This window comes from Myodes glareolus, chromosome 9, assembly GCF_982192425.1.
Source record: "Myodes glareolus chromosome 9, mMyoGla1.1, whole genome shotgun sequence".
NCBI classification, from domain to species: domain Eukaryota; kingdom Metazoa; phylum Chordata; class Mammalia; order Rodentia; family Cricetidae; genus Myodes; species Myodes glareolus.
In genome coordinates this window covers 74,936,342-75,008,103 of record NC_142034.1, presented here as the reverse complement: position 1 = coordinate 75,008,103, position 71,762 = coordinate 74,936,342, and the positions used below count along the sequence as shown (strand labels likewise).

At 45.5% G+C, this 71,762-nt stretch overlaps 1 protein-coding gene across 1 annotated transcript; it reads left to right on the top strand.

Annotated features, from left to right (window-relative positions):
• Window positions 1–26,546: 26,546 nt before the first annotated feature.
• On the top strand, window positions 26,547–71,469 carry Gfpt2 (glutamine--fructose-6-phosphate transaminase 2). Its single transcript, XM_087910679.1, has 19 exons — window positions 26,547–26,673; window positions 39,102–39,209; window positions 41,880–41,978; window positions 42,761–42,886; window positions 44,365–44,423; window positions 45,079–45,213; window positions 47,511–47,572; window positions 53,153–53,232; window positions 53,736–53,853; window positions 55,950–56,113; window positions 56,480–56,575; window positions 56,660–56,757; window positions 57,240–57,360; window positions 59,496–59,653; window positions 59,901–60,015; window positions 62,157–62,284; window positions 65,129–65,296; window positions 67,669–67,830; window positions 70,563–71,469. The coding sequence occupies exons 1-19, from the start codon at window positions 26,667–26,669 to the stop codon at window positions 70,605–70,607; spliced, it is 2,049 nt and encodes a 682-aa protein (XP_087766805.1). The 5' UTR covers window positions 26,547–26,666; the 3' UTR covers window positions 70,608–71,469.
• The last annotated feature ends 293 nt before the right edge of the window (window positions 71,470–71,762 follow it).

The window sequence follows — 71,762 nt, the reverse complement described above, 5'->3', positions numbered from 1 at the left end:
TTCGATAGTCAGCCACTCAGTAGTTTCAGGAAGTCCCTGAAACTGACCAGGTTCACTAGGCCCTTCTCTCTCCATGCATAACAAGCTGTAATGGCTGCTAAGAGACACTCTTGGTCTAACTGAACTTCCTAAAAGAGGCAGATCACTCAAGCTGCCTGGAAGCACCAGAGAATCAGTCAAGATGCCTGGAAAGGATGCTCTAGGCTGTAGAGCTGCCTGCAGGTTGTGAAGTGCCCTCCAGGTTCCCAGCTTCCCTGAGCCATCACCCATGCAAGGGTAGACTTTTGGTGACGCAACTGTCTTTGGATTATGCTATTCCAGTAAGTGACTCCAATAAAGCTCATTGTCACCAAGTCGTACTTTGGTGGCATCCTTCCTTTGGTCTGTCATCAGTTCCGTACGTGGGGTGAGTAGATATTTATTCTTATTGCCCTAGGAATGTTGTCACACAGCACAGGGCCATCACTGCCTGTTGCTTATTGCAGATCAGATAAGCGCTGAAACTAAGCCTAGTTGGAAACTTTCATCACCTTCCGATACAGCGGTGACATCCAAATACATTCAAGAGCATGATTGATGTACTCATTGGATTCCACAAGGCTAGACCTGTTCCGACTTTCTCACACTCATGTGGGGAATCTCCCTCCGTACAAGCTTGGCCAGGTCACACACAGTAATACTGGGACGTCACTAGGTGTGACGTTCTAAAGTTAGCTTTCTCTGCAACCTGAAAGTATTTGAAACATGGAATTTACTTCTTTCCTTGGAAGATAATTAAGTTCCACTACAGCTTATGAAATAAATGGTGATGTATGGCACTAGGGAAGTATTGAAGGTTCTTTTTTAAAAGATGTCATTTGCTCCATTTCAAACAAAAGTTTAAAATTAATTCCTGAGCTCAGGGAAGTAGTTTTGAAATCTCTATGTTTAATTCTATCAACAGAATAGTATTGTACCAATTCAATCTTGGTTAGACTAGGTTAGTATGCAAGGACTAATACTAAAAAAGAAAGATTGGTAGTAAAATCACCAAAATATGGGACTTGGATCCCTTTTTCTTTATAACTGCAAAATGCCAAAAATTATGAATGTGGTTATGATTCTTTATATTAATAATGTAGTGTAGATTTTCAGATGCTTAAAATTGTGACTAGTACTGAGTTCTATTTTCCTACACTCACATATCTATGGTTAAGTTTAACTTATAAATTAGGGACAGTAGAGATTAACAACAAATAGCAGAGAAGAACTATTACAAAAGTAACAGAAGTTGGGAAGTATGAATCTGTCTCATGCAGCCGCCATGAGGCAGCATTGTATACCACACAGATACACTTAACAAAAGTAATTCTCGTTTCAGTCAGGATAGAGACTTCAAGACCTTCAGTACATTATCCAGAGTGACAATTTAAATGTTATATATCTATTTCTTACATGGAATTTTCCATTAGGAGTTTCAGACAGGTGTTGGCTGAGAGTGAGGCATTCACTTCTGAAAGTGAGACTTCAAACACTGTATTGGAAAAGTTTTTTAGGTGAACATTTCTCACCAGAAGTTTAAGAACCACACTAGAATCTCCTTGGTAACAAGAAGAAAGGAACAGTGGTAATATCTAGAGTGTGAGTGTAGCATCCAAGAACTCCATGCAAACCTGGGAGATGGTTTCATCACTTGTATCAGGAAGTGCAGCTAGCTCACCACAGCAGATAAGGCAGCCTGGGAATCCCCACCCACATTGGAGCCACAGGAAACTCTCTATTCAGGTATACACTGGTACCTAATTCAGCACAGAAAAAAATTTCAGAGTGTTTCAGAGTGAAGCAAAATTAGTAAAATCACTGACTAGACAGAAAGATGAGGCAACACTCTGAGAGACTCAAGTGTGATTATTTGTTATGGAATAATCTTTTTGTACATGGTGAAGATGTGCCATTGTTATTGGCTTAATAAAAAGCTGAATGGCCAGTAACTAGGCAGGATTTCCAGACACAGAGGATGCTGGAAAGAAGGGCGGAGATGCCATATGCAGAGGAAGCAAGAGATGCAGGAAGAGAGGTAAAAGCCACAAGTCACACGACAGCACATAGATAAATAGAAATGGGTTAATTTCAGTTGTAAGAGCTAGTTAGAAACAAGTCTAAACTATCAGTCAAGCTTTCCTAATTAATAATAAGTCTCTGTGTCGTCATTGGGGAACTGGTGGCCCAAAATAAAAATCCATCAAAAATTGTTAGAGGAGGGTTGTGTCCAATCTCCATGCTGCCTTTTCAACCTCACAGTTTCAGACACTTGGGGTACCAGAGGATGAATCATGCTTTCTCTATGACTTCCCACATCTATATGAAGGGAATGAAAATTTTAATTTAATCTTTAAATTATTCATATTTCAGGTGACATCTGTGTCCTGAGGGGGCTTTGACCAATGCAAAAAATAAGTTTGCTTATTTTTTTCTCTATGGCTAAATTTACCTTGGAACACAAACCCTATTCCACCAGGATTGGGTTTTATTTTAGTAGATTTCTTGGAATCTCTATAAATTCAGAGTTACAAACACACGTATGCACGTGCATGTGCATGCACACACACAGAGAGACACGGTTGTGTGTGTGGTTCACGCCTAGGCTTCCTCTGGAGCCATATGTGAGGAGAATAACCATACCACAGATTTGTGCGACTAGCCCCCAATTTACATCTGCTGTCTTGGCATAGGTAGAATGCCCTGCTTCCTTCTTAGAAGTCTTTTAGAAGGTGCTAGGTTGGTCTGGGAAGAACATACAATGCTCTTTGTTCGTACTTCCCAGCTGATCTCAGCCACATTAATACTTGTTTAATTTGGCCCTAAAATCACAATCCTGAGAGTCTCCGGAGCATTCCTTCTCTTCTTCCTCCTTCTCCTCCTCCCCAACCTCTTTCCCCTCTTCCTCTCTTCTCCCGACCACAAAGCCTTCTTCACTCTGATCTATCAACTGCTTTTAACCGCCTCAGTTCTAGCAGCTGGAGCATGAGTGAGTGAAAGAGAGAAGGGGGAAGCTCTGCCTGCAAGGGTCTGCTTATTTATTATTCTGTGTGTGTTTGCATGGGTGTGTGTGTTTCGAGGGGGCGCGTGTGGAGGACAGAGGTCAATACCAGGTATCTTCCTTAAATGGTTCCCTGCTTTGTTATTTAAGATTTAATTATACTTATTATTAGTGTGCACTGTATGTATGTGTATGGGATTATACACACATGCTGGCACGTACATGAATTTAGGTACTATTGTGTCATACATAGTATGTATGGAGGCCAGAGAATGCATTTGAAGGTCCCGTTCTCATCTATGGGCACATTGGTGCAGAATGCCTTTGGGTCCCTGCAGCCTGCCGTGATCTCAATCACATGTTTCTCAAACAAGCAACACATGGATCATTTCTTTTATCTGCCGATGGTAAGACAATCTCCAGAAATCTCTCTCAGCTGGGATGGGTGAAAGAGAGACCACCTGGCCAACACCCATCCTGAGGCCAGAGATCACTTGGTTTCAAGCTGTGGTTCTGGAAGAGAATAATTAAGGTTCTGGATGCTGCTAACAGGGTGACTCTTTGTTGTCCTTGGTGATGATCTTTGATAGGTCTCCCTTTATATGTTACTTAACCTTTTTCCTTTGCAGCTTTTAATACTCTTTCTTTATTCTGTATGTTTAGCGTTTTGATTATTATGTGGCGAGGGGACTTTTTTTTATCCAGTGTATTTGGTGTTCTGTAAGCTTCTTGTATCTTCATATGCATATCTTTCTTTAGGTTGGGAAAGTTTTCTTCTATGATTGTGTTGAATATATTTTCTGTGCTTTTGAGTTGGAGTTCTTATTCTTTGTTCCCTATTATTCTTGAGTTTGGTCTTTTCATGGCATCCCATATTTCCTGGATATTTTGTGTTAAGCTTTTTTTAGATTTAATGTTTTCTTTGACCAATGAGTCTGTTTCTTCTATTGTATCTTCAGCACTTGAGATTCTCTCTTCCATTCCTTGTATTCTGCTGTTTATGCCTGTATTTGTGGTTCCTGATTGTTTTCTCATTTTCTGCTTCCAGAATTTTCTTAGTTTGTGTTTTCTTTATTGTCTCTATTTCGGTTTTAAGTCTTGAATTATTTCCTTCATCTGTTTGATTGCTTTCTCTTGGTTTTAAGGGATTTGTTGATTTCTTCCATTTTTTGTTTGTCTTTTCCTCTATTTCTTTGAGGGAAATTTTCATTTCCTCTTTAAGGTCCTCAAACATTCTCCAAAAGTTATTTTTTAGGTCATTTTCTTCTGCTTCATCTGTATTTGGGTGTTCAAGTCTTGCTGTTGTAGAGTCACTAATATTGGTATCGTGTGGCTCTTTGTGGTGTTGAGCATGTTCTTACCTTGTTACCCATATTCTCCTCTGATTGGTATAGTTGGGGCTGTGTCTCTGGTGATCAATCTTCCAGACACCAGGGATCCAAGGCTCAGATGGTTGCTCCTCATGGTGCAGTCAGTTCCAGTGACATGGGCTGCGGTTCCAGTCACTCCGAGGTCGCTGCCTCAATCCTGTGTCGCTCTGCAATTCTGGAGGTTGTTTGGGTCTGCTCCCATAGAGGTTGCTTGCTTGGAGCTGCTTATGCCGAGGTCGCTGAGGTGAGTGTACTCTGGCAAAGGTCGCTGGTTCAAGACTACCCTGGGAAAGGTTGCTGGCTTGGGCCTGCCTGCTCAGAGGTCCCTGGCTCAAGCCCGATCCTGCAGAGGTCTCTGACTTTTTGTTCCTGCTCCTGTGAAGGTCGCTGCCTCAGTCAGCACTGTTCTGCCTTGCGATGATCCCTAAAGCAGAACTCCACAGCGAAGTTCTTTGCCCTGACTCCAGCCCCACCCACCAGTCTCTGCTGTGGGACCTTTGTATTTAGCTCACTTAGGACCTCAGAAGTAAGTCATTCCTTCTTCCTCATGGATATCTGATGCCCCTTCCCTAGCTGCAGCTGTTGGGCCCTCTTTTGTCCCACTCCTGCTCTCCCTGCTTCCCCGTGGGCTCTACTCTGTGTTTCCTGGGTTCCCATCTGCCCTATTGTTGGCTGGGAGCTGGGCTCTCTCGGTCCTAGTTCACCGACAGTGAAATCAGGGCTGTGGGAACTAATAGCTCTTGCCCATGGTCCAAAGCCAGCAAACCTGGACACCTGACATCAGATCTAGTCTCCTGCTGTGGTTTCCCAACCTTCTCCCTTCCTCCACTCATCATTGACCACTTCAAACCTCTGTCTTCTGGCTTGGCTCTGTCTCTTGCAGGTCATTTTCTGAGCTTCCAAACCATAGCTGATAGACTGCAGACCTCAATCAGGGGTTGGGTATCCATCAGTACTTCAGCTGAGAAAATGCCTTTATCAGATTGGTCTGAGGAAAGACTGTGGGTGTTTTCTTGATTAATGACCGATGTGAAAGGACCCTGCTCACTGTGTGTGGTGCCAGTCCTAAGCAGGCAGTCCTGGGTGCTATAAGAAAGCAGATGAGCAAGAAATGATGAGCAAGCCAGTAAACAGCCTTCACACATGGCCTCTATCACGGAGGGAAGGTAGGCAGGAACCTGGAAGCAGGAACGGAAGAAGAGGTTTCTCTCACGTTACTCTTTCCTCTCAAGTTACTTTTGATCATGGTCTTTGTCATAGCCAACAGAAACATAACAAGACAATCCCTCCTCACCAAAGTGCAACCTGTGACTATCTTATATGTTGAAGTTCAGCAAGTGACTTTCCTGTTGGCCCCTAGAGCTGAAATCATGGGGTTCAGTTTATTTTTGTCTTACCCCCAGCCTCCACCTTGCTGCTCTGGAGACCTGTTTGGGCTACTTCCTAGGGCTCCCCAACTCACCTTCCTTCTATCCCAGTTTGCACAGAAACTTACCTACCCGACCCTGAAATCTTTCTAAAATGATATTCTCACCCGGTCACTTCTGTTTAAATGCTTCCACTAATGAGGCTGAAGAAATACCCCAGAGGTTAAAAGTAAGTACTGCTCTTCCAGAGGACTCTAATTTGAATCCCAGTAGCCATGTCAGCTGCTCATAGCAGCCTATAACTCTGTCTCCAGGAGATCTGGACCTCCCTTTGGTTCTATGGGAACCAGTGCATACGCGCGCGCACACACACACACACATGCACACATGCACTCTCTCTCTCTTCTCTCTCTCTTTTCCTCTCCCCGCCACCACAAATAATTAAAAATAAAAATACATCTAAAAAAAAAAAGGATTTCTACCAAGTCTCTTAAAATAGAGAGAGCTGGGAGTTTACCCAGGCCTGCCCTGTTCCTGGTCCCCATCCCCAGGCTCCTGTGCTGAAACTCCTCTCTGAAACCAAAGTTCTAATTCTTGAAGGCCCAGAGCCCATGTCTTTCTTCTGCCTCTCTCTGCCTGGTCACATACTCCCACCACCTCCAATTAATTAGAAAATATCTACCCAGTTGTGATGAGGAAGACGCTTTTATATATCCTTGGCCTGGCAATAGCACCTCTTGCTTAAGAATTCCCCACCCCACTACCACCCCCACAGCGGGTCTAGAACACATACCTATCACATCGCGTGCTGTGATAGGCTCGAAGCATGATTCCCTGGAGGAGCCTAAGAAATCCCAGGGAAGGATGCTCTCCAGTTCCCTAGAGTGACTCAGCCAGGAAGAGGTGAGCCTGGAACTGCCAGAGGCTAAAGAAAGCTGACTAGGAGTCAACAAGTGGGAGCAGGGTGGGGAAACAGAGCCAAGGGATTGGAAGAAGAGTCTTCAGATTCTGAACACCTAGATACAGCTGTACCTTCACCAGAGCTCTGGAGTTCGGGTGTGTGAACAGGTGTCTTTTCCACTTAAACCATCAGAGTTTTCTTCAAATTGCATGCTATGGGGTAACCACAAGGGACTCTGTTTCTAGGCACAGTGAGTGGCTCCTTCCACTTACTCCTCATTATCTACTGTACTTTGTGGCGTAGTAAGTTTGTAGTGCCTTCCAACTTAACCATGAACTCTCAAGATCAAGCATGGAGGTCAGCTGTCACACCTTGCAGCACCAGCTCAAATCCTGGTGCAAGATCAGCCCAAGATATGCTCCAGGAATGGATGAGTCCTCTCCCTGGCTGGGAGAAACTTCCCCAACAGCGCCCCACTCTTGCTTTGGCTTTACTACACCTGTCTTTACTTCCCCCAGGCACTCAATGTCGAGGAAATAGGAGGAAGGAGGAAGGAGGAAGGGAGGATGTGGATGATCCCGCCCCTCTGCAGCTTGCCCTGCCCTGAGCTGCCTGAGATCCTCCGACAGTGAATTTCCAGCACCCTGTGCACGGGGACCACCAGCCCCTTCCCCTTTTCCCTCTTATGCTAGGCAGTTTCAACATGAACTCTGGTTCCCAGCCTCCAGAGCAAACCCACGGCAGAGTGAGCTCACTGTGCGCAGACCTCCTTGCCTTCTAGGGAGGGCACTTGCTCAAACCCCTAAAGGCAGACTTAGCAAAAGATAGGGCTTGTGAGGGGATTAGCATCAGGAAGATAGTGCTCAGGCCCCTGGAATGTGCATTTCCTTTCCTTTTTGCTCAAGCTAGTTGGAAGTGAGTTCCTGCCCATCACCCGAGCAGAGCCCCAACGCCAGTGCCGCCTGAGACTACAGTGTGAGCACAGAAGCTGGGGCAGGGGTGGAGAAAGAAAGAGCCAGAAAGAGCCTCATGTTCCATGGAAAGCCTAGGGCAGGACGCACATGTGGAGGAATTAGAGAACAAAGTGTCACATCCCAAGCCATCTTCAGGCAACCAAGGATTGCAAGCACCTGGCATAAAGTCACACAATAGCTGAGCTCCTGCACATCCGGGACATGCAGTCACTATGTCCTGCCTGTGCATTTGGTGTCACTGGAAGAGAGGACAGGATGGGCATCTCTGTGAGCAAAGTGACTGCCTGCTACAATCCCATCCATGCCCATGGGTGTGCCCGGCTGCAGACCAGGGTGTCTGGATGGTGATCAACTGTCAGTAATGTTTCTGAACAACAGGCCCACCAAAGGGTCCAGAGCATCTGAGTCCACAGGCTGAGGTCACGGCAGGGGAAAATCTGTGCTCTCAGAGGGCAGAGTGCCTTTTTTTTTTTTTCTGCTCTGACTTCATTACCAAGGTAGTCAACCAATTTTGGGTTTTTAAAGACATATTCATGAAAAAGAATTGCACATTTCAAGTGTGACTGTAGTTGCCGTACTGTGTGCTTGTTCTGCAGAATTTATTTCTCCTGTCTCAATGGGGCTTTGTGTCCTCTAGCCAATACTTCCTATTTCACACGTTTTCAGTGGGTGATATCTATGTAAAGCCATTAAATATAAAACAAACATGCTGGGTGGTGGTGGCGCATGTCTTTAATCCCAGCACTAGGGAGGCAGAGATAGGTGGATCTCTGTGAGTTTGAGGCCAGCCTGGTCTACAGAGTGAGTTCCAGAACAGCCAGTGCTGTTACACAGAGAAACCCTGTCTTGAAAAACCAGAAAACAAAACAAACAAACAAAAAAACCCCAAATATAATAGTTGATTATGTAACACAATGGCATCTTTGGTACCCTCTTCTTCTACTTAACACAGCAGCCATCTCTGACATCTCTGATGCCAAAGGGAAATTCCTTGTGAGACCCATTCTTTTTGTTATTATTTTTGTTTGTTTGTCTTTGTTTTTTGAGATGGGGTTTCCTCTGTAACAGCCCTAGCTGTCCTGGAACTTGCTCTGTAGACCAAGCTGACCTCGAATTTACAGAGATCTGCCTGCCTCTGCCTCTTGAGCACTGGGATTAAGGTGAACGCCACCACTGCCTGGCTCTTTTTTGTTAAAATTTATTTATTTTTATCTTATGTGCCTGAGAGTCAGGTCCTCTGGAACTGGAGTCACAGACAGCTGTGAGCTGCCATGTGGGTGCTGGGAATTGAACCAAGGTCCTCAGGAAGAGCAGGCAATGTTATTAACCTCTGAGCCATCTCTCCCACCCTATGAGGGCCATTCTTCATGCAACCAACATCTCTTACTGAATGGTGTTGGCACTAGGTCAACAGATAGAGTGTGTTTGCTCAGTTGTTCATTATTTTAATGCTTTTTCCCCCTTTTTTCTTTTCTTTTTATTTTCCTTTTTTGTTTGTTTGTTTGTTTGTTCTCCCAAGACAGGGTTTCTCTGTAGCTTTGGAGCCTGTCCTGGAATTCACTCTGTAGACCAGGTTGACCTTGAACTCACAGACACCCACCTGTCTCTGCCCTCCAAAGTGCTGAGATTAAAGCCATGCACCACTATCACCCAGCATATTTTAAGATTCTTGCTACATAGTGGCAAACTTCTCTCCAGAGGTTGTGCCCATTGCTGCTTCCTGAAGCACTGTGTGAACGGGCCACCAGTTCCATTTTCTAGCAGAAGACGAGTTTGTTTGATGCCACAGGGCATCTGAAGCTTGTTGTTGGCCAGCCAACTCCAGGGCCGGTTCTCTTCACGACCCGGTAGCTGCCTCTTGAGTATGCCGACTTTTCCAACCCTGCCTCATCTTCAGATTGCTGGCTCCAGAACTTCTGCTTTTCCAGCAGCATGTGGTACTCACAATCTCCTTGCCAGAGAGTGAACCAGGCAGGAAATAGATGTCTACAGGCTTTGCAGGGTGGAAAAACACTTGTTACCATCAGTCTGTCCCAAGTCACGGAAAGTGAATGACATAGGGAAATTATAAATGTGTGTGTGTGTGTGTGTGTATTACTTATTTTCTTTTTTTTTTAAATATTTATTTATTTATTATGTATACAATATTCTGTTTGTGTATCTGCCTGCAGGCCAGAAGAGGGCACCAGATCTCATTACAGATGGCTGTGAGCCACCATGTGGTTGCTGGGAATTGAACTCAGGACCTCCAGAAGAGCAGTCAATGCTCTTAACCTCTGAGCCATCTCTCCAGCCCCTATTACTTATTTTCTTAAATCTCGGAGATATGCTTGCTATTGCAATGGACAGATGCTTTTTGTATCCTGATTTGAACAAACAGGCCATAAGCTTATGCTTTGAGTGACTGGTGATAGACCTTAGTGGAAGGGTTCCTTTGTTCGTTTTGTTTACTTTTTTTCATTTTTTTTGGCTTTCAAGACAGTATTTCTCTGTGTAGCCCTGGCTGTCTGAAACTTGCTCTGTAGACTAGGCTGACCTTGAACTCACAGAGATCTGTCTGCCTCTGCCTCCCGAGTGCTAGGATTAAAGAGGTACATCACTACTACCTGACTTGTTTTACTGTTTTGATTTTGTTTTCTAAGAAAGGGTCTCATCATGTAGCCAAGGTTGTCATAGAGCCTCTGTGTAGCTCAGGCTAGCACTGAGCTCCTGGCACTCCTCCGCCTCTGCCTTCTGAGGGCCAGGATTACAGACATGAGCCACCACACCCAACTAACATGTGTAAGATAGATTTGATCTCTAGGACCAGAATAAAAGAAAACAGAACGATATTTTGAGACAACAGAGGAAGTTTGAAGTGTCTGATAATATTAAAAACGTTTATGCTCACAAGAACCTTCATTTGTATGTCCACACAGTGAATTATTAACAAGTCAAATCATCTCAGAATTTGTTCCATAAAAGAGAAAGGAAGGAAGGAAGGAAGGAAGGAAGGAAGGAAGGAGGGATCAGTAAAACAAATTGATTAAATATTGGTAATGGCTGACTACAGGAAGGGAGTAGATGGGGGTAATTCAACCTGTTCTGGTGCTCTTTTGAAATTTTTCCTAACAAAAAATAGATGCGCACGTATCTGCTATCATCTGGGAAAATGTTCTAAAGATAATATTGTTGAGGAAAGGGGGTTGTATGCACACTGGGTTTCTATTTTTAAGAAGAGGTTTTGAGGGGTAAAGTTATTTCAGTTCGTAAGCAGAACTTGACAAGTCAGCAGAACAGGGCCCCTGTGTTGATTGCTCATGTGACTTAAGGCTGAGAGTTAGAGGCCTGACTTCACAGAGGAAATCCGGGATGCTATCTCCAGAAAAACAGGTACAGATGTACCCCCCGGCTATGGTCACAGGGGAAGATACCATTCCCACATGCCTGATAAGCACAGGCAGGCCCTTCTTTCCACACCAGCCAGGTCTAAGAGGCTCCCACAACCAACCATGTCAATCAAGACAGAAATGGGGCCACGAGAGAGGCGGAGAAGGACCGCAAGCAGGCTCTGGAGCCGAGGTCACGCTCTTGGACTAAGTTGACCTTTGCTTGCGATGCCTTCTATGGCCCTGTCTGCACCAAGTGTCAACCCCTTTCTTCTGTCTGACAGAGCAAAGGGTTCTGTGTGAGCCCCGAACCTTATCTCCTATCCCTGACTCAGGCTCTAAGATTTACAGCTCCCTGCCACTAAATGGATAATGTGAGAAGACATTGCTATAGTTTCTGTGTGTTTTTCTGCTAAAGGTTAGGGTGTTGCAAGTTTGGTTTCCAGTGTGGTACTGTACACCCGGTAGCTGGTGAGCTGGGCAGTGGGTAAAAGATGTTCTTCGTGTGTTTGTTTGTTTTTTACATACCTAATGATGGGAGAGAGATAACACAGCATCTATCACAGGGAGATCCTTGTGGGCAGTAATTAATTAGGTCATTGGAAGTACTTCAGAAGACGGTGGTTACAGTAGTTGCATACACTCCTCCCTGGTTTCTTGGTTTTGTTCCACAAGCGAGTCTCTCCCTCTTGATCACATTCATCCTATTGTGCAAGCATCTACCATGATGAGATGCAGCCTACGAGACCTCACCAGAACCGGGGCCATGCTGCTTGACTTTCAGCCGAACTGTAAGTGATTTAACTATAAGTTGCGTGAGCCTGTTTTCTGTATACATTAGTCAACCCCCACTACGTTGTTTTAGCAACAGAAAATGGACTAACATAGACATTCACCTTCAGATTCAGAGGAACCTGCCCCAGTCCCTACGCCCATCCCCCTTACCCACCCCTACATACATCGTTCTCAAGAATATTATAGGAGTCTCAGGTTCAGCTACCTGTGGGGACAGGCAGGAAACGGGGATGGTAAGGGCATCCAGCACCAAGTTCTGGAGGGAACAAGAATATCTTGAGCACAAGCCCCTCTAAGGACATAGCCAGATTAATTGTCAGACAACTGTCACCCTTGCGGTGGGGCCAGGATTATCAATTCTTCTCGGTGGTCGTGACAGACTAGAAGTTCAGGGCACAGCCTTAGGATTTTCTTATTCTGAGCTTAGTAAAACAGGATGTAAGAAAGAGCCTGTTGTGGTGGCATGGCAGGAGGATCAGGAATTCAAAGTCTAAAAAAAAAAAAAAGGCAAGGTATCAAGCCTGCAGTAATGTCGCCAGGATCTCACTTGGCTCCAGGGCCCTCCTGATAGCTATCTAAAGAATTCAGACAAGACACACAGAGCTTTTAGCACAGAGATAGGAGGCGTTTATTGCCAAGCTTGGTACACACTCAAGAGTTGAGAGCGGACAATAGCCAAAGAGAGCTTTATCTTATCTACAGTTCTTGGGAGACTTTTCCTGGGGAGACACAAACAAATGTCCCCTTGCCCCAGATAGAGAAGCAGCAGCAGACCAAAGATATGCTTCTGCCCTCATCTGGCTTGGCTTACCCGATCTGCCCTGTCTAGCCTGGCCTACCTGTGAGATTTTTGGGGTTACTTACAGGAGCATGGGTGACTCAGAAGCTGCTGTATCACTGAAAAGCAGATGAGTGACCCCTAGATAGTTATCAATTAGTGGCATTCCAGGCAGTTCAGGATGTCACATCTCCTCCCAGGGCTAGCGATCTGATGTGTGACCAGTAATAATTAGAGTCTCGAAACTCCAGTCCCAGCTCTAAAGTCCCCTAATCCTGTGAACATCAGCTGGCTACCCAACAACACCAGGGCCCCAGTAGGACTCGGGTAGCAGCTACAGTGATGGCTCCTGTTTGCTCAGGGCTAGGAGGCTGCCCAGGTGCTAAAACCAGGAAAGCCCTGGACAAAGTCAGATAATGCAGTCACCTCGGTTACTCCCTTGGCTAGGGCAATTGAAGGGACTGTGCAAGGTTAGGAGGATCTCAGTAGGGGGTTGACGGGGTGGAGCTCAGTGGTAGAGCACTTCTCTACGGTGCATGAGGTCCTGGGCTCAATCCTAGATAGTGGAAAAAAAGAAAAGGGTGGGGGTGACTGTCCAGTTGGGAAGGCATCAATCCTAGGCATGCAAGGACCAGATCCCTAGAGAGCAAATTAGGCACCATGCATACATACCTAAGTACTGGCTCCTATGGAGTAATGGCTAACACTCTGGACTCTGAATCCAGCAATCCACGTTCATATCTCGGTGGAACCTGTTCCTTGAGGAAGAGACTTGGTCACTCATCCTCATCAACTCAGATCATCCAAGTCAATACAAATGGGCTGCCCATGCATGCTTCAGCGTGGCCACACATACCTAAGTGCCTTTGTTTTTTTGTTTTTTTCGAGACAGGGTGTCTTTGTAGCTTTGGAGCCTTCCTGGAACTTGCTCTGTAGACTAGATTGGTCTCAAACTCACAGAGATCCACCTGCCTCTGCCTCCTGAGTGCTGGGATTAAAGGCGTGGGCCACCACAATCTGGTTCTTTTTTAACTTTTTAAAAAATTACTATTTAAGCCGGGCAGTGGTTTTGCTCGCCTGCAATCCCAGTATTGGAGAGGCAGAGGCAGACAGATCTCTGTGAGTTCGAGGCCAGCCTGGTCTATCGAGTGAGCTCCAAGACAGCCAAGGCTACACAGAGAAACCCTGTCTCAAAACACACACTGCTTACTGGGAGGAGAGGAGGGAGGGGAAACTTCAGTCAGGCTGTAAAATAAATAAATAAAAGATAAATAGATAGATAGACAGATAGATAGATATAGAAATAAATAGATAAATAAAATTTATTATTTCTCTATTTATTTTTTAAGACAGAATCTTGCTTTGTGGCTCTGGCTGGCTAGAACTCACTACATAGACTGGATTGTCCTTGAACTCACAGAGATCCACCTACCTCCTTCTCTGAGTGCTGGGGTTAAAGGTGCGTGCCATCATGCCCGCCCAGCCTTGGGATCTCTTTAATATGGACACTACCCCTTTATAATCTGCCCTCTTGCCTGACCATGAACCTCCTATCACTGTTGCTGGCATTTTCTTTGGGCAGCCAGCCAGCTCCCAAATAAAGACACGGAGACTTTTTAGTAATTACGAATCCTCAGCCTTAGCTTAGGCTTTTCCCACTAGGTCTTTTAACTTAGTTTAACTTGTTTCTATCCATCTACAGTTTGTCTCGGGGCTTCTTATCTTTCGTCCTGTATGTCCTACTTTCCTACTTCCTCAGTGTCTGTCTGGCAGGTCCCTGGCATCTCCTTTTCTTTTTCATTCTTTTTTTCTTTCTTCCCCACTCTCCCACCATCTTAATTTCCTCCTTCTACTTACTCTCCCTGCCCAGAAGTTCTACCTATACTTTCTCCCTTGCTATTGGTCATTCAGCTTTTGATTAGACCAATCAAGTGCCTTAGGCAGGCAAGGTGAAACAGCAACACATTTTTACATAGTTAAACAAATGTAACACATCTTTAGATAGGTAAACAAATATTCTTCAGCATATCACCATTGCCCACATTAGGAGGGCGCAGATGTTCAGACTGTAGCAGTCCCCTTGTCTTGACCACAAGCTGAGGAGAACTATGCAACTTGGGAGCACGGGCTACTCTTGGATCACCTGCTTCACGGCTCTACTTGGTGCAGCCTCTGATCTCTGCCCACCTCACACAGGCTCCCTGCCTGTCTCGGCCAGGCAGAGCAAGGCCACCTTTTCCAGAGAGCAGTGGCATTGGAAGCACATGTGATGCCTCAAGGTTCCTGTGTCAGATCCCAGCTTTGCAGCAAAGCTGAAATCCCAGTGCAGTCAGACTGCACTGTTTAAACAAGGCAGTACATAGCTAGATTAGCATCTCAGGGGTGCAAAAAATTGACAAAGGTAAACCCTTTTGAAAAAATTCTATATGCTAGAGCTGGGGAGATGGCTCGGTCTCTAAAGCACTTATACAAACGTAAGGACCTGGGTTCAGGCCCCCAGTCTTCCCATGCAGCCTGATGTGGTAGAACACAGTTATGATCCCTGTTAAGTTTCAAATCTCACACGAACAAACAGCTAAGGTGCTTATTTAACCCATCAAAATGGGCCTGGCTGCCAGGTTCTCCCAGTATCCTTCAGTTCCTGTCAGTTACAGGGTATGGCTCCCATACCCCACCCTCTACCCTGAACTCTCTAGCCCAGAGGCTGTACTGACCTTTCCCCAGAGGCTCTTCCCTATGTGATCCAGACATTTTGGTTATTAGCCCTTCATATCCTTGACCTCTTGGCTGTTGAATCTGGTCCCCACCACATCTGCCCCCTGCCCAGCTCACCCTGCCTCTGACTCTGTCTCCCTTTTATCTACAATAAACTTTCTCCTCCACCACCATGCCTAAGAGCAGTCATGGCCTTTCCTTTCTTTTTCATTCCTTTTTAAAAATCCTAGTGTTGGGGAAACAGAGGCAGGAGGATCACTGAGGGCTTGCTGGCCAGCCAGCTTAGCTGAACTGGTGAGGTCCAGATTCAATGGGAGCCCTTGTTTCTTACTGTGCTTCTCTGTTGCTATAAAACACCGACTAAAAGCAATGGGAAGAAAGAGCTTATTTCATCTTACAGCTCACAGTCGATCATGGAGGTAAGCCAGGGCAGGAACTGAAGTGGAGTTCACAGAGAAATGTTGCTTACTGGCTTGCTCAGCTTGCTTTCTTATATTGACCAGGATCACATACCCAGGGACGGCACTGCCCACAGTGGGCTGGACCTCCCACATCTGTAACACGAGAGGCCAGCTTGTTGGGGTTTCTGTCCCACCCAGTACTCCACAGCCGGCAATTCCCAAAGAAAATAACACAGAGTCTACATTAGGTTATAAACTGATTGGCCCATTAGGTCAGGCTTCTTGTTAACTCTTATAACATATATTACCCCATTATCCTTATCTATGTTAGCCACATGGGCTCAGTACCTTTCTCAGTGTGACAGCTTATATGTTGCCTCTTTGGTGGTCTGCGCAGGAGTGGCTGAGAGAGCTTCTGCTTCCAGAATACTCCCAGTCTCTTTGCTCCACCCCTACTTCCTGTCTGGCTTTCCCACCTATACTGCCTGCCTGGCCAATCAGCGTTTTATTAAAATATGATTGACAGAATACAGATAATTCTCCCGCACCACACATCAATCAGTAATCAAGAAAATGCCTCACAGCTCTATCCATAGGCCAACCTGATGGAGGCAGTTCCTAAATTGAGATTCCCTCTTCCCAGGTGGGTCTAGATTTGAGTCAAAGTGACAAAAACTAGGGTGCCTTGTCTCAAAAAAAACAAAAACAAAAAACCAAAAAAGTGAGGTGGAGAGTATTTGAGGAAGACAGTCAGTGCCTATGTTGACCGCCACACACACACTTGACATGTGACATCCATGTTCAGGATCCGTCTTCTCTCTTCACTTAAGCAGGTGTCTCCTAAAGCCATTCAAATTGACAATGAAGATAACTATCTTTAAAAAAAAAATTAACTCACAGTCATCAGAGAACGTGAGTTCAGGTTTGTGTCAGGCATCCTCCTAGGTTACAGAGAGCACGAACAAGTCAAAGTCTGCCAAGAACACTGCCGAGCTTTGCCACTATGTCGCCGCAGCTTAGGCTGAAGAAGTAGAGGTGGGAGATCCTTCCCGGCTTCCGCTCTGGGGTAGAGTGGGCAGCCTGTGGGAAACAATGTGGCCAGACCCAGAGCTGCACTGACAGTTTCTTCCGTCCAGGCCCCAGTTAAGCTTCTGAGAGTCTGCAGGTCAACCAACCTTCTTCCCCATAGGCTCTTGCTTTTTTTTTTTTTTTTTTTTCCTTAAGTCTTATTTTTGCTGGGTGTGGTGGTGCCCGATCTTAGTCCCTGTACTTGGGTGGCAGAGGCAGGCATATCGATGAATTTGAGGTCAGCTTGGCCTACAGAATGAGTTCCAGGACATCCAGTCAGAAAAAGCCATACAATAAGACGCTGCCTCAATTTTTCTTTTCATTTTATTTGTAGAAGTGTTTGCCTACATGTAGGTCTGTGTACTATGTGTATGTATTGCCTGTAGAGACCTGAAGAGGGTGTGGGATTCCCTGAAATGGACGTTAAAATGTTGTGAGACACCACGTGGGGGCTAGGAAGGACTGTCAATGCTTCTCACTGCTAAGCCGCTGCCTCTGCACTAAGGTTCTTATCTTACACTTAACGAAGATTCTGGCCACTGTTCCCATTCGGTGTCTTAATCAAGGACTTTTTCTACCCTATTCACTTCAAGTCAGCCTGTGTTGATGAAATACTAGAGAAAACCAACTTAAGGGAGTTAAGACTTATTTTAGGCCCCAGTTTTAGAGGTCTAAGCCCATCACAGTGGGGTGCTGTAGAGGAACAGAGAAGCTCAGATCATGGTTGCCAGGAAGCAGAGCAGAGGCGGGAGGGACCATGAATAACATTCAAGGGCAGGACTCCAGTGACCTGTTTCCTCTATCTAGGCCTCGCCTTCCAACGGTTCCAGAACATTCCAAATAGTACCATCTTCTGTGGACAAGGTATTCAATGCTTGAGCCTGTGAGGAAATTTCACACTCATAACACACCATCTCTCTGTGAGCCTCCAAGGGCTCACTGCTGGTTCATGAGGGGAACTGCATTTAGTCCATTCCAAAGAGTCTTAGAAGCCAAAAAGCCTTACTAGATACATTGGTTACAATTGTAGAATAATCCTTTTGTACACTGTGAAGATTTGTCACTGTGACTGAGTTAATAAAGATGCTGACTGGCCAATAGCTGAACAGGATAAAGTTAGGTGGGAAAGTCAAATTGTGAATGCTGGGAAGCAGGGTGGAGCCTGGAGTTGCCAGCCAGATGCAGAGGAGGCAGGAGAGGAATGTGTCCTGATAATAAAGGTCCTGCCATGTGGCAGAGGGTAAATAAGGAATACAGGTCAACTTGAAGTGTGAAAACTAGCTGGGCAATGGTGGCGCATATCTTTAATCCCAGCACTCAGGAGGCAGAGGTGGGCGGATCTCTGTAAATTCGAGGACAGCCTGGTCTACAAGAGCTAGTTCCAGGACAGGCTCCAAAAGCTACAGAGAAACCCTGTCTCGAAAAACCAAAAAAGAAAAAGAAAAAAAAAGTAAGTACTAGTTAGTAATAAGCTTGAGCTATTGGCCGAGCATTTACAACTAATATAAGTCTCTGTGTGGTAATCTGGTAGTGGCTCCTGGGATGGGAAAAGTAACCTTCAAGTTACTTTTCTATTGTTTTGACAAACCATTGTGACCAAAGCAACTTATAAAAGAAAGTCTCTGTGTTTACAGTTCTAGAGGGTTAGAGGCAGATGGCAGAGGGAAGGACTGGAGGCAGGCACAGCTGAGAGCTCAGCCCTCAGGATATCATCAGGAAAGAGAGTACACTGAGGATGGAGGGAGGCTCTGGAAGCCTTAAAGCATGCCCCTGTGACACACTTTCTCCAAGGCCACACCTTCTAATCCTTCCCAAACAGTTCTACTCTCTGGGAACTCAGGATTCAAGCATAAAAGTCCATGGTGGGTTCATTCTTATTCAAACTACCATAACAGAGTTTCAATATTTGGGACCAAAGTCTTCTGAGACTGAAGGAAAACTCTTAGCTGTGAATCCCTACAAAGTAAACAAAAAAAGTCATAGCTATCCAAGATACAGTGGCACAGAATAAACATGTCAGCCCATAAAAAAAGAAGTAGAACAGAAAGAAAGAAGGATCAATCTAGCTGAGCAGGGCGAATATTAAACTCTATAGACCCATGTCTGGCATGTGGACTGCTTAGTATTGTGATGTGGGCTCCAATGGTTCGGCAGTCCTATGCATGGTCAGTTTTAATCCACATGACCTCTCTCTCTTGGGCTGATCCCACTGGTCACACAGCTGACCTGTGAAGATAGATATTTCATACTTCTGACATCTCTGCCTTTCTCGGGTCTCTAAGGAACTCAGGCGTCACCTTCACGGCTTTATGCACTGTCCTCTCAGGGACTACATGCGGGGATCTTGACCCTGCCACACATTTCCTGACCTCTTGGGCGTTCTTTGAAGTTTATGTGGAAGCTTCTGTGTTCCTGTAACTGTTGAATTAAACACCTACAAAACCAAGGTCTTCCATTAGCTTGAGTAGAAATTTTTGGACCATAACTACCACAGCCTTTGATTTCCCAGGCATACGCACACAATGAGAAAACCTTGGGAAACAACTTTGTGGGTAGCCTTGTGTGATCTGGGAACCCCAAGGTCCTCTCTGCTCAAGGGAAATTCTTCAAATGAGTTTGTGCTTTTACACCCTTGAGCCTGAGCTGAGTGAGGTCTGATTGATTCCTAGGATACCCTCAGGGCATCCTCTATTGGCTTTTGTTTACTGATGCTAATCTCTTTAGAAATTAGGTCTTGCATAGTCCTAACTTTATGAAACCTTTCTAAGGAAACTGCAGTTCCTTGGTTTGTTTGTTTTTAACTTTGTGCTCTGCACTTTGCTCCTAAGACCCACTGTAAACTTACCTGAAAGCAGCTAACTTTGCCACAGCCTGAGTGTTGGAAATTTCAACAGATTGATTAGCCTTTAAACACACCTTCCTACAAAGTCACAAAGGACTTGGGTGAGTAGCCTCTTGTCCAGTTTCCAGGAGAGTCCCCACTTCCATCTGAAGCCTCATGTGTGCTGTCTTTTTGTCCAAACTACTCCCATTACTCTATTCTGAGCACCCATCAGAATGTCCCAGCAAGCTCTGCTTACGGTCTCCCTGAACTTCTCTCATTCTTCCTGAAAACCAGTTCTACAAGCCTCAGAACCATGCGGCTTGTTGTGGTAGCAACAACTCCACTTCCCTGCCACGAATTTCTACATTGGTGAGACTTTTTATTGCTATAACAAATTGGCTGAATGAAACAGCTTAGCAGAAGACATTTTTCTCTTTCTTTCTTTCTTTCTTTCTTTCTTTCTTTCTTTCTTTCTTTCTTTCTTTCTTCCTTCCTTCCTTCCTTCCTTCCTTCCTTTCTTTTCTTCCTTTTTTCCTTCCTTCCTTCTTTCCTTTCTTTCTTGCTCTTTCGGTTTTTTGAGACAGGATTTCTTTGTGTAGCCTTAGCCCTTCTGGATCTTGCCCTGTAGACCAGGCTGGCCTCAAACTCACAGAGATCCACCTGCCTCTGCCTCCTGCATGATAGAATTAAAGGTGTGCTTCACCATTGCCCAGAGACATTTTTTATTTGGATTCTTGGCTTCAATGCACAGTGGGGAAGATGTGGTGGAGCGAAGCAGCTTATATTTTAGAAGCCAAGAAACAATAGAAAAAATGAGAAGGTCTAACTCCTAAAGTTTCCATAACCTTCCCAAACAGCACCAATAGCCAGAGACCAAGCATTAAACACATGAGCCTATAGAGAAATCTCCTGTTCACAGCAGGAGAGACTGGGAGACTGGCCTCCTTCTCTATACACAAGTCCACCCCCAAGACTGTCTACTCCTGATGCTTCTACCTCATATCTAGCTGAGGGCTAGATGTTCTAAGGTGGAGAACCCCATCCAAGTCACTGCACATGGAATATCTGGCTAGATACCTCAAACCCCACTTTTTGCCTGCTCTGAGCACTGCTCACAGGTCTCCCTTGTGTTGTGGTAACTGAGTTTGTCTTCAAGGTTAGGAACATCTGTTAGGGGTTGGTTATAAGTGGCATAGGGTTGGGAGAGAAATTTAGTAGGCTCAGGGATCTCTCTTGAAAAATAAAAAGAGAATGGTTGGGATGGGATAATAGGTAGATTAGTGTGAGCTTACTCACACTAATAATATAGTGACTAATAGTGAAATTACTTGTGAGCTATTATTTATAGATAATTTACATTGGTATAGATTCTTGTATATTGATAAAAGTTCAAATTATATTTGTTATATTGAACATGTTCCTATTTCTGTTCACAATGTTTGTGCACCTATGCAAAGTTATTTTGTCATATTGTATGCATCCATGTTTCTACCTCTGCTTAAGATATTTTGTATATTGATGCAATTTTAGGATATATTTATCGTATTACACTATACATTTCTATCTCTGATCAAGATACTTATACATTATTTATATTTTGAGGTCATTGTCCTCATTTGCTGCACATTTGTTTAAAGATTGTTTAATTTTTTTAATATGAAGCCTTATTCTTTAAGCTATATAGGTATTAAGAATTATAGTCATCCATGTTTGTCATACTTATAGTATGTCATACTTATAGTTAGACTAATCAGGTTCTTTAGATACATAGAGATTGTATTCCGCATATATAGGTAATCGTCAAAGACTTCAAAGTACTATAGAAGACGGTATTTAAATAACTTAGGATTCTGTTTTTATGTGAGACACAATTCCTCCTGATTTATTCCTGCACTGATCTATTCCTGAGAGAATGTTGGGCACCGAAGACACTCCACTTGAAGCTTGTTTTCTTCTTGGCAAAACTGGCCTTTGGGCAAAGAACTGCCCCTCCCTCGACTACTGACAAAATGCAGTGTTCAGACTGGACAAGCAAAATACAAGCAAAAAGACTACCAAACCTTGTCAAGACATGGTCAGATGAATTTTCAAAATTTCCTGCCTCTGAAAATGGTCTGTCAGTTACTTTAGGCTTTAGCCAAAATTGGTTGCCCCAACTTTGCAAATGAGACTTTGGGTGACTATCCAGGCAGTGAGAATTTTCTGTCTAGAGTTTTGGAAGTTGCTTACATTGTACTTCCTATTTACTCAGGTAATATTATTTCCCTTCTCAGGTCTTTGATGGAGTTGAAGGCTAGATAGTAGTCATAGTTACTTTCCTCTCATGACTTAACCAAGCCATTTTTAATATAAGACTTAGACTCCTTAGGATAGGATAACAATCGAAACATTTAACATATATTTCTTGTTTGATGTTGTTCATGCTGACTGTAATTTTAATTTTTATGTATGATTTTGCCTCTTCCCTGGATGATACTTGATATTTGTTCTTATTGTATATAGTTTTGTATTGGGTTTGGAACTCTCTTATTTAGACAAAAGGGGGGGTGCTGTGGAAACTCCTTCAGCCAATAGCCTTTAAGATACTTATCCACCTTGGGCATGGTCTCATGTACTACAAGTCCAGATGAAAAGCATGCATGGCTCTCTTCTCTGCTGAATTTGGTTCCAGTCCCTAGCACACACAGAGGACTGTGGATCGCTACCCTTATTGTGAGTTTATCTCCATAAATAAACCTTTGTTATACTCCATTCAGGCTATTGTGGAACTCTTTGGTACACCAACACCCTTGGATCTCCCTATATCCACATGCCATTCCTTGTGATCCCACAGAGGTTTTTAGCTGCAAGCCTCAGCATCCTTCACCCTGAGGCCTCTGCCAAAATCCAGGAAGCCCTGTGCTCCTTGACACTGTACTGGGTTGGTGTCTCAATAACTGGATCTGTGTGGTGTTTCTATATTGGGAGATATCAGGATGTCAGGGAACAGATGTATCTCAGATTGCCCCATATGATAGCCCAGGCTGAGGGAAACTTGGCAATGAGGCCCCTCATGATAACATGAGAAATGGTGAAAATCCAGCCAGGAACCCAAAGGAATCACTATGTCATGAACAGAAGTGGAGATTCTATAGTCAGATTGCTATTATTATAGTGTCCTAGGGAAAGCAACTGAGCAGAGCCTGTGTGGGAGATGGCAAGCTCATTCCACGTTACTAGGACAGTTGTCGAACATCACTGAGCTGCTCAGTTAGGGTGATTAGGGGTCAGAGAGGGGCAGAGAGTAAATTTCCCAACTACAAAAAACTCTGAGACACATGCACAGGTGAAGAAGTCTTGTGTATGGTTGAAGTTTGCAATTCCAACATGTAGGCGGGATTTTTCTGTCCTGCCAGTCAACTCTGTCCCACCAGGCAGCTCCCCAAATAACCACACAGAGACTTAGTATTAATTATAACTGCTTGACTGATAGCTTAGGCTTATTTCTGACTAACTCTTTCAACTTAAATTACCACGCGTGTTTCTTACCTATGCTCTACCACACGACAGTACCTTTCAGCATGGCATACTCATCTTGCTTCTCTCCACATCTCACTAGCAACTCTGCCTTCTTCTACCCCAAGCTCTCTTTATGTCTTCAAATCCTGCCTAACCTTTTCCTGCCCAGCTATTGGCCAGGCAGCTCTTTATTAGCCAATGAACGTAATACACATTCACGGTGTACAAAAAGATTATTCCACAGCACCAACACATGGTATCACTTTCTTGGCCAATGGGGTCAAAGTGTCCCTGGAAAGTGTGACTAGAGTCCTCTGTAGATATCATCTTAGCATTGAACATCTGGGGTCCACTGGAGCCAGGCACAGGAGCCTGCTCTAAACAGGCAGACAGGGCTCTGGATGTAGCTGTGAGGGTTCATCCTCCCCCAGAGATGCGAATGGGCCATGCCAACAGAGAGAGGCATGGGAAATTTTTTTCCACTACTTTCCCACTCCAAAGGGGTCCATACCCGAGCTCCCTCATCTAAATCCTCTTCTGTGGTTTTGTAACATGAGGTCTGGCTTGTTGGGGTTTCTATCCCACCCAATACCCCACAGCCGGCAGGTCCAAAAGAAAATCATACAAAGTCTCCATTAGGTTATAAGCTGATTGGCCCATTAGTTCAGGTTTCTTGTTAACTCTTATAGCTAATATTAACCCATTATTCTCATCTATGTTAGCCACACGGCTTGGTACCTTTTTCAGCTGTCAGCTCACATGTTGCTTCTCTGTGGTCTGGGCAGGAATGGCGAAGGGAGTTTCCTGCTTCCCAGAATACTCCCATTCTCTTTGCTCCACCTCTACTTCCTGTCTGGTTTTCCTGCCCATACTTCCTGCCTGATCAATTAGTGTTTTATTAAAATACATGATTGACAGAATACAGATAATTCTTCCGCACCATGGTTTGACTCTTTGAGGTTTCTAGACCACATTAAAGGAGGTCCCGCACTAAGGTGAGGACAAGAAAGGAAGCTGCCAACCAGGACCTAATGGGGTGCCAGTTGCCCCCCTGACCCATCTACTGAATCTCCGAGTAGAGTATTTGCAGGGTGAAGGACTCAGGGAAGCACCTGGTTGCAATGACAGAAATGACTTCAATGTGTTCAAGATGGAAATTTATTGAGTTTGCTATCAAAGAACACCATCGGCTGGGCGGTTTATAAACAACAGGTCTTTATGGGTTCATGGTTCTGGAGACAAGTAAGTCCTCAGCTGAGGCTGGTGACTGGCGTGGATCTTTCTGGTACATTTTCCCACAGGAATATGCTGTAGATTCAGAGAATGTGAGAAAGCATGATCAAAGCTTTATGTACTTGTCTAATTAGCATTAATCTGTGGGGGAAGGTGCAGCCTTCATGGCCCAATAAACTTTCAGAGATCCCAACCTTAGCATTTTTGCGTGAGGAATGTATTCACAACACTAGCTTAGGGGACCTGTTTAAGTCACAAAACTGTAATACCAAAGAGGGAACAGATCCCAGCAAAAGCCAGGCCCTCTGAAAATGTGTAGCTTTCTCCATTCAGGAATCCAATTTACCCTGGCTCACTCCATTCTGAGACAGCCTCTCTCTATCCCATCCCAAAAGTGATGGCAAAGTCCCTGGCATCCACAAACTATCCCCCATATAGACGCACCAAGATAATCTGTTCTTTTCTGCCAATTTCCTCTATGCCAGAGAAAACAGGTTGTCAAGTTCTCAAGCATGGACCCCATATAACCTCTGAACCAATCCTAGAGCCAGGTGACTCACGCAAGCTATATATCAGACTCAGGACATCACTCTCCCAAAGGGCTGCCAGGGATGCTTGTCCCAAAAGCAGAGGGGTTGCTAGGCAGACAGCTGCTGCGGATGTCTTCATAGGGTTATAGCGTTCAGCCATGACGTTTTTCATATAAGATATGAAATCCCCAAAACAGTGAAGGATAGATCTGAACTGTGCCAGGACACACGAATCCTAGTATCTTGGTGCCAGGAGAAAGCCTGTGTCTTGCCCCCTTCTCTATTCTGTTGAGCTCTGCCAGCACAGAGACTTCCAGTTTCCTTTGCGACCCCCTAGCTTAGTGTCTGCCCCGCCCATTGCTTTGTTGCAGCCGGAAGTCTGGATCTGTCCTCGTTCATCAAGTCCCTATCACCCAGATAGACATAAAGTGCGGGTTTGGGAATGAATGAAGAACGGATGAATTAATGAATGAATGTCACTCTGTGTAGCAAAGGGCAAGGAGCAACGCTGGCAGCTCTCCAGTCAGCTTTGTGCTTTCCCATCAGCTGATTCAGCCAACCCTCCCTTGCTGCCCTCAAACTTCAAACTCCTCAATGGATACAACCAACACCTCTACCTAGGGGCTGCAAAGCTAGGGAAACCGCCCCACACAAGATTCAAGCTAGGTTTTTTTCTTTTCTTTTAAAAAAAACTCATGATTGAGGAATACCATAGATTTAGATTTCTTGATTTTTTTTTCTTTTTTAAGTTAAACCATACACGCTTCAACCAGATGGCTTCAAAGTGAGCAAATATTGGGCCAGTTCTCGTGACCTTCCTCAGGAGATGAGGGGCTTGGAGAGCAGTGGGGAGGAGGAGGAGACAGCCGGGAAGTACGGCGGGTAAAGCCAGCTTCCGTGACTCATCCATCGCAGGGTCGAACTTGAGGCTCTAGGTCATACCGGGGCGGTGGAGCCCCTGGCTCGGATGCAGGCTCACTGCTCACCAGACGGGTCTGCCAGCGCATCTCCATTAGGGGGCGGTTTCCGGGGCGGCCCAGCTTTCCTTCGGACCTGGGGAATCCCCATCCCAGGAGCTCCAGATTTGAACTCTGCCACATCTTGGGCAGGATTCTCTATCTCTCCAAGGAGCTTCAGTTTCAGTTTTCTCCTTTCCCAGGCAACCCAATTCGGTGCCTGGCAGGGTGAGAGCAAGTTCACAAACCTAGCGTGTACTACTTTTTCTTAATCTGAAAGGAGTTTGGCATTGAGGGGCACATTGCAAGAACAGAAACCCGGTGTGTGTGTGTGTGTGTGTGTGTGTGTGTGTGTGTGTGTGTGTGTGTGTGTGTGTGTGTGTTGGGTGGGAGAGAGAGAGAGAGAGAGAGAGAGAGAGTGCTTTGTGCATACCCGGACTGTCTTTAACCTCAGGAGGAACTGAGGGGTACGTTCTATTGTTATCATAGTTTTCAAAAGAGGAAACTGAGGCACAGAGCGATCTGTACTCCAGGCTAAGGTTTCTTGTCTAATATGTCTGACTTAAAATCTGAACTCAAGGTGTTTGCCTCCGATTGGCCTTCCTCCCCCACCATAGAGTAGGGACTGGCCCTTGGGAGCCGCCCCTCACTCCTTTCCTTGAGTCTTGAAGGGGGGGCTGCCGTTGTCACGACAACCAGGGGACCACCAATGAGGGGCAAGCAGGCGGCATGAGGCCCCGCCCCGCCCCACCCCTCTCAGAGGGCTAGTGGCTGGCTATAAGGGCAGGAGGCCGAGCGGCGGGAGTCTGAGCCAGGGAGCGCGAGGCGAAGAGGAGTCGTCTGAGTGTCTGGAGCGAACGGCAGCCACCATGTGCGGTGAGTGCAGGCCAGAGAGCCAGACGCAGGGTCCTGCTGGGGGTGGCGATCGTGGAGCTTTCATTAGCCAGGCCTGTCTTCCCTGCGTCCGGCCCCGGAGTGACGTCTCGGGGACATGGAGGGCGTGGGAAGGGTGGGCGTCTAAACTCGGTGTGAGAAGATCCAAGCCAGGACCACAGAGTAGAAGCAACGGGGCGGGTCCCCGGCTTGGTTCCCCACAACATAGAGGTGTCTCCTCTTCATGTGTTGGGAGAACGCTTCTTTCACTTGACCCACAAAGGCCGCCACGAGCAATCTTAAGCATCACCCTAGGCGCCGAGTGGTAGTACGTGTCTCAGTCCGCCGCGCCCACCGAGGACAAGTGACCTCACCTGTGCAATGTCAGCAGCCCGCCCCGGGGCGCCCGGAGCAGCTCCGGTGCCTTCGGGAGGGTTTGCGCGTCTTTCTGGTGACCCTAAATGAACCTCCTCCTATCCCTAGAAGTGTGGGTCCTGTGGTGAAGCTTGGCTGGAAAGGACTTTGGGAGACGCGAGAGATAATGACTCCCCTTAGCCTTGACCCAAAGCTAGGAGCAGGAGCGTTGGACCGGATAGAGGCGCAGCCCCGGGCTACGCCGAGGTGTCCTCCGGGCTTTGCTTTGGGAGCAGAAGGGAGGGCGACCGCCCTGGGCGCACATCTGCAATTCCTTACCCTCCTGGCTGACTGGGCCGCCTCCGCTGGCTGGCTGGCCGGGAAAGCCGGGAACTTCTGGGACAAAAGGTCACTGTGCTTTTTTTCCGCCTTGAGTAGGATTCTGTTACCCACTCCAGCCCCCTGCGGCTGGAGAACCTGGTGGAACTTTTGAAGCCATGAAAGGCGCCTCTCTGACTTTGCTGAGGGCTTGTGGGGTGGGGTGTGCCAGTGGGTGAGTCTAAAGCCAAGGTCTATACAGGCCTTGTTTCATGAGCCAGGGAATCAGGCAAGAGGAACCACTGACCGAGGAGCGTGCAGGAGGCCTTGAGATGCAGCCTAGTCCAGGGAGAGCCCGGTCAGTTTAAACTCTTGGACCATCAGACAGAATCTTAGGACTTCCAGGTATCCTTGGCAATATGTGTGTAAGGTTGCCTTGGGCATTTATGGACACAGAAATGAAACAAAGATGAAAGTTTTGTCAGATTCAAAGCCCCCAGGTTCAAGCCCCTTGCAGGTCTCTAGCCGCAGGTGGCCTTAGAGTTAAACTTATGTAAGAACCTCAAAGTATTTGAACTATTTGGCTTTCCTTGCTGGTTCTCAGATGGCCCCGGTTTCCACCTCCAACCACCTGAGCCTTCCACATTGCTTTCTCCTAGCATCTGCCTTTCTCCTGTCTTTCCAAGGTCTGGATGGCTGCCTCCTCCAGCTCTTTGGAAGAGAACAGATTTGGGGTTATAACCAACCTATAACCTTTCTAGACTTTGGTATTGATTTGTAGGAAAAGTACCTTGAGGTCACCAAAGATGTCTAGGATGAGAAGTCTTGGCCCAGCTGAGCTTCTATTCAGAAATTCAGAACCAGAATCCAGGGAAATGGATGTGCTAGGCTAGAGGGCCTCAAAGTTCAATTTTTCTATGACGTCATCCTCGCTTACATCCCAGGTCCCTGCTTTCAGCCAGGGTCCTGTAACATCCTGACTAATGACAAAACATACTGTGTTTTTAGTGCTCCCTGATACTTAGCAGGCACCCTTCGCCCAGGTTCAGAGCTTGCAGCACAGGTGCCCAGAAATGAACGCACTGGTCTGCGTTCTCTTGGTCTGTGTGGTCTCTGTGTGTTTGTCACAGGATAATGTTTGTCCTTCCATAGTTGTTTTCTTTAGTAAATTAGAGAATTTTACAGACAGATGGTAGCGATTGTGCTTTCGGCACAAGGACACAACAAATATTGCATCAGTTTTCCTCTACATTTGGGGAAACTGAGGCCCAGTGAGTTTGAACAAGAACTTTCAGGTCATTTCACTTCCCTGGGCCACGCCTGTTGGTTTCATTCAAAGCAGCCTCGGGGGTTTCATGGGTCTAGAACAAAAGCCTTATCATCCTTATTATCTAGCTGATGACCACACTAGACAAAAAGCTGGGGCCCAAAAGGATCCTATCCTCATAAATAGAACAGATACACTCAAAAACCTTCAGTGTGTTGAGAGTTTAGCAGAACTGACCCTTAAATACTGTCTTAGCTTCCTTCTGGTCACTGGGAGAAAGGCCTTATTCCAAGTTGCCGTCCATCACTGTGGGGGAATCCAGGTTGCAGGAACAGGAGGCAGCTAGAGAGACTAAATCCCCAGTCATGAGCAGAGAGCAGGCAATGAACAAGTGCACTTTGTTCCCTGCCTTCTTTTCCTGCAGCCCAGCCCCCAGCCCATGAAATGGTCCCACCTCCACCTAGACTACCCAAGTTTAAAAAAAAAAAAAGAAGACTCTATTATAAGCACACCCATAGGCCAACTTAACCTAGACAGACGGTCACTGAGAGTCCCTTCCCAGGTGGTTCTAGAAAGATCCACTATTAAACCTAATTATCGCAGGTACCGCATGCGGTTTGATTGACATCGGAGAGTTGCTTGTGCTCTGTTGACTTTCTTCATGCAATCACCATGAATGATTGCTTGTGGAGACCTATGTTCGCTAGGCTCTGCGGTTCTAAAAGTCATGCGGCCGTGCCCCGCCCCCCTCCAGGTGAAGAAAATGGTCATCCTTCTGTAGTCTAGTTCCTGGCCACAACAGGATAACCCAGCTGGCAAATGATGCCACAGAGAGGATACCTCAGGCCTAGGCTACACCCAACCTTGGGTCCATATTTCTAAATGGCACTCTGGTGGTCTCTTAGATGATGGGAACAAACTGTCACTGAGACATCCAGGCATCCAGGAGCTACCTGTTGGCCCCCAGCAGCTTAGAGCCCCAGCACAGAATAGAGGTCCGGCGAGCTAACTGCCAAAGAGGAAGGAGAGACCAATGAGGTCCCTTCAGACTCAAATATGAGTGCCGCAAAGAGAGGCTCGCAGGCATGCCAGGCTAGGGGCACCACAGCTCTCCGTTCTACGTCTCATGGTCTCGTGGCCTCCTTGCTTTCCATGGTCAAGCTCCCTCTGCCTCTCTCTTAAAAGGACTTGTGACTCTTTGGGGACCTCTCAGATTATCTGAGGTAGTCTGAGATCCTTTTCCTCTCATCTGTGGAGACTTTCTTCACATAATGCAATTTCGGCAGATTCGGGAGATTAGGGACTGATACCTTCCAGGACAATTATTTATCTTGCTGTAGATATATTGTCTCCCACGTACCATCTCCAAAGCTGTTCGAATGCTTGGAATCCTGGATGTTCAAGTCTAGCCCTTGAGGGCCTAATGCAGAGGTCCGTAAACAAGTTTCCTAAACCTCCATACACCCAAGTACCCTGGTCCAGTGCTCTCAGACTGGACCCCCGACCGTCAGGAAGTGAGCGAAGAATCGTTTAAATACCTCCAGCTTCACAGGCATCGTGCCACATACCTCGTTGGACCAAACGGATTTCCTCATTTGTTTACAAGTTAGCTGCTGTGCCACAAAACGGAGCATTCACAGCATCTCTTGCCCTCCGCATGGCACAGACTCTTCCTGTTCATCATGTCCCTAAGAGAAGCAGCCATGGGTTTGATTTCTTCAGATTTGTCTAGAGTTATACTTGTGCATACATGCAAACACACAGAGTGTTTCTGTTTGTGTGTAGAAAGCTCTTGGGGAGAATTGTCTAGTGTATAAGGACTGCACTCAGCTGGAGGACAGATATTCTATGTCAGTAGCTGAGGTGGTGTCCGTCCGGGGGGATTAGAAAATGTCCAACATCCAAAATCGAGTCGGCTTTGACGCTCATTTCTTCCCTGTGGCATTTTAGTTCATAGCTGGATTCTTCAGAAGGAGGCAATGTCTTTTGAGAATTGGAGTTGATAAGGACATAGACAGATCCTGGGGTCAGTTGCTTGCCTTAATCTTACTCCAAGCCTTAACGGTGAAAGTGGGCATAACAGAGACCCAGTGATGCAGTGGTGTATATGGTCTTCTGGTTTGCCATTAAAACTTAATTATTTATATGTGTGCTGGGGTTATGCTTATGTGAGTGTAGATGCCCACAGAGGCCAAAAAAGAGTGTCTACTTCTCTGGAGCCAGAGTGTTAGACAGTACTCACTCTTACCCACTGAGCCATCTCTTCAGACCCTGGTTTGTTGGTTTCTATGGTTTACATACTCCTACCACAGCTAGTTTCAGGTGAGGGTCATGGGAAGTCCCTGAATGAGTAACTGGGAAAACAAAACAGCTGGCTGGTTCCTGAAAGCCATTGGGGCAATCACAACACACCTACACATGCCTCTAGGACTGATGTTGGCACTCATCTGGGACCTGAGCTTGAGGCCTTTGAAAGAGCCATGTGCACCCTTAACCACTGAGCCTTTTCTCCAACCTTGGGATAGAGCATTTTAATTCAGCCATTGTTCACAGAGCAGGATTCTCTCCATTGCTAGCTGCCCCCGTCTCTGTGCCTTCCTATCTTGTGCTCCTCCATGGGTTAGTCTTCCTTACCTAGGCTTTCCCAGATCCAGAAAAATTGGAAAATTGTGTGTCATGACATTAGGAAACAGCACACACACACACACACACACACACACACACACACACACACACACACACACACCAGTCTCACATAGTCCAGGCTGGCCTAAACTTGTTATAGAGTTAAAGAAGACCTTGAACCTTGTTTGTTTTTGTTTTTTGAGACAGAGTTTCTTTGTGTAGCTCTGGCTGTCCTGGAATTCGCTCTGTAGACCAGGCTGGCCTTGAACTCAGAGATCCGCCTGCCTCTGCCTCCCAGAGTGCTGGGATTAAAGGCGTGTGCCAGCACCACCACCACCAGCACCACCCTGCTGACCTTGAACTTCTAATCCTCCTGCCTCCGTGCCCCCCAAGAGCTGGAACTACAAGTATGTATGTGTGTGTGTGTGTGTGTGTGTGTGTGTGTGTGTATCTGCCTCTGTGTGTGTGTGTGTGTGTGCTCCTGTGGAGACTAGAGGACACCAGATCTCTGAGCTAGAGTTACAGGGTATTTAAAGCTGCCTGTTGTGGGTGCTGGGAACTGAACTCCGTCCTCTGCTAGAGCAGCAAGTGCTGGGTCCATTCAGTGCCCATGACCAGGTCTTCAGAAGCACTCACTGTTCTGTAAGAACTCACAGTGGGACCACATACTCCATGGTGTGTCTGCTTTTACTCTCCTCTTTTTAAGGAGGCAGCAGGACTTGTCATTTATACATCCATTAATTGGTCTAACTCAATCTACAAGAGTGAGGGCCAGTCAGAGAAGGCATAGCCTCAGACCTTTAGCTCAGTGGCCTCACTATGCCTGTGGGCCTTGCTGAAGAAAGTAGACCTGCCTCAACTTCCCCAGCACAAGCACAAGAATTTTCCTGAGAATTTCCTTGAGATAGAGAAACAAAATAAAACAACCGACTTGACCCTGATTTCCTGTTTACACATCTGGTATTTTATTTCTATAGACTCCGGGTCCCCTTGATTCTGAGAATGGTGGTAGTCAGTAGGAGGATCAGCATTTGGTGTACACTGATGTGACTCCCATGGTACAGGGCCCTTCTCTGTGAGGGTTCAGGCTGGACCTCCCTGGGTGAAGTGTCTTGCCCTCCTTCAGGGTGAGAACAGTGTTCTCATTGGGAAACCAATGCACAGAGATGATTATCATCAGGATTGGAGGAGCCCTGGCATGCAGTCTTTGAAACTATTTCCTATTTCCCCTCATTCTCTAGACTCCCACCTTACCCCAGCCACTCAAGGGACTGCAGATCAATGCGAAGTGTGCAGAGCTGGCCCAGTACTCAGAGGAAGTTGCTTCCCTGAACTGGTTGTCATTATCTGTCACTTGGAGGCTGAGCTCTAAACTTCAGGGGCCCTTGTTTGCATGACTTCTGTGGAACCTGAGTCCCTGGGTGATCTCTCAAACCCGTACAGAGAGAGATGATGTCTAATGAACAGACCTACCTTCGCCTGGTTTAGTATAGCTGTCTCAGGCCTAGGTCCATGGCCACTTACCTTTGGTTATCTCCATCCATTCATTTACTCATGCATCCATTCATTCAGCAACTGTTTATTGTGTACCTAACATGGGTTTTATGTGGTGGGGATGCTAATGTAGATGTGATTGTATATAGAAGAATGTAAAAGATTATATGTAGTGGGGAGATAAGCGTAAGGGCAAGGAAGCAAGTATATGAAACAAATAGTCCTATGGCCTCGAAGGTGGGAACTAGAGAGCTCAGTAAACCTCATGGGGAACCTTATGAGGACCCCGCTAGCTGATACAGAGTGGATAGAAACCGCTTTTGTAAAGAGCCAGCCCTTGGAGATGTCTCCCCCAGTTGAACAACAAGCATGTCCCCACTCAACCCGCCCTTAGTCCCTCTGCCTACAAATCACAGCTCTGGGGACCTCTACTCCTCTGTGACCTCCTTCACCCCACTCTGTAAGGCTCATCCCTACATCTCACTCTGCCCTAACAGTGACAGGGCTCCAAGGACTAGAGGTACGTTTATGGGTTGGATTGAACTTTGCCCAAATTATAGCCAGATCACACATTTGGTTTAGCATCCTTTTCCCAGACAGAGGGTCATGAGAGGGAAGTGTGACAGGGTTCCCCACACCCTGACTTTGTTTGATAATCACCTCTTGAGGACTGATTGTGTACTGTAGGAAAGCCCTGCGTTTTCACTGCCTTCGAGTGGGATGCTTCTTGTCTCGTTTATTCAAATGGACACTTGTTATGTGGCAAACGGTGTTCTGAGGGCTTGACAAAGACATTCTGAACTGTCATAATTACCCGGCTAAGTAGATGCTGCCATCACCCCTGCTTCACCAATAAAGTCAAGTTACAGGGTTTCGGTGACTTGTCAGGACCACCCAGAGTGTACAAGGCAGAGATGGGGTGAGAGCTGGGCAGTTGGCCCTGACTGTGGCCTTCAGCACCTAGCTTCTGTGTTCCTTGCTGTCACATAGCCAGTAAAACAAAGGGAGAGGATGTCGTGACCCTAAGGCTGCTTTTTCTAGATCTGATGGGGAGTTGAGTTCGGGTCCTTTCTACCCTCTTATGGCTACTGTTTTTCCGGGTGATCATGAAAGCCACAGTGAGGCCAGGTCAGCTCAGGAGGAGGTAGAGAGGCAGGAAGGGAGTGGGAGACTGGCAACTGAAACTTTGGAAGGGAGGGGCATGTGCCATGACTGACCCAAGGGGAGGCTTGTAACCACCCAAAGTAGCACTGATCTCTGGGAGCCGAGCAGGGCTTTGGCCAAAAATCCCAGGTTTCTCTGCATTACTGAATCTGCCCTTAAGAGTCTCAGCCCTCCTTACTGGCATAGCAGTTCCCACAGGAAACCAGGATTAACCAAGGCCGTGACACATTCGCCACTGCCCAAACATCCTTGTCAACCTGTAGTCCTTGGCTAGGATGTCCCCCTTGTGATGACATGGGGGATACTTTCTTTCTTATCTTAACTTTACATTTGTTTATTTTATGTGTATGTGTATACGAGCATGCTTATGCCACGGCGCTCATGTGGAGGCCAATTCTTTCCCTCCACCACGTGAGCTCTTAGGATTAAACACAGGTCATCAGGCTTGGTGGTCAGCACCTTTACCAGCTGAACCATCTTGTTGGCCTTGGAGATTTTTTTCCTCTTTGGTTTTCCAAGACAGAGTTTCTCCATGGAGCCTCGGCTGTCCTAGAACCAGGACCAGGCTGGCCTTGAACTCATAGAGATCTGCCTGCCTCTGCCTCCCGAGTGCAGATTAAAGGCATGCACCACTGCTTCCCAGCTGAGATTTTCTTTTTAGACCTTTTCTAGCATTGAGACTCTAGCTCAGTGGTGAAGTGCTTACCTAGTATACTTGAGGCCCTGTGAGAGGGATGGGAGAAAAGAAAGGGAGGGGTGGTATAGGGACATGCATGGGCAGATTATGGACAGTTCCACCCTTTTATCTAACAAGGACTTGAACACTTGAACTTTGGTATCCCCGGGACATCCTGATCCCATTCTCTTACAAACACAGAGGAAAGACCTCTCTCTACATGGCTGACCATCACACCCCATAATTTGTTCATGTTCTTTCTACAAGATGCTTTTTTCCTTTCCTACATCGTGGACATTGGATTGTTCTCTGAAAGAGTGCCAAACCCCATCGTGTTCTCTGTAGAGGGCTCTGCCTGCCTGTGCCTGCTTGCTCCATGCCCCTGCTGCTCTGTGAGCCTGCTGCTCTGTGAGCCTGCAGTGGTCTTTACCCGGACCCAGCCAAGCCCCAGACTGTCTCCAGTCTGTGGAGGTCACACATGAGCCCGAGCTGCTAACCTTTTCTGAGTACACCTACGCTTCTGCGAAGATGTCTGTGGGGTGTGTTTCTAGGCCCGAAATAGCTCTTATCCTGACACGTGTTCGCTTTTCATTTCACGCGACTACCAAATTGCCTTCTCAAGAGGTGGCGTGAACTTAATTTGACTCATTGCCAAACTGATCTTCTCTGTTTAAAAAAAGCTGCGTTTTCGTCGTCACTTTATTTTGCAGTTGGGCTGGTGGATTTCAAGAGGCAATTCTGACAAGAGAAATTCCTGGGAAGGCAGCAGCTTTTTTTCTTCTACTTTATGATCTTTTTTTTAAAAAAAAAGCGATGTGATTAATAATTAGCAGTATTTATACAATTTTATTCATTTCAGTTCAGTTTTGTGCTAACCCAACTGGCCGGAAAGATTAGCTGTACAGGGAGAGGGGCGGTGCTTCGTTAATGAAAGACGTCGCTGAGTAGATATTTCATGATGAAAATGAGAGAATCTATGTTTCTTGTGCAAAGGCCTTGAGAACCCTCCTTGGCAGCTTGTTCCGCAGCAGTCAGCTCCCAAACTGGGCTTCAACTGCCTGCCAAGCTCCTGGCTGGGTGTCAACACAGCTGGTGGTCCTGAGGACAAGGACATTTTAATATCCCACCAGGGGCCCTAATGTGTCCCTTCCCCCAAGCCCCTACCGATCTTCGGTGCCATGCAAAAACATACGTGCTAGATGAGTGTTCAGAAGTGGAGTGTGGCTGGAAGAGAGACAGCAGGAAGGATGGGAGAGCAGAATCCAGATGCTTCCTGCCCCAAATAATCCAGACTTAAAAGGCTTTTTTAAAAACTTTATTTATATTTATAGATATATAAAATTTATAGGTATGTAAAAACATTCAAGACTCAACATATCAATTCAGATTTTGCACTCCACCAAATATTAACTAAGTATCTTGTGGAAAAATAGAACCCCTAGAACCCACCCTTCTGTTTAAAATATTTTCAAGTCTTGGTGATAGTCACCTTTCTAGTCCTTTATGTTACTGCATTGAATATCAAGTCTGCTTAATGGGTGTAGGTATAATTCTGGAACACAGGGTGCTAGGGAAATGTAGTTTAAAAAGACTCCAGTGTCTGAGAAGTAGGCATGAGAAGCTGAGTTTGAATCTTTAGTGCTCACACAAAAAGCTGGGCATGGCTATGTGTGCCTGTAACACCACCATTGGGGAGTGGGGGCACGGATCCCCAGAGCTCCCAGGCTAGCCAGCCTAAGTGGTGAGCTTCTAGAATCCCTGTCTCAATGCTAATAAAATAGAGGAAGATATCTAGTGTCTTGCTCTAGCCTCTGTATGCTCTCACACCAGCATGTACACTCATGCATCACATACACACACACACACACACACACACACACGCACACACACAGCCTGAAGCTGTGTCTTGTCCATCAACTTTACTGTGGTCTGTGGTTGTAAATGTACAGTTCGAGCAGAGACAACCGAAGAGCACACATTTCTTTCTCTTTCACGGGTTCCCAGGTAGAATATTCCTTTTTATTGTTGATCTTAGCAACCCCAGCATATGATTTCCCTTCTCTTATTCAATCAAGAACTTTTCCCTTTTCCCTTACAAGGAAGGATGTAAGAGCACCTCTCTGGGCTATCATTTTTGCTGTTACCACTCTTGCACTTGGGGCTGTTTTTAAATAAAACAAACATGACTTAAACACAAATGTGACGCCGTGGGACTTCATTCGTCACCTGATCCTGTGAAGCTTTGATAGCATCTGGTACTGAGATTCTCTGATACTCATTCTCACAGTGCGGACAGATTCTAAGGGTCATGCAACGTGGATACTCTGAACAATCGAATTAGTTCACATGCTAGCTGGGAGCCTATTTCCTCGTGTGAGAATGGTGTGCAATTTCAAACTTAGGAATTATTTATTTATCAAAATTTTCTAGTTATGGCTTTCAGGCCAAGGCTGGTGGGTGAAACCTCAGAAATCAAAATTTCAGATAAGGAAGACTACTGTATCATCTTCTATGATGGTCCCAGATAATTATATGTCCTTTTATTGAATGGAATTTTGGCATACAACCCAGGCAACTTCCTCATTGTTCACTGAAAAATTAATGTGAGCTAAGGCTCACCTAAACATAGATTGTGACAGTGGTTGTACAAACTGAATAAGACTAAAAACCTTAGAAATATACTTTTTTAAAAAATTGTTTTAGTTGAACTATATTTTTTTTCCGCTCCCCCCCCTTCCTCTCCTCTTCCCTTTTACCCTCTCCCATGACCCCATGTTCCCAATTTACTCAGGAGATCTTGTCTTTTTCTACTTCCCATGTAGATCAGATCTATGTATGTCTCTCTTAGGGTCCTCTTTGTTGTCTAGGTTCTCTGGGACTGTGAATTGTAGGCTGGGTTTTCTTTGATCTATATCTAAAAGCCACTTATGAGTGAGTACATATAATATTTGTCTTTCTGGGTCTGGGTTAACTCACTCAATGTGATGTTTTCTAGCTCCATCCATTTGCCTGCAAATTTCAAGATGTCATTATCTTTTTCAGTCGTGTAGTACTCCGTTGTGTGAATGTACCACGTTTTCTTTATCCATGCTTGGGTCGAGGGGCATTTAGGTTGGGAAATGTACTTTTTAAGTGAGAAATTTAGTGCATTTATATTTGAAGAAGATTTTAAAATTTTCATTTTGATATTGAAAAAAACTATCTTTAAAAATTAATGTAACAAAAATACACCTAAGAGCCAGATGTGTTTGGTTTGAAGTGTGAGACAGAAGCTGAGCTTCTAGAAAAGGACCCAAGTCGTACTCACAGCCCTTATCTCAGCCCTTATCTCTCTCTTCCGCTCTGAAGCTTTGTGTCAAAACTGTCCTTTTCTCTAAAAAGAAAAACATGTGAAACTACACAAAAAGCACTCTACGTGTTTCAAAAAACTGTATGTATGTGTGTGTGCCTGTCTGTGCCTAGTTGTATATATGCACATGCGTGCAGTTGCCCTTGGAGACCAGAAGAGGGCATCAGATGTCCCTGGAGCTGGAGCTAACTGGAGTTGCAGATGTGCTGCCTGATGTGACTGCTGGGGACCAAACTCTGGTCGTTATAAAAGACCTAAAGCAGGGACCTTCATCTTCCTCTATGGGAAATAAATGAAATATCAAACTGAATCTTCTTGGTTTGTTAGCTTACCTTAATGTTTTCCCAAGAGATGGCTCTATTCTGGCTGTTTTTACATTTATCCTTAGAGCAGGAGCTGAGGACATACATACAGCTCAGTTAGCAGAGTGCTTGCCTTGCATTCATGAGGAAGCCCTTAGTTCGATCCCCAGCTCGATACAGAAGGAAAGGAAAAAAAACAAGCTGTGCTGGCTAGTTTTTGTTTTGTTTTGGTTTTGGGTTTTGGATTTTGGGTTTTTGTTGTTGTTGTTGTTGTTAAACTGAGTCATTCAGGAAGAGCAGGTATTAGTTGAGAAGATGCCTCTATAAGATTGGACTGAGATATAAACCCCTGCCTGGTCTTTACTGAGAAACAGACAGGTGACTTGCAAGACTGTACCCTCCTGAGTTCTCAGCCAATGAGGAGAGAGAAGGAAGGACTTGCCACCAGGGCAATAAAAAACGGTTCTTTGCACTCTTGAGGCACACCCTCCATGTTGCCTTTCTAATCTCTGTTGGTGGTGCCCAGCTTTGCAAGGGCTTAAATGAATGGCTTTCCTTTTACTGCTCTTAGTCCCCCATTTAGTAGCTCCTCATATTTGCCAGTTGGTGGAACTGCGAGGCCAGGGTCATGACACAGGGTTCACATGAGCTTTGCCACAGACAGAAGGGCTAACAGAATGCAACTCTTCCAGAGGACAGGAGGGACAACCATTCTTGGTAGCTTTTCCTCTGCAAGCAGCCCAGGGGCTCTCTGAGACGCTTCCTTTGTCTGGTGTGGAATTTTATTTATTCATTCATTCATTCATTCATTTATTCATTATTTATTCCTGAACAGGACACTGGTATTTTCTTAAGATACCATTTTGTTTTCTCTTTGGACAGGAATCTTTGCGTATATGAATTACAGGGTTCCCAAGACAAGGAAAGAGATTTTTGAAACCCTAATCAAGGGCCTGCAGCGGCTGGAGTACCGGGGCTACGACTCGGCAGGTAGGTCTCTGAGACACCCCACAATGGCTGGTTCTCTTACCCTCGTTCTTTGTGGCGGGGACTTTTTTACCCTTGAAATTTCCCTGACACTTCTTAACATTCCTTTATTAATATAATAACTGGTAATTTCTTGGTGAAAGACTACACTTCCCAGTTTCCCTTGTGGACTATGGGAGTCATTTTTGTCCCTTTAAGGGGCCACATCCCATCTTTTATAGGCATTTTGGCCATCTGCACACATGGGTGATAAAAATGCCCCTTCACAGGGAATAAACATTGCCCTGCCTAAGGGCAGACCTAGCCTCTTTCTTCCCCGCTTCAGTCTCTCTACAGCTGCTTTTAATAATCCAAGAATAACCACACTTGCTCATTAAAGATGTTTCAAAACCGTAGAAACATTGAAAAAACATTTTATTTTTAACAGTAGAAAAGCAAACACAAGGGTTAAAAAAAAAAATCTCTAACAAAATCTCGGCCAGACATAGCTTCATCAGTTTTGCTCAAAGGCACAAAGTTTCAGTTGTGCGAGATGAATGTGTCCTGGGCAGCTTCGGGGACATGGCTAACAATATGGTACTGTGTACTTTAGCATTCCTAAGAGAGGAGACCTTGTGTTAAATGCACACACGTATGCTAATGTTGATGGAGGAGAGAAATGATGAGGGCGGTCGGGAGAGAAATCAGGTGAAGAAGTCAATGCCATGGATTTGGGGGTCTTTCCTCCCGTAGATCCTTATCTCTTAGTCCACTGAGCTGGGTACATTAGATAGATATGCAGCTGTCTGCCTTCCTAGCACACCTCAGTAGATTCTCTTTTAGTAGTTTCTTGGCACCCCTGCTGTTGTGCAGTGATATTATCTAGGTTGAGAATGGAGAGACTTTTGTAAATAAATTTTCTTTCTTTCTTCCTCCCCCTCAGCCATCATTATGCAATTTGTAACATTTAATAAGTCAGGATGTTAAAGATTAAGCTAGTTTTGCTGTACGCTGGGGGCCATGGTGGTGCACATCTTTGATCCAAGCTCTCAGGAGACAAAGGCGGCAGACCGATCTCTGAGTTCACGGCCAGCCTGGTCCACAGAGCTGAGTTCCAGGACATACAGGGCTACACAGAGAAACCGCGGCTTGACCACAAAACAACGAAACAAAGCAGATGGAACCCAGGCCCTTCCACACAGCCCCTGTGGTTTTACACTCCTCCTTCACTTTCAGAGCCCTTTCTAACTCACTTCCCAGTCCTTATTAGGTGGTTGTCTCAGGCTTCCCTCTTCCACTGGCTAAATGTTTAATTAAGTATGAATCCAGGAGACTCGGTAACCTTCTTGTCTGTCCTTGTAAATTCTTTTACTAAAGGTCAATCCCTACAAGGTTTCCAGGTAGGCTAGGAGGTCACCATGCAAAGAGCACAGCAGGTGAAGTGCCTTTGAATGGCCTCTTGCCTTTAAAGGTGGGTGTGGCAGCCAAGCCCAGGATCCCTGCACATGCTGCTATCATTACTACTTTGAAACTGACCTGGGTTTGTCTTTCATGGGTTTGTCTTTCAAAACAGATAATCTTGAGATCTCTTTGATCCCGAAGCTGGGTGAGGGGGAGTATGGACGGTAAAGGCTGAGGGAGGGTGTAGCTCTGGCTTAGTGTGTATGAGGTCCTGGGTTAGATGCAGCGGCCAACAGTACCTTGTGGCTCTAATCCTGGGTGATTTACTCAGCTCCTGGTAAGGGACAACAGGGAGGCCCCAAGATACCAAACTCTTGGGATGCTCTCATCCTTTCTATAAAATGGCACAATATTTGCAACATTTGATCTATTGTCACCTCCTCCCAGATACTTTCTATCCTTAGATTATTTATATATAAAGCAATATAAATGCTGTATGAATAGGTTTTTTTTTTTGCAATGATTTGTCTCTGAGCTAATGATAAGAAAAAATGTTCAGTACAGATGCAATTCATTTGTTGGTGTGTGTACATGTGTTTGAGGACACCCGTGTATGTGACTGCATATATACATGTGTGTGGAGGCCAGAGATCCATTTTATTTTCTGAGACAATGTTTTTCGTTGACTTGGAACTTGTAGATTAGTTAGGCTGAATGGCTTGTGAGTTCCCAGGATCCATTCACCCGTCTCTACCAGCCTTGAGATTACAAGCATGCACCACCATGCCTATGTTTTGTTTTGTTATTTCGAGACAGGATTTCTCCATGTAGTCCTAGCTATCCTGGAACTCACTCTGTAGACCAGGCTGGCTTCGAACTCACAGCTCTGCCTGCCTCTGACTCCAGAGTGCTGGGATTAAAGGCATGCACTGATGCCCAGCTCATCATATAAAAAGCCTGGCTTTTTTATATGTGTTCTGGAGACTGAACTCAGGTCCAACTTAGCCTCTATTTTATTTTCAAGACTTCTGATCAGCTGTTGGTTGGTTCATGTTAGGGACTTGAAGCCTTGGACAGAGATGACAGCTGCACCTTGCTGTAGCAGAACTCAAATCCAACGTGAAAAATGTTCATGTTTTCAATTTTATAATATTCTAAAATAAGTAAACTGCTCTACTGTGACGGATATGTGAACAGTGGTTGCCTCTTTGGAGTAGGGGCTCTTTCTGAGTGTTTCTGAGGGTCACGTTGGCAATAGGCAAGCATCGGAACTATGTGATTTCTGTAAACTAGGTGTGGCCATTGACGGGAATAACCATGAAGTCAAAGAAAGGCACATCCATCTTGTGAAGAAAAAGGGGAAAGTGAAGGCTCTGGATGAAGAACTTTACAGTAAGTAGGAAATGCTCTGTCAGAGTGATAGCTGGCACACAGGTCCCTTGAAAATACGTTGTTGTCAACAGCATTTGAGACTGTTGACAAAGTGTAGAAAATTTGTCTACACTTGGTGACTATCAGAAGGGTTAAGGCCATGTTGTAAGACTGTCTCAAACTGTAGGATGTTTTATTTTAAGCAGCTCTATGTGGAGGCTCTAAAAACTATTTTAGTACTTACACATTTATCTTAATTATTCTGGCATACAATACTGCTTTTTTACTTATATATGTATGTATCCTTTTCCTTAATAAATAAATTTATTATGATTAAGACATAAGGGCAAGTCGGGTGGTGGTAGTACACGCCTTTAGTCCCAGCACTATGGGTGGATGAGTTCAAAGCCAGCCTGGTCTACAGAGTAAGTTCCAAGACAGCCAAGCCTACACAGAAAAACCCTGTCTCAGAAAAACAAAACAAAACACACACACACACACACACACACACACACACACACAAAGAAGGCAGAGACAGAGAATCCCCAGAGCAAGCTGGCTAGCCAGACTAGCCACAATGGGTGAGCTCCTGAGTTTAACGCAAGTCCCTGCATCAATGAATAAGGTGGCCACCAATCAGGGAAAACACCCTGGCATCAACCTTCAGCCTCCACATACATAAAAATGTTCATGCACATACCACATGACACATGTGTGCAAACACACATGTACACACCACATATGCACACAAACACTCATATACAGCATACATGAATACAGCAACTGGTTTTCTTTTTGTTTAGAGCAAGATAGCATGGACTTGAAGGTGGAGTTTGAGACACACTTTGGCATTGCCCACACACGCTGGGCCACCCACGGTGTTCCCAATGCTGTCAACAGTCACCCACAGCGCTCAGACAAAGACAATGGTAAGTGGATCCTGTTCAGGCTATTTCTACCTCTCCCTGAATGACCCACCAGAGATGATCCTGGCCAGAGTGGCTTCTATGCCCACCTCAAAGTGCCTTTCTCACCTGCCGAATCCTCTCGAGACATCTAAACATCTACTCCCCTAACACCCTGGTGAGCCACACAGGGCCTCAGTCAGGCCAACCCCTGGTCCCCTGGGTGCTGCTGACCTAGGACACCGGAAATTATGGCATTTTCTCACAAGGGCTCTTTGGAGTTCATTCCAGGAGTAAAATATAGCAGCCCATTGGTTCATTTTTTCATCACTATAGCAACACACCTGGGGCTGGGTACTTTATGAAGAAAGGAGATTTACTTAGGTCTCAGTTTTAGGGGCGAACAATCTGTGATCAGGCAGGGCATCTGTCTGACCTCTGGTGAAGCTCCTCTTGGCTTCAACACCACGTGCTAAAAGAGCAGAAAAGGAAACCGACTGCATGAAGTAGCGATCAAGTAGTAGCCTTGCTTCGTAACCACACACACTCTCCAGAACTAGCAAGGATCCCATGGGCTCTCTATTAGCTTCTTCTGCAAGCAAGTCTCTGATAACTTCCCAGTTGGTCCCATCTCTTAAAGGTCCCACCACCTGTCACATGATTACCCTGGGGGCCCAGTGTCATATGCAATGAGCTTTTGAAGGATATACTCAACCCATAGCAGAATAGTATGAGAAGAACAATGTGTTCTAGAAGGCTAGGATCCTAAAGAAAAGCATGGAGCTCCTTCTTCATCCAGCTGGCCTTATTTCCCTGCCCCGTAGAGTGATCCTGAGTGAAGACAGACGATACTGCCAATCATGGTTAGTGTCTAGGTACCTCTCCAAGCCCTGGGTCCCAGAGTCAGGGCTCAGCAGTCAAGAGTTTAAGGTTTTGAGTGGGGGAGAGGCTGCAACCACACAGCCTCCTGCCCTGCCTAGTGACAAGGACAGCCATACCAGAAGCTCCTCACTTCAGAATACACGATGAACCAGGCAGTGGTGGCACATGCCTTTAATCCCAGCAGAGGCAGGTGGATCTCTGTAAATTCAAGGCCAGACTGGTCTACAGAATGAGTTCCAGGACAGCCAGGGCTACACAGAGAGACCTCATCTTGAAAAACAAAAACAAACAAACAAACAAACAAACAAAAAACAAAAAGAATTAATGTGCCAGGTGGTGCATGGCTTCATTTGACATAAGCAATTTTGGAAGCTAGAAGCCTTCTTGATAATATCCAGAGAAAGAGTTCCACACAGGGTCAGCTGCCAGATGTTTACCACTGACAGGCAGGTTACTTTGGGTGTAAGCTGCAGACACCGATGCAGGCATCACCGTCACTGCAAATGAGACCTGATTACCACACGTCTCGGGAAGAGTGTCCAGTGTTCGATCGTCTCCCTTAGCGTCTCGCTTGATCACTTGTAGCTATCACTTCTCTCTCCCCCACACTTTTCTTTCAGAGTTTGTTGTCATCCATAATGGGATCATCACAAATTACAAGGATCTGAGGAAATTTCTGGTAAGGGTCTTCCCCTGGCTAAATCAAATCTGAGTCAGCATTGGTCTGCCTCCCAACCCTTTCACTGAGCCTGTGCCCCTCCCAAAACAAACACGGGAACCGAGTGAGACCCACTCTGGGCCATGTCACAACCATGAGTGGGAACCTTACCCTCAGCTGGACCACCATGTTCAGACCTTGTCTGGGGAGAGATACCAGGGCTTTAGTGTTTATCTCCAGGCTGCTATGGTTTCGCAGGATCAAAATAATGTGAACTGGGCTTCGGCGGAGTAGCTTGTACTAGGTGACACACCCATTCAGACACCACGTAGACTGTGGGCTGGGAAGCCAGACGGTGAACGTCCACAGTGTGAAAAGGTCGTGCCGTGTGAGCTGGGATGTGAGCGGGTTTGACTCACATATTTTATATCACTGCCGCTGTTTTGCAATGTCCAGATTAACGGTGAAGACAAGCTCCTGAGGAGGGACAGTTTCTGGGAGTAAGAGGGTGACTCAGAGGTGTTTGGCTGCTGGCTTCTGGCAGACATTTCTCGTCCCTTCCCTGTTTTGCTTGTTCTTGCCTTAAGTCATATCATAAGGGACCAGAGGGAGGTGGCCCACTCAGCGTTGCACAATGACCAAAATCTATCACCCTCGGTACAACCCCATCTTCCAGGAAAGCAAGGGCTACGAGTTTGAGTCAGAAACAGACACGGAGACTATCGCCAAGCTGATTAAATATGTGTTCGACAACAGAGAGACGGAGGATATTACCTTTTCAACACTGGTCGAAAGAGTCATTCAGCAGTTGGTGAGTTCCGAGTGCTGTCTGCATAAACACATCTTCATTTGTAACTGAACAGATCCGCACAAGGTGCTGAGGAGGAAAGAGAGTTCGCGTACAAACCATGTACTTACAGTGTTATATTCCTGTAGAATCTGGAGAAAGTCCAGTTTCGGGACTGAATAGGGAACAAAATGTTTGCTTCCTTTTAGCCCCTCTGAGACGATGGCTGGCATTCTAATCAATGGCTTTTATAACCATGGCTTGTGGGCATGTGCAAACGTAGCTGTCACGGCTCATATTGTCATCTCACTGTCATATGCTAATCAGATGAATGTGACTGATGTTGGAGACCTGGAATTGTAGCCTTTCCTCCTTGTCAGTGGAGCAGTCAGGGGGAAATGCCCACAATTAAGTACAAAATGGGAAGGGAAAGGGGGGGGAGGAGAGGAGAAGGCAGACGTGCATAGAACACACAGGAATAGGTTTCCGAGCTATCTGGTTTTTAAGGGTGCATAGCAACAGCTAGGGTACCAGAGATGTTTGCTGTTCCAGAAGAAGATTGTGGTTTTGTGATAGGAGAGATCAGAGCACAGGAAAATGCTGAAGTCAGTGGAAGTGGCCTAGAAAAGACAGCAAGAGAAACTGGGGATGCGTCCGACAGCCAGACTCAAAAGCCACAGCTTCTCCCAAAGGGGAATAGACACAGGAGCGATGAGCTTGACCAGGGAGGTAGACATGGGGGTTGGGGCTTGTCCAGGGGATAGACACAGGGCCTGGGGCCTTGTTTGGGGGAACAGACACGGGGCCTGGGACCTTGTCCAAGGAGGATAACTTTCCACAGAGGAAGCAGAGTAGGCAGGGCCTGCATGGGATGGGAGACAGGAAAAGGGGTTTGGCTATCTCAGAGCCCATCCCTAAGGTACCATGCCACCCAAGAACTGGTCCAAGGCTATAGCAGCCTGGACATGGTGTTCAAGGCCCAGAATCCAGGCCTCATTGGGTCAGAGTGCTGTGGGTTAGCATGCCGAGGTTTGGGATATGTCAGCCTACAGTCAAAGTGTTTAGAGTGAATCTACTGCCACAACCATTTGATCTGTGCCACCCTCTCTAAATTATAGCATATTCTACAGTGCCATTCCTTGGTACTAGTATGAATTGGTTCCTAGATTCTAATTAGATGCCCAAATCAAGTTTCAAATAAACTGTCATAGTATTTGTATATAACCTGTGCACATCACCCCGTGTGTTTTAAATTATCTCTAGATTATATTAAGTATAATACCTAATATAGTGGAATCATGTAGATGGTTGTTTCACTACAATGGGTACTCTAGGGAATAGTGGCAAGAACAAGTCTGGGCATGCACACTCTGGGATAATTTTTCATGAAGAATTTAAATAAAAAAAGACTGGGTAAGCTGGAGAGAAGGCTCATTGGTTAATACTTACTGATCTTGTAGAGGACCCAGGTTCAGTTTCCAGCACCCATGTTGGGTGGCCCACCCTGTAACTCCTGTAACTCCATTTCCAGAGGATCTGTAGCCCTCTTGTGGCTTCTGTGGGCACTGCACACACATAGCACATATAAAGCCATGTAGACAGATATGCATGCACATTAATCAAATAAGTAAATCTCAGAAAAGAAATTGGTAGTCCTGAATTAGGAAAACTGGAGTCTAGTTCTAGGTTTGTGCCAATAGCAAAGCGAGGCATAGGCACAGGAACAATTAACAGTCACAGCCACAGAAATGATGAGAATTAACAAGACCAGTTCTCCTGGATGCTCTAAAGTCCAGGGACCATTCTAAGCACTTACGTTCATTAGCTTTGAGCCTCAAAGTCATACAGATAGAACGGTTGTCTTCTGGGTAGCAGATAAGGAAATTGAGGCATGCCTAATTAAGGGAGGGATAAAGCCAGAACTTGATCCCAGGTTGGACCCGGTATTGAGTTACACTGCTCAAACCCTTGAACCTTCCAGCTGCTTCCTGAACAGGCCTCCTTCCTGAGGCTCAGTGCTGGGTTTCTCTAGCCCTGATTCTCACTCTCTGCAGCTTTAGCTGTACCACTCCCCCCTGGGCATCCGAAACAGGAGTTCCTTGTGAGGCTGGACTCGGGCACTTGAACATGAGGCCATCTGTTTGGCTTTCACTTTAACTGCATGCTCCGTGAGCTACCTCTGTACTCAGATCATTATGCAACCCGTATCTGCCACAGAGAGGAGCTGGGGTCTCCCAGCTGGGTCAGTGACCTGCAGTGGCTTGTTCAGTCAGAGCAATTGCTACTCCATAGGCCTTCACCTTTTTCTGCTGTGTTTTCAGGAAGGTGCCTTTGCATTGGTTTTCAAGAGCATCCACTACCCAGGAGAAGCTGTTGCCACAAGGTAAGGCATTAGTGCTTCCAGGAACAAAGACATAAATAAGATCAAATCATTTGGTTTGAGCTTAGGGGCTCTTGCAAACTGCAGGGTGCGTTGTAGTGGTCAATGGTGCTAGAGCTCCTGTTTTTAAAACGGAAAACGTAGGTCAAGTGGTGGTGGCACATGCCTTTAATCCTAGCACTCAGAAGGCAGAGGCAGGTGGCTCTCTGAGTTTAAGTCCAGCCTGATCTGCAGAGTGAGTGAGTTCCAGGAAAGCCAGGAACCCTGTCGACAGAGACAGAGACAGAACAAATAAAAGGAAAAATGTAAGATTGGATTTTTAATGTGAAATCTCCAGATTTTTAGAAGTTGACAACAAATTAATATTAAAAAAATGTATGTTGGGTACTGTGCAAGCCTTTCAACCCAGGGATCCATGTAAAGGTAGAAGAAAAGAACTGGCTTCACAGACTTCTCCATGCGTGCTATGCCATGCTTCCCTTGCCAATAATTAATTTCATTGTAAAAATTTAATAATAACAAAAAATATTGGAGGTGAGGAGACAGCTGTCACTAAAGTGCTTGGTGTTCAAGCATGACTTGAGTTTGATCCCTAGCACACACAGGCAGTTGAAGAGTGGGAGGAGTGAGAATATGAGCAAAGAGGTCAAGACCATGATGGGGACACTCACTGAAACAGTCTACCTGAACCAATGGGAGCTCACCAACTCTGACTGGACAGGGAAGGAAACAACATAGGTCCAAACTAGTACCTCTGGATGTGGATGATAGTTGTATGGCTGGGGCAGGCTGCAGGGGCCACTGGCAATGAGATCAGGACTTATCACTACTGCTTGTTCTGGCTTTTGGGGAACCTATTCTCTTTGGATGGATACCTTGCTCAGTCTAGATATAGTAGGGAGGGCCGAACCTTCCCCAAAGCAATGTGCCTTATTCTCTCTGAGGAGTGGATGGAAGGTGGTGTGGGGAGGTAGGTAGAGGGAATGGGAGGAAGGGAGAAAGTGGGAACTGGGATTGGTATAATAAAATGAAAAAAGATAGTTTGTTTTCTTTTTAAAAATAAAATAAAATAAAATATAAAAAACTGGCCATGCTGGTGCACACTTACACTGTAGAATCAGAGGCAGTGACCCCTGGAGCTCACAGTTGAGCCTAACTGTGCTCAGGTTCAGTGAGAAACTGTCTAAAAAAAAAAAAAGAAAAAGAAAAAGAAAGAAAAGCCATGCACACACAAGCACACACACATATACACTGCCCCCCCATAAAAATAAAACAAAATAATAAGTGTATGAAAGTTTAGATCCAAGTTGTATGGGGGCTCAGACCCTAATTAATGTAGGAACCCCTTTTAAGCAGAGCATGCACAACTGTGAATGTGAAGTGGACCAAAGCGAACCCAACATGTAGTTCTCTCCAGGGGTTGGTGAGATGGCTCAGCAAGTGCCAGTGCTTGCTGCCAAGACTGAGGAATTCAATCCCTGAAGTGTATATGGTGGAAGGACAGAATCATCCCCTGCTGGGTATTCTCTAACCCCATACAAACACCATGGCACACATGCACCCCCACCCCTTACTCCCTCCACATGCACAAAAAAACTAATAAGCTGTGGTGGCTCACACCTTTAATCTCAGTATTTGGGAGGTGGGGGCAGGTGGATCTCTGTGAGTTCGAGGCCAGCCTGCTCTACAAGAGCTAGCTCCAGGACAGGCTCCAAAGCTACAGAGAAACCCTGTCTTAAAAAAACCAAAATAAATAAATAAACTAATAATGCCATTTAAAAAAAAGTTTTTCAAAGCCCAAAGCTCGTCCTTTGTCACCTATGTGGTAGGGACATAACAGGACTCACCTAAGAAGTCTAGGCCAGGCCGTGCATTCCTCTGTCGGAGCCCGTCTCAAAGGCACGTCATTGCTGATTAGATTCATAGAATTAGATTAAATGTCATCCTTTTATTTTATATTCAGATGGATTGATCCTCCGCTCACCTAGAGATCCAACTAATATTTGTTGAACCCTTACTATGAGCAGGTTTCTGGAGACCTTGGGACATCCAGTTTGTTCTCAGAATGCTTGCTCCAGAGGACAGAGAGTAGTGCTGCTTTGTGGTGGGGCTGGGAAGGCCACTGGACCAGGGGTCAGAGACCGACTCAGACATCAACCGAGGAAAGGCAGGGAGTAGTGACTGCTTCCCCAGGAGCAGGACCAACACAGGGAGGGATAAGCAGAAAGTGTGGCTCTCCCACCTCCCTGTTTGAGTATATGATGGCAGGATAGAGGGTTCCTAGGTAGGACTTCCCATCTCCATGTATGTTTACTGATACCTGCTGTGGGCTAGGCTTGGGGACAGTAGTGAATCAGGCAGTGACAGACATTGATTGCCCCGTGAACTTGACAGGCGAGGGGTGAGTGGAGGGTCTGGTAGAAGAAGCCCAGCTCTAAGGAACCTGGGTGTCCCGTGGGCTGCCGGCTTTATTCTAAAAGCACAGAGGAGCCATTTAGAATATATATGTGGCCCTGGGAGACATGAGCAGAGTGAGTGAGAATGTCCCCTGAAGACTGTCATAATAGCTACCCAGAAAATCAGATGAATTTATCACAGTCTTACTTTTTACCTTGGGGCAGGGACTAATATGTCATTTGAAATATAATCTCATCAAATCATAGAATAGAATTACAAAATACCAGCTGGTCCCTATCAAATCTAGAAGCTCCCTTGAAAATCTTATAACGTAATATTACTGTTTAAAATGAATGTGGGGTGAGGAAGCAATAAAGCCTGATTTTTCTAAATTGCCTATAATGGATGACTGGGCCGTCCAAGCTAGCCCTTGGGACACCTCAGGGGGTCTCTGCATCTTAAAGGAAAGCTTGATCTGAACAATAAGATCAGGGAGCCATTTACCCACAATCCCAGATACCCCTAAGCACTATTATCAGTGTGTGAGCCCTATCAATATTTGAGGGCGATCTGAACTAGCTCCTCGCTGGACCCAGAACAAGGTCTCAGATTAGTTTTAGACACAACAAAGGATGATACAAAAATAGTCAGGGTACTCAGCACTTTTTCCTCAGTCTTTCTGAACTTTGTCCCCTATTTCAAGAAATCAGAAGAGGGGGTCTTGAGTACGTCAGGGCTCATGAGAAACAGGCCTGTCATTACTAAAGAAATAATAGGGGTGTGTCTGACTCAGGCAGACACAGCAAATGCCTGCATATAGGCTGGATCCAGACTATTAATAAACAAGTGGTTTGCTATAGAGATGGATACTTTGCATTGGTACGGATCCTGGTCTATTGATACAAATTTAAGGTCAATTTTGTTATATGTATATTTCTGCTCTTGATTAAGGTATTGTGTTTGTGGAGCTCATTTAAAAATATAATGTGTAATTAAGAAATTAATAGCTAGTCATCTACAATATTCAAGCTTGTAGTCGTGCTAGTTAGGTTTTTTAGATGTACAGAGATATATTTCAGATGGATAGTTGTTCTTCAAACCTTTTAAAGACTAACAGAGCACATCAGTCTATATGAGAAAGAAATTGTTCAAGACAAAATATTAGCCCACTCTAATGAAGTCAAATTCTTGGAACAGCCTTCAGTGGTCCTAACAAAGTGTGTTCAGTATTTTCTTACTAGTTAGTTAACATGTTAGAGGAGAAAGCACCCAGTCCACACTAGCTACAGAAGCCCCCTCCCTACTTCCACTTATAAAGTGTGACACACTAAGGTTTCAGTTATCAGTGGTCAAACAAGGTCCAGAAACAGACAAGTCATAAGTTTAAAATAACTTTTGTTATGGTGCAGTCTTATACTTTTTTATTTTGTTGTTTGTTGTTGTTAGTCTCTTACTGCACCTAAATTGAATTATCATATGTGAATACATATGAAGACCTTGTGTGTATTGAGTTCACGATCTGTAGTTTCAGGCTTACACTGAAGGTTGTGTGTGTGCGCCATTGTATACATGTGTGCATGAGGGTGTACATGTATGTGGAGGCCAGAGGTCCACATCAGGTGTTTTCTCTTTTGTGTACGGTGTTTTGCTTGCACGTATGTGTTTGTACCACTTGTGTGCCTGCTGCCCTCAGAGGTCAGAAGAGAGCATCAGATCTGGACTTATGAATAGAACTGGACTTGTGGATAGTGATGAGACACCGTGGGGGTGTTAGCGACTAAATTTAGGTACTATGCAAGATCAGTGCATGTTGTCAACTACTGAGTCATCACCCAGCCCCTTCACTCTATGTTTTGAGACACAATATCATTGAACCTGGAGCTCGCCCATCCATCCAGCTGTAGGCTGGCTGGCTAATGAATTCCAAGGAGCCATGTGTCTCCAGTCTCAGTGTTCTCCTGCCTCCCCTCCCCACCTGCAGGGCTTATAGATGTACACACCACCCATTGTGTTCTGCTTTTAAGTAGCTTTTTGGGGGTCCTGACTGAGGTCCTCATGGTAGCCACTTGGTCAGTTGAACTATCTCCCTAGCGCTCAGCTGGAGGTGGTACTACCGTATCCTGCATGGACAGACAGGGTAGTGAGGAACTGCCGTCCTAGATTGTTGCCTGCCTGGGTTCTAAAGATGCAGAGATCTAAATTGTATGAATTATGGAAGTGATCTACTTGTTTGATGTGAGTGCTGTAATCTATAAGATAAAGCAGAGAATTGAATTTGGAAGGCAGGATGCCATTAAGATTATGACCTAAAGCCAGACGGTGGTGGTACACATCTTTATTTAATCCCAGCACATGGGAAGCAGAGGCAGGTAGATGTCTCTGAGTTTGAGGCCTGCCTGGTCTACAAAGAGAGTTTTAGGACAGCCTGGGTCATTACACAGAGAAAGCCTGCCTCAATAAATAAATAAATAAATAAATAAAATCATGCCTTTAATAAGCTTAGGCCAAAGCAGTAGTAAACAGGAAGGAAATACTGTGGAGTGCGCACTGAAGATTCTATCCCATGATAATCAAAGAGCCTGGTGCTGGTGACAGACGGGCACCAAGGCCTCACCCACATCAGCTTCTGTCATTTCTGGGAGACTCTTCTTTGTGAAAGTCACTGCTTCTTTTGTGATGAAACCCACTTTGTATAGGTCAAAGATTCTAAGTTTCCCTTAGAGGGGTATCACTTAAGTCAAGGTACGACTACCCTGGAAACTGCCCTTGGCAGCCCACAGAGTACAGTACCATCTTCTCTTGGTATCTCTGGGAGTTCTGGCACTAAACCCTGTCCAGATACCAAAATCCTTAGACACTCAGGTCCCTTGTATAAAATAGCATAGTGCAGTATTTGCATATAATTTCTCCATATTCTGTGTACATCAGGCCTTTCTCTCGTGGTAAATGTCTAGCCCCTGAGACCTAGCCATGTGGGTTAGCTGCTTGTGGAGATTTGGAGACTTGGGAGCTCAACATCTCATAAAAGTGGGGAGAGCATGTTACCAGGCTAATTGGTAGATACCTGGGTGATGGTATGAGGGAACTGGCATCTCTATGCCAGTCTGTTGGTCCCTGCTCCAAACCTGGAAGACATCTGACCCGGGGTCTCAAAGTGATGGGTCATTTGATATCTTCTTCCCACAGGAGAGGCAGCCCACTGCTCATCGGGGTACGAAGCAAATACAAACTCTCCACAGAGCAGATCCCCGTCTTATATCGGACATGTGAGTTCCCTGAAGACATCAGCAGTCAGCTGCAGGGTAGCCACCCCCTTGCAGCCAGCTCTGTCTGGAGGCAGCCCTACCGTCACCCACCCCCAACACTCTTGTCTTGGACCCAGCTGCTGTGTGGCTCTGGGTTTCAAAGATGCTCATGCAATGGATGGCGACTCAGCTCCATCCTTTAAAAAAGCATTTCATTGTGAATATTTTGAGACCTGCACAGAAATAGAGGGAGCAGCTGGGGAGGATGGTAACTGTGCCCTGATTCGAGCTTCTTTGGGTTGTTTTCTTTTGCCTTGCTCTCTCCCACCGCAGTCATTTAAATGCTCTTTCAGCACTACTGAGCTATTTGGGGAGCTTTTTACGTGATTTGGCTGGCACAGCCATAGCTAAAAATTGCAGATTTCTCCCACACAATATTCAAAAGAGGAAAATGGGTTCCTTGCCACGTGGTATGCAAATAAAGCAGCCTGCTGAGACTTGCAACCCATTCTTTTGTTTACTAGGCAATATCGAGAATGTGAAGAACATCTGTAAGACCAGGATGAAGCGCCTGGACAGCTCCACCTGCCTGCATGCTGTTGGCGACAAAGCTGTGGAGTTCTTCTTCGCTTCGGATGCAAGGTAGCTCAGCATCTTTACTGTTTCCCCGGGACTTGTACCCAAAGAGTAACTGTCTGCCCGCACTTGGAGCACGCATGTAGGTCAGAAGACAGCTTGTAGGAGTTGATTCTCTCCCCAGGACTGAACTGAGGTTGTCCGACTTGGTGGCAAGCGCCCTTACCCACTGAGCTACCTTGCCAGTCTGAGATAGTTTAAATTTTAGAGGTACACAGGCACAGGGAAGGAAAAGTTAGGGTAGGGGGGAGAAAAGGGAAGAGAGAGGGTGGAGTGAGGGAAAACCAGAGAGCTACAACTTGGAACGGATTTTGGTTACCTGTAAGTGGTATCTGGGTATTATAACTGGCTGAAGTCCTCGCTTTGTAGAAGCGCTCAGAACCACTGAGGTCTTACCTTATAGTCAGTGACACAGGTGTTTCTAAAATTAGAAAAGGCACGGATGCCGGCCGGGGTGGGGGGGAAATGAAATAGTGTTCGTAGGCAAAATAATTACACCCTTTTAAAGCCATCTGACAAGCTGTGAGAACCAATACTGGCAGCTTCCCAGAGAATAAAGATGTGGGAATCACAGCAGTCACCACCGAGCTGTCAGCAGGGACTGGGTCTACCTCATTCCTTCTAGAAGCTTCTCTTATGATTATGTACGGTAGAGTCTTAACAGTGAGAACAGCCACACTTGAACCAAGACTCTCAGTACTGGCAAGCGTTCTTGTTTCATTCCGTGCCTGTGACAAGTATGCCGACCAAAGGAACTGAGGGGAGGGGAAGTGTTTTTCAGCTTATCCTTCCTGATCACTTTCTATCAACAACGGAAGTCAGGGCAGGAACTCGAGCAGTACTCGAAGTATAAACCATGGAGGAAAGTTACTCGTTGACTCACTTGCTGATTCCTGCCTAGCTAGCTTTCTTCTACTGCCCAGGACTACCTGCCCAGGGAATGGTGCTGCCCACGGTGGGAGGAGCCTCCTCCATCAAATAACAATCATGACGACCTCCTTCCGACACACCCACAGCCGATCTGATCTGGGTAATCCCTCAGTTAGGACTCCCTCCCTTCTCAGGTGACTTTAGGCTGTGCCAGCTTGAGAGTTGAAGCCAACTGGGGCGGCGAGCGGCTAGAATTTAGACCTCACTCAGGTTTGGATTTTAGCAAGATTGCGTGAGTGATAGTGTGTCCTTCCATCACAAGGCACATACCGGTCCATCATTTCTCTCTCTGTACTCAGAGGCTCAAGTCTTGCCATCCTTATTCATTGGCTGAAGATTCTCTCAGCTGTCACCTCTTGGTTTCAACAGCCATTCAAGACCCTTGACGGGAGTTATTCACAACTAGTAATCCATGAACTATTCGGTCATTCGTTCTTTATTAGCAAGAGTCTATTATATAAGGAGAAACTTGTCTTCGTAAACCATATAGTTTTAAAATTCAAGTGCTGAGTGAGCAAGATGGTTCCGTGGGTTCAGGCTCTCGCAGCCAAGACGACCCTCAAACCCACATGCTGGAAGGGGGAAGTGACTCCTGTACGTTCCCCTCTGGTCTCCACACACATGCTATAACATGTCTAAAGCAGGCGCTTTATATATGTATAACATGTCTAAAGCAAGTGCTCATTTATTTTCTTTATAATCAGAATAGCGTATGTTTTCCCAACCCCTCCAAAGATACCATGACTTTTGTATCTTGAAGAAACCAATTATAAAAAGACATCCATTAGATTGCCTGGGAGGGGGGATTTGCACACATTAGATATTTGATAATTTGGAGATGAATTGTTAAGTTTTGAAAAGAATGTTGGTATTATAATAGGTTAAAATTTAGGCTTTAAGATTTAAGAGATACATGTAAAATGTTTGCTGAAGAAATGGTGTGTTCCCATACGTTCTCTACTGGGATAAGATTACGGTTAGAGTTCAAAATAATTGATGGGGGAGAGACGTGTAGAGTACGGGTGGGCTTGCCTGTGAATCTTTTTTACTGTAATACCACTGTCCTGCTAAATAATAAGGATCCCATGCCTGAGAAGTAGCAAGTGGTTGCCACCTTGCAACTCTGAAGGCTGGAACATGAACTCTGATGTTTTTTTTTCCCCTCCTTCCAGTGCCATCATAGAACACACCAACCGGGTCATATTCTTGGAAGATGATGACATTGCCGCAGTGGCTGATGGGAAACTCTCCATTCACCGAATCAAGCGCTCAGCTAGTGATGACCCCTCCAGAGCCATCCAGACCTTGCAGATGGAACTGCAGCAAATAATGAAAGGCAGGTATCTTCCAAGAGTCCCGTGCACTTGCCTCGAAGAGCAGGCGCTCAGCGGTCAGAGGGTGGAGGGGACCCCAAGTCCTCAAAACTGCAGGGGCTAATGAGTGAACTGTGTGGTCACTGTGTCTGATCTGCTTTCATCTGGTTTGTTTCCATAGCATCAGACAGGAAGACACCTGCAGACTCTTTAAAACCTTTGGGGGCCTTTGTGGGAAATACCAGCCCTGTGGCGTGGTGGCATCTTGGCAGAAAAATTACAAAGCAACAGCGTTTTAAGCCTTTTCCTACACTTTCCTGGTTCACAGTGAAGCTATAAAAATCTATCTAAATTAGAGTTAATTACCTTGGTGATGTCTCCCTGGCCAGGTAACTTCAGTGCGTTTATGCAGAAGGAGATCTTCGAACAGCCGGAATCGGTCTTTAATACCATGAGAGGTCGGGTGAATTTTGAGACCAACACAGGTGGGAAGCCCCTGTCCATGTCTTGCTCCGCTGAATGCTGGCATATGTAGAGTCGACATTAATACCCTGCCTCGTGTCCTGCAGTGCTCCTAGGTGGCTTGAAGGACCATTTGAAGGAGATTCGACGATGCCGAAGGCTCATCGTGATTGGCTGTGGAACCAGCTACCACGCTGCTGTGGCTGTAAGTGCAACCCGCCAGACCGTAGGTAGTCCTGGGAGGTTAACAGCGGCCTAGACCCAAGATGCTGGTCACAGTGCTGTAATACGCTGGCCTCTGGATTTGACCAAATCCTTGGACTCATTCCCGTGAGCCAGCCTGAGAAGTGTACTGAGTCCTTTCATCTGGTGAGGTGGCCTATGAGTGACTGGAGTTCCCATACCACTGGGACAGCAAGGGACCATGTCATAAACTGTCCTTGAAGCCCAGTGCCCAGTGTCCCTATAAAGCCCATCACTGACTTCAGGGTCTATTCTTTTTTTGGGAGGTAGGGGGATTGAGACAGGGTTTTTCTGTAGCTTTGGAGCCTGTCCTGGAACTAGCTCTTGTAGACCAGGCTGGCCTTGAACTCACAGAGATCTGCCTGCTTCTGCCTCCCAAGTGCTGGGATTAAAGGTGTGCGCCACCACTGCCCAGCATTCAGGGTCTATTCTTTTTGGCTTCAGACACGGCAAGTTTTAGAGGAACTGACCGAGCTCCCTGTGATGGTTGAACTTGCCAGTGATTTTCTGGACAGGAACACACCTGTGTTCAGGGATGATGTTTGCTTCTTCATAAGCCAATCAGGTAAGGGAGACAGACGGCATGGCCAGGTTTTCTCTGGTTCATCTCCAACCCCTCTTCTCTAGACAACATCATTTTCCCTCTTCTTCCAGTGCCTCTGTGCGCCCGCCATGTACCACACATGCTCTCACACACTGGGTCATTTAAACCCTTAAAAGCGTCTGTTACCAGCAACACTGTACCCTACTGTGTGAGCTTTCCTGGGGAAATGTGACCAAACATGTTTTCACCCCACAGGACAGACAAAAACGATTCCACCCAAGGCTAGCCTAGTGAGCTAGTGAGGTTATTGATGTTACTTACGGGACCATGGGTGACTCAGAGGGATAGCCCTCCTCAGCATAGGTGTTTCCCCATGAGAGCAGCATCCATGGAGCTCCCTGCAAGATTTAGGAGAAGTTGATGTGCCCTGCTATTCAAAGTCTTCCAAGAATGCTCGCCAGTGTGCTCCTAAGTGTTTCCCAGGCTTAATTTAGAGGAGAAAGAAAACTCTCATTCTACTGGGTTTAGAGTCCCATCCTTGTATTTATTCAGTCCGTAGTAGGCTCTGTGTCCAAACTCTGGAGGTCTGCTATGTGCAGTGTCCACACTGTCCAGCAGGGGGAGGCATGGAGAGACACTGTTCTGGTTAAGTGCTTTCCTTTAGCTGAGTGAGTACCTGGGCATCCTCCTCACACCAGGTAAAAGTATACTTCAGCTTAGCTTGGCCTTGGAGCCACATCTAGAGATTTAAAGAGGTTTTGTGGAATATTTCGATTTTTGTGAATTCTAAACCTTTATAAAAGTAGGAATATTCATATAATGAGTCATCTAACCTTAGACATTACCAACCAAGCCAACTTAGGGTCATTCATGTGTGCAGTTCACCTGCCCTCTCTTCTGGATCATCTGGAAGTTGATCCCAATCCATGTGACAGCTATCTCCACAGATAATTGGGAATGTGAGACAAAGATGATGAAGCATAAACCCAGAATGTCATTATCACTATTGGAAACTGGCCATACTATTCTAATATCCTAGGGGGGGATTTTAGTTTTGCTTCCCTTTTGAATTTTTAATACCATTTCCATTTTCACGACAAGCTGGGAAAAACTAATACAGACACATCCATCATCCATCATCCCACTGACTAACTGCCTGCCTTTGGGTTGACCTTCCCTTCAGAGCCTTAACATAGTTCATGAATAGGTAGGGAAAGTAACAGAAAAGTAGGTAGATTCCACATGAAAACAGTACAGGGGCAGCCCATAGATCTATGGACGGAAGTATCCTGTTTTAAAAAGAGATTTAAGCAAACAGCAAGCTACCAAGATTGGGGCTAATGCAGGTAGTTCCATCTTTTTCCTTTTCTTTCTACCTTCTCTAACCGATGCTGACTTCAAGTCATGTGCTGGAAACCCAGCCATCTAAAGAGAAAAAGGAAGAGGGGAGTCAGACCATCTGGAAGCATTTGGTGACACCAGTTTTGGGGACAGGTCAGGAGCTAAGTTGAACACAGTCAAGAGCAGTGACCATGTGGATGGCACAATCAGAAGGTTGAGAATTCACTGGGTTTGATTTTTATATCGGCCTCATATTGCTTTAGTTTCTTTAAAATTGGCAAATCGGGAGTTAGTACCAGCTTACGCTGTCGAGGTGACCTAATTAGAAAAACTACTTGAGTCTACACTGGGAAATTGCAAGAAATGTTTCCATCAAGCAAGTTCTATTTGAGAAGCACCATGTGGGCAGTCTTGCTTTTCAATGGTTATACCTCAGCAAATCCGACCCAGGCAGCCTAGAGTCCCAGAACGGCATTCCAAGCCAATTGCAAGGCCTGGTTGGAGATAAGAGTCTCATTTCTCTGGACTCCTCATCCGGAAGGGAAGTGGGGTTGAGGCCTCCATGGAGTTGACATAAGGATTCAAAGAAACGGGATAAGAACGTGCTTGCTACATAAAGAGTAATGAGATCTTCAATCTAAGAGACAACAGAAAGGATGTTGAACCCTTACTTTCATTTCAAGGGTTGGCCAGGCTTTGAATGTCTAAGCAGGAGAAGGTGGAGGGGTGAATGAGGAAGCAGGGAGGAGAGGAGGAGAGGCTTCTAGCTGGCCTAGCACCTGCAGACTAGCACCGATAACATCCCCCTGTTGTAGGTGAGACTGCAGACACGCTTCTGGCGCTGCGATACTGTAAGGACCGCGGGGCGCTGACCGTGGGCATCACCAACACTGTGGGCAGCTCCATCTCCCGGGAGACTGACTGTGGTGTTCACATCAATGCAGGGCCGGAGATCGGAGTGGCCAGCACCAAGGTAGGAGATGTTTGTGTTCTCCAGGGAGAACCTGGGTGGTGGCGTCAGCTGGAGAGATGGGTGCCCTTGCAATTGCACCTTGGCACCTTGGCTCTTGTCCCCTCCGCTCTCTCCCTTCCTCTCATCTCTGTTTTGCCATTCCATCTCCCCCCCCCCACCCCCGTCTCTGTCCATGCTGTTTAGCTCTCCTATCTCCTTAAACACCTCTGAGCTGAAGTCTTCACGGTCCCCCTTCCTTCATCCCCAGGCTTACACCAGCCAGTTCATCTCCCTGGTGATGTTTGGTTTGATGATGTCTGAAGACCGAATTTCTCTACAGAACAGGAGGCAGGAGATCATCCGGGGTCTCAGATCTTTACCTGGTAAGTCCCAGAACGTGGCTTTCTGTATTTTCAAATTCACTGAGCTCCTTTGGGTCTCGCTCTTCCTTGACTCTCATGTAAAGGATGCTGTTAATGACTCTCTCCTAGATCTTTCTATCCAATGATACATCCTACTCTCCCCCCTCCCCAAACTGCCCAGCAAATCCTGCTAGGCCAAGGTTTAAAGCCTCAGTTGTCTGCAGAACTCCAGGGCCTCCTCCCTCCTCTCCTGACTGCTTCAGTCAGTAAGTAGCAAGAGCTGCTGTTCTTGCGGATGTTTACCTTAGAATGAAGGAAGTTAGTTAGCCCGGCTTCTCAAGTGAAACAAACAACAGTACTTGTTGCCAATAACAAAGGTCAAATTTTCAACCATCATTTAGAATTTGGAAAGCTTGTTTCTGCTTAGCCAAATCCCAGATTTTCTTTTCTTTCTTTCTTTCTTTCTTTCTTTCTTTCTTTCTTTCTTTCTTTCTTTCTTTCTTTCTTTCTTTCTTTCCTTCCTTCCTTCCTTCCTTCCTTCCTTCCTTCCTTCCTTCCTTCCTTCCTTCTTTCTTTCTTTCTTTCTTTCTTTCTTTCTTTCAACTAAGAGGCTGACAACTTTTAACAAGGTGATTTGTAAGATAAAGTTTGTAACTAAAGGGGTCCATTTTTAGATTTGCCTATCTCCGGGCCTTTGTATGACATCACTGAGTTTTGTGAAAGAGACATTTAAGTGGCAAGCAGGCCACAGAAAACAAAGTGAAGAAACTTCAGCTATGTTTCATATTGCACACTTGCTAACTCCTCATTTCTAGAAACTTCCTTATTGTCTGATGCAGAATCAAAGAATACTCCTAATTAGTTGAAGGTGTTTAAAACCTTTCCCTTTTCTAAAGACCAATCTTTGTAAGGCCCGGTTACATACCTGTACTCCAGTAACAGTGACAAAAATCACAGCAGTTCAAACGGAGAAGCAGATTGGTGTCAACTCTTTTATCAAAAGGTCAGGCACTGAAATCACATAAAGGTGTTGGGCTGCTAAGATCACTCAGTAGGTAAAGGCTCTTGCTGCCATGTCGGATCCCCAATTTGATCCCCCAAACCCACATGATATAAGAACTGATTTCTACATACAATTGTTGTGTGTGTGTGTGTGTGTGCATGAACATACACACAAATACATGTAACAATTTTTTAAAAGATGTCCAACAATACCATTCTTATCACTCATTTTTTAAAAAATATTTATTTATTATGTATACAATATTCTGTCTGTGTGTGTATGCCTGCAGGTCAGAAGAGGGCACCAGACCCCATTACAGATGGTTGTGAGCCACCATATGGTTGCTGGGAATTGAACTCAGGACCTTTGGAAGAGCAGGCAGTGCTCTTAACCTCTGAGCCATCTCTCCAGCCCCTCACTCATTTTTTTAAAAAAATCATTATAGGCTTATTATTGTTACTGTTTGCCAATGATTTTCCCATGAATGAAGCTGTACTTTTAAATTTTTGTTTGTTTGTTTGTTTTTCAAGGCAGGGTGACCAGGCTGGCCTCGAATTCACAGCGATCCATCTGCCTCTGCCTCCTGAGTGCAGGAGTTAAAGGCGGTATAAATCACCTTGCCTAGCTGATTAGTGTTATCTTCAAATTCAATAAATGTTGAGAGTTATAACTCACAAGAACAAAGGCTCTTGAGGATTACAGTAATTAGCAAGAGTAAGAGTATTAATAGAGTCCCAGGATCAGGAAGTTTGAGCACAACAGGTCTGGCCTGGCTTTGCCTTGAGCCCCAGCCCAGGGCAAGGAACTGAGGCGTTAATTTGGAATTTCAGCCCTGTGTCTTCCCAGGGGGTGATTTTATTTTCTCTGGCTCTTGGTTTACTTCCTGTTGACATGGAGCTGGAAATGAGAGCTTATAGCCTACCTTACAGATAGATAGTCACAAGCATACTCACACAGACAGGAACTGCCAGCCTGACAAGGTTCTGGCCAGTATCCCAAGTTATCGCAGAACTAAGTTTAAAGCCCTTCTAAATAATGCACGGAAGCAGTGTCTCCTGAGCAATATATTTCTAAATCTTGTTAGAGCCAATGATTTTCCTTGTGAATGTTTGGAAGTCAGAATGACAGGCTCTCGCCCTTGTCTCTTTGCATTGCTTAGAGCTGATCAAAGAAGTATTGTCTCTGGATGAGAAGATCCATGACCTGGCCCTGGAGCTCTACACACAAAGGTCACTCCTGGTGATGGGACGGGGCTATAACTATGCCACATGCCTGGAAGGAGCCTTGGTGAGTCCCTCTCTGCCCAGCCTCCACTTCCAGTAACACAGTTTCTCAGAGCAACAAGGAGGCAGGTTTAGGAGATGCTGTAAGAAGTCAGTGGGAAAGGAGGGCAGGGCGCAGTGTTGGAAGGGAAGGGTTTACAAACCCACTAGCCACCCTAAAGAGCCTGCGTTGAGCGTTGCCTCTTACCTCAGAGTCACAGAAATAAGTGAAGTAGGTGATCTGTCCCCAGGGAGTTCTCAGTCTCCTGGGGAGAGGGGGAAAGGGCACTGGGTGAAGCTTCTTCAAGTGCCTGGCCTCTGAGAATCTGTATGTTAAAAAAAAAACTGATATGTGCTTGTAATCCCTGCACTGGGGAGATAGAGACAGGAGGATCTCTGTGGTTCATTGATCAGAAAGTCTAGTTGAATGGGGAGCACCAGGTTCCAATAAAAGATCATGTCTCAGAAACCAAAGTGGGTGGATCTTGAGGAGTGACATCAAGGTATACACACACACACACACACACACACACACACACACACACACACACACACCTCTATACACACAGATTGCAAAGAGGAAGTAAAATCAAATTCAGGTCCACTACCAGAAGCAACCTTGGGAAGGATTTTGGCAGCTGGAAATTGCGAGATCTTTCTAGATCTTCCTTGTAAATCTCAAACTTCCAAAGGGGGAAGACCTTGCCTTCCCACAGCAGTGAGCCTGAATTAAAAAAAAAAAATTGATGATTACCTATTTTGACCCATGACTATAAACTAGCAATGTGAGAGAGCTGGGAGGGCTGAGACGAGGCGCTGGAAGTGTAGGGCCGCTGAAGGCTGACAGAGCTGGCTCCTGGGCTTCCACATCTCAGACTGTTAGTTTGCTATCTATTGATCAAAATGCCTTAAGAGAGTAAAGGGATTCGTGTTGCAGGTAAGACATCACTGCGAACCAGGACAGGAGTGCCAAGGATATTGGCTCTCCTCCTTATCATACCCTGTCAATGGGTGGTTCACAGAAGACATCTAGGGAGTATTGCAGATGTTTGTAGCTGGGAGTAAACTGACCTCTGAGTGCCAACTTTCAACACATGCATCTTCTGCAGACTAAATCTTTCCTTATATGACTGGCTCATTGTAAAGACTACGACCAAGTGTGCTGATGAACCCCAGATGCAGGAAGAGAGACACAGATCAAGGTGTCTGGGAAGGGATGTGGCATTTCTCCATCGTCTCTGATCATGCCAATCTCCTGGAACCATTTATTCAGTGATCTAGAATCTTTCCCAGATGTCCTTTTGTGTTTTTATGGAGGCTTCCTTATATAGGTTTAATTGATTTGGTCATCGGCCACTGGTGATGAACTTAGCTTTCAACCCATGTCTGCTCTACAAGGATAAAGTGTCGTAAAGCTGGAAATCCCAATTCTCTACACCAGCGTATCTCTAGATACTATAGAGACCTGTCCTGTCGCTCTCATTAGCAAGGAAAGTCACCTCTCACTATGAACACTGTAAGGATTTTAGGGACGGAGACCAAACATGTGTGTCAGCTGCTTTTCTCCTGGCCAAGATAAAATGCCTGGCAAAAGCAACTTGAGAAAGGAAGGGTTTGTGTTTGTTTTGGCTCTCAGTTTGGGGGTAGCTGAAGGCAGCTGGTCACACTGTGTCTTCAAGGAGCAGAGACAGATGCTGACGTCCAGCTTCCTTTTTATTCTGTCCAGGATCTCAGCCCATGGAACCATTTCACCCACCCTGAGGGCGGGTCTCTGCACCTCCATTAAGCCAATCTAAAAGCTTTCTCGCACATGCCCAGAAGTTTGTTTTTATATGAAATTTTCAATCCCACCAAGTTGACCATGAAGGTTAACCCCTGGCGCATTTCCCAGCTCAGTCAATCCCTGCACTGTGAACACGGGTCACTCACAAGAGTCCGGCTCCCATAAGGAACAGGGGCACGGAAGAGGAAAAGCCTGGGTGGGGTACACTTTCAGTCCCTTGCTAGTTCTGCTCTCTGGCTGTGGGGGTCAGCTGCGGTGGCAAAGCCTTGCTGATGAAAGATGTGCATTCAGCCATGCCGCCAAGTTGGTCTCCGAGCGAAGAAAGGCATGTCTAGGCTGCTGCTGGCACAAGTCAATGGCCCCTGTGTGGTTCCTGGGAGGCCAGCATGCCAGCTGTCTGTAGTCTCCAAGGAGGAACCTCGTTCCTCTCGGGGTTTGCCTGACCCAAATAACTCGTTCTGGACAAGTGGAGGAATCTTTTCTTTAAGATTCTCATTGGTGCAATGATGAAAACCTCACAGCAAATGAAAATGGATCTACTTGGACAAAAGGGGGAAAAATTCACATAATAGGGGTATGGGAATTTACTTGATAAGTCAATCTAAACAACTGTTTAGATGTGATTAAGGATCTAAAATTGGGAGAATGGTTAGCCGTCTAATTGAATAAGAGCATATCTAAGAATACAATGCCACCATTATCTGTGGTAACTGGGAAGGCCAAGTGGCTTGTCAAGGGAGTGGGGGTGGGGGTGAAGGCAGGCTAGACTGACTCTAACGTTCTGTCTGGCTACATGACTGTGCATGGAACTGAAGAGAGGTGTCACTGTTGTTCCTGGAGGCTGCGAGTTGCTACCTGGACAACCTTGTTCAAGCTCTGGACAGCAGCCCATCCTCTCTCCCGGCCCAGAGCATCCTACACTTCTGTTGATCCATCTATGCACCCATCCTCATAGCTGACCTTTAGAGACCTTTAGCTCTTACCCTAGGGTAACCCCCTCTCCCAGCATTCCTCTGTCCCCCGTCTTCTCTGTTGCAGCCCCCTGTCTCCCCAGTGTGATACTGATCCCAACTTGTGTCTCCATAGAAAATTAAGGAGATAACCTACATGCACTCAGAAGGTATCCTGGCTGGAGAGCTGAAGCACGGGCCCCTGGCACTCGTCGACAAGCAGATGCCGGTCATCATGGTCATCATGAAGGATCCTTGCTTCACCAAGTGCCAGAATGCCCTGCAGCAGGTCACTGCCCGCCAGGTGAGGCCTCTTCTGCGGACCAAGATTTCTGTTTACCTGTTCTATATCACACGTGCCTATCTCGCTGACTGCTGCTGTAGGTGTGACCACACTCTGTCCTGTCCCCTTTTGTTTACATTTATCTTTTAATGTGGAAGAGGGGCATGGACGTGCTGTGGCAGATGGATGGAAATCAGAGACAGCTTGTAGGAGTTGGTTCTCTTCTTCCATCATGTGGGCTCTGGGCTGGAACTCAGGTCTTCAGCCTTGTTGGCAGAGCATATATCCACTAAGTCATCTCACTAGCCCTTTGGGTGCCCTTTTGAATACCACACACATTTAGCAGGGAACCAGAGTCATATTCTCCAGCTCCTTAGTGAGGGCCAGTGAGCAGACTGTCACTGAGCTGCTCTGGATCCTAGGACTGGAGACAGGAGGTACAGCGTCCTAGGGGTGGAGCTTCCCTCCAGGGTTTCTGTTAATGCAATTCTGATGCTAACTTTGCAGTTAATCAGACTTCACTTCCCATCTAAACCCACAAACTAAGGGTCGCTCAAACCTCAGACTGGCTGCAAATTTGGGGGTTCCCCAAATCCCTCACATTCAGTAATTCTCTGGATCAACTTATAGAATATACGAAAGGGCAATATTTATTATTAAAGGATTATTATAAAGGATTCAAATTAGGACCTGCCCCAGAAGAAGAAGCCGTAGTGTGAAGGTTCCAGATAGGTAGCTCCTGTTGTCTTAGAGTGAGGTCCCTCTCCAGGTACATTGATAGGTGTCACCAGCGTGCTCCCTTGGCCTTGTGACTTCAAGACTTTCCTTGTGGTTTCATAAGCGGACATGGATGGAACTTGTTCTTAGTGACACAGTTTCAACTTTCTAACCATTGCTTACCTTTCTAACGTGGTCAGTCCCCATCCTGAAACCACTTATGGTCTATCATGAGTTATCTTGATAGCAATAAACTCAAGCATAGTGCAGGGACCCCACCGTGAGCAGTAGCACTTCTCATTGCTCCAAGTCCAAAGGTAGAGTGGCTCCCTCCCAGGGACTCACAGGCCTCACAGAGACAGGAGGGTAGAGACCACTCAGACTCATGAAGGTACAGGTAGGTGAAATCCAGTAAGATGCCACTGCCACACGAATCACAGCAAAATGGTTAGTGTAAAAACTAGTCTATAAAGTTAGTATAAAATTAGTGAACTAAGCCAGGCGGGGGGTGGTGCACACTCTTAATCCTGACACTTAGGAGGCAGAGGCAGGCAGATCTCTGAATTCAAGGCCAGCCTAGTCAATAAAGTGAGTCCCAGGACAGCTAGGGCTGTTACACAGAGAAACCTTGTCTGAAAAAAATAAATGAAATTAAAAGGATACTAGTATAAAAACACAATTGTGCCCTTTTCTACTGAAAACCCTCTCACTGCAGCTTCCCATAAGACTGAAGTGACCTCTCCCCCATTCTACATCGCACGGCCCCTTACCACGTCCCACTGAGTTCCAGGTCTTCTCCCTGCTCCGATTCCCACTCATGCCATTCTTTTCTCCGAGCCTTTGCATTGGCTCTTCCTATTGTTTTGGGGTAGGAGAAAGGTTTTAATGTAAATAGCTTCATAGTCCAATGCGAAGAGTTGTGTAGCTCTTTCTATGTAGCCAAGGCTGACTTGAACTTACTATTTAGGCCTAGCTGACCTAGCTTTGCCCTTTCAGACTATCCTAGTTACTTCTTGGTTGCTCTCATAAAATACCTTGATGAAAGCCATTTAAGAAGCTATTTGGGCTCATGGCTCAAGGGTCTGTCATGGTAGCAGGGTTTGAGGAAGCAGGCAGGCAAGCGGCATTTTCCGGCCTTCGGTTTACACTCTCCTTTCTACGCAGGCCAGGACCCTCGCCCAGGGAATGGTGCCACCCACTTTCAGGATGTGTTATCCCTCCTCGCTTAGCATAATCTAGATAATCCCTCACAAATGTGCTTGGAGGCAGCCAATTCTAACACATAACAAAACTTACTAATGTCTTTCACTCATGTTTTATTGCCCCTGTGGCATTTATCCGCAATTCATCTTTGTTCGTGATTTTATTTCCATTGCTGGATTATGAGGCCCGTTAGAGTTAGGAGTGGGTCAGGAAAAGGCACAAATGAATCCTGAAGGATGGTGCAAAGTGCAGCCACCTGACCAGGGAAGGAGAAGAAACACCCCAAGAAGCACCACACACTGTCCTCTCCATGTGGCACACATGTCCACGACCTCACGGGTAATTCTAAATCGAAGGATTAATAGTATCACAACAGTAATGCTGACCCCAGAAAATGCCAGAAATTCTGCCGGATGCAAGAGAGGGTTTGTTTCTTTCAGAGATACATTTCCTTGAACCTATCTCTGCTTTAGGGCCGTCCAATCATATTGTGTTCCAAGGATGACACTGAGAGCTCCAAGTTCGCATATAAAACCATCGAACTGCCCCACACGGTTGACTGTCTCCAGGGCATCCTGAGTGTGATTCCGCTCCAGCTTCTGTCCTTCCACCTGGCTGTCCTCCGAGGCTATGATGTAAGTCTAAAATTTGCATAAGCGCAGCAAAGAGAGATAGAAAGCTAAAGTTCCTTTATATCGATGCATTTTTATTTCTTATTGACATTTGTTCGTATTTATGGGGCACAGGGTACCATTTTAATGCATAGATATGTACATTACATATGTAATGGCAAAGTTGCTTTTTCTGGTTTTTAAATGCCTATTGGGATTAAATAGTAATCAGAGAAATAATGTCATTTAAAGTAACTTTCATGTTAAGGATGCTTAGATTCCTGAAGAACTGCAAAAAATAAACCATCATCCACAGGCAGCGTTGCTCAATTTGGTTAATATTTCATTCAATTCTTTCTCCTGTATAAGCAAATTTTAAAAAAAAATTTCAAGCCAGGTCTGATGGAGAATACTTAGAAGGCCAACACTCAGGAGGCTAGTGCAGGGAAATTACAAATTTGAAGCAACCTATGCTACATAGAGGCTGAAATACAAAAAGAAAAAGCAACAAAAGCTTTAATATTCTTATCAAAGTTAAAATTGTGTTTCTCCCCTGTATTATTCATCTCTATGAATTTATTATGTACAACGTTTAGTTGTATATAGTATTCCATGGAAATCTTCAGTTTAAAATTTTTATCTATATGTCTATGTGTTCTGAGGGCTTACAGCGCCCTCAGAAGCCCTAAGAGGGCATCAGATCCCCTTGGAGCTAACATGAGCCTAACTCAGAGCCTCTGGTGGAACAAGGCACTCTTAACCACTGAGACGTGTCTGCTGCTGCCATTGTAAACATGATTTTCTGAACAATTGCTAAACTAGTCTGCTGTTTCCAATTTTTCATTTTATGCATAACACTACAGTGACCATGTTTGTATGCACACCTTTGTTCCACATTTAAGATTTATCATTGTGGAGAAAATGATTTGACATTTTGAGACAGCTGACATTGAAATTACGTCCCAGGAAAGAGTCAGTTTATGATCTCACCAGCAAATGTGTAAGAACACAATTCATTGTGTTAAAAAAAAATAGATGCTGTGTTACAGGTTTATTTTGGTTTGGTTTTATTTATTTATTTATGAGACTTTCCCTGTGTGGCTCAGGCTATCCTGGAACTTGCTATGTAGACCAGGCTGGCCTCAAATTCAGAAATCCTCCTCCAGTCTCTGTCTCGTGAGTGGTGGGCTTAAAGATGCATGTCACTTATGTTTTTGTTTGTTTGTTTTTACTGATAGCTTTAATCCCAGCACTGGGAGGCAGAGGCAGGCGGATCTCTGTGAGTTTGAGGCCAGCCTGGACTACAAGAGCTAATTCCAGGACAGGCTCCAAAGCTACAAAGAAACCATGTCTCAAAAAACAAAACAAAACAAACAAACAAAAAAAGAAAGACATGTGCCACCACCTCCTGGCTACAGTTTTATTTTGAGAGATTTATAAACTGTAACAGTACAAAGAATAATATCTCAGACACCTAAATATATATATCATCTAATTGACACTTGGTAACTTTTTGTTGTATATTTTTTATCTTTTCTTGGCATATAAATAAAATACCTTTTTTCATTGTTTTTATTGAGCTATACATTTTATAAAATATCTTTTTGCAGACCAAGTGGAAGCTCACTTTCTTAATCCTCAATCATATTTCCTTCTCAGTCTCTATAAAGTAACAGATCTTGAGAAATTCATGTGTATCCTTCCAAAAATGTGAATTTTTTCATTAATTAATTTTTCCAGTACTGGTGGTAAAATCAAGTCTTTGTTTGTCTGTTTGAGACAAGATTTCTCTGTGTAACAGTCCTGGCACTTGCTTTGTAGATCATGCTGGCTGTGAACTTAGAGAGATCCACCAGCCTCTGCCTCCTAAGTGCTGGTATTAAAGGCATGTGCCACCATCGCCTGGGCAAACCAAGTCTTACACAGACTGTGCACTCTATCTCTGAGTTATACCCCTAATCCTAAAAATTAAATTTTTTGTTTATTTGCTTTTTACTGAAGTTTTGTTTTTAAGTGTGTGTGTGTGTGTGTGTGTGTGTGTGTGTGCTGTCTGTGTGTGTATTCTGTCTGTGTGTCTGTGTTTGTGTGGTTTCCTGTATATAAACTCAGGTGATGGCAGGGTGCCCCAGATCTCTTGGAGCTGGAGATAACAGGCAGTTGCGAGCCATCTGACATAGATGCTAGGAATGGAACTTGGGCCCTCTGGAAGACCAGTATGAACTGTTACCCATTGGGCTATGTCCACCCTTGCTTGTTCATTTCAATAGGCTCTGCTATGTAGGCAAAGCTGGCCTTGGATTGTCTCCCTCAGCCTCTTGAGTGCTGAGGTCACAAGAGAGCAGCACCACCATACCTGTGACATTTTCACAGTATCCACCAAGCTGTTGTAAAAGATCTGACTAGCACAACAGGACACAGGTCAAGCCATGACCGATATTTACTAAGTGAAGTAAATGCTGTACAGTTAAAGGAAGCTTCTTGCAATATAAGGAATCCACTTTCAAAATGGAGGCGTTCAGGCTTGTGGTTAGAGGTGACTGGGAAAAAACAGCATGTTACTGGCACCTGTGAGATACTGAACAAATTGCTTTGTGACAGGGTCTGGCTTTGAACTTCTAAATCTCCTGCCTTCCAAGTCTGTGTACCCCCATGTCTGTTTTATGAGGTGCTGGGGATGAAATCCGTATCTTTGCGCATAATAAGCAAGGACTCTATCGACTGAGCTTCATCCTTTGCCCTCCCATCTTTCTTTTCAGGTTGACTTCCCCAGGAACCTAGCCAAGTCTGTCACCGTGGAATGAGAACAGGACTTCCATGAGAAGACCATCATCACCTGCAGTCTGATTCAAGACCTGAACCAACTGCCAAGGTGCCACATGGGAAAAGAAGTGGGCCTTCCGTGGGCCCCTCGTGCTCCCAGTAGAGCTTGACAGCTTTGACGTGCCTTGTACCCAAGTGCTTTGCTTACAGCAAATGCTGTTTCTGTGTGTCCTGAAGTCACTGAGGAGAAGGAATTGTTTACACACGGGGACCAGAGCCGACTTCCCACTACTGTGCAATAGAGATACCGCTCTCTTCGGAGTAACTGTGAACCTTTTTTAACCAACATTAGCTAGTTTTGAAAGATGAAATATTTATAATGATGATTGTATAGCTTTTAAGTTATTTTTCTAGTATGTGGTTTTCTGTAGCCATGGAAATGCCCAGGCTGTGCAGCTGGGACACCCAGTATGCTGTCTCTGGGCTCACTCCTGGCGAGTGTCAGTCATCTCAGTTTCGGGCACAAGGCATGAGCCCTTTGTCTCCGTTTTCCTTTTCTTCCCTCCATAAGCTGCTCCTGATTCCTGTCCCCTGACATCAGTGAGTCCCCTCTACCCTCTTCCTATGCCTCCTTTGAGCTCAATTAAAGTCTTCACTTCTTTCAGTATTTCAGTATTCTCGGATGGGCTCAAAACCCTCAGCTCTCTGACTTCTGCTTAATCAGATCATGGTTCCTTTTTTAAGCCCAGGCAGCACTTTGGTCCCTGCTTCCTCCTCACAGTAAACCAGCCTGAAAAGCCCCATGCAAGAAGGTGGTTTCGAGGGGGCTGTCGTGCTCTGTTTAAAAGCGTGCACAATCAATGTACTATGCAATTTTATGACAATAAAGACAGTGCAACTTTTTTTCCTTCTTGTTTGTTTGGATTTGGTTAACCTTGTTTTCCTTACATTGAAGGGTCTGAGCAGTGTCTGGTGGGGGCATTCCCATTATTTGTGGTACAGTTTGAATACAAGTGTCCCCCAGTGGTTCATTCATGTGTCCAAGTTTAATCTTCACTAGGAATTTATTATTGCCCTAGAGGCTGAGAAGTCCAAGTATGTGGGAGAGTCTGCTTCCTACCAGAACATCTCCATGAACCTTCTCACTGTGGAAGAAGCTAGTGAGCTTCCTGGGGGCTTTTTTTTTTTTTTTTTTT

Bases quoted from the DNA above. Each gene is read 5' to 3' on its own strand.
- Gfpt2 (XM_087910679.1), top strand. The intron at 47,573-53,152 runs GTAAGGCATTAG...TTCTTCCCACAG, and splicing joins GGAGAAGCTGTTGCCACAAG to GAGAGGCAGCCCACTGCTCA. The intron at 67,831-70,562 runs GTAAGTCTAAAA...CTTTCTTTTCAG, and splicing joins CTGTCCTCCGAGGCTATGAT to GTTGACTTCCCCAGGAACCT.